The following is a 72089-nucleotide window of genomic DNA, read 5'->3' as shown; positions in this document are numbered from 1 at the left end:
TGTTGTAATAATGGACTGCTGGTTCTGATACCCATATCTGTGTGCAGAGGATTAGAAATCTTGGGGGAGTTATCACCATTTGTTCTTAATAGAGAGGAGTTCTCCATTCTCCTAAAAATAGCAAGGTGTCTTTCTCCAACTCCCTGCTGATTTTTTGTATCTCTCATTTTACAGATGTATGCAGAAAGTGTCTTTCTCAAAAGTGCAATATCAAGCACCCATTAGGTCATTAAAATAGCATCAAAAAAGCTATTTTCACAAGCTTGAAGACAAGTGTATTGGATTAGATACCTGTGTAAAAACATAGCTTTCTGGACTTTTAGAAAAACACCCAGGCCTAGTTTTTGGGCTACAAATCACTTCTATATAATTTGAAAGGCTTATTTGAAATAAAGTCAGGTTACATGAACGAACTTCTAACTGTTCTGTAAAGCTGATGAATTTTTTGCTACGTTTAAATTTAGTCTGTCCCTGCAGGCTCAGGTGGACACAAGGGAGAGAGCTGGAACAGATTTCATAAGGCCTAGAGACCACAACCATGAAGGTGTGAAAGCAGCTGCTGTGCAGCCAAGTCATACAGAGCTGGCTGATTTTGATTTTGAGAATTGCAGTTACCTACCCTATGGGGGCTTTGCCCATCCATGAAATGAGGTTTGCCATCAAGGATTTTAAGGAAAAAAGGAATTTCAGGTGGTTTTGGAGGGTTTTCTTTCCTCCCCAGTGTCATTAGGATACTGCTGGGAATCAGGGAAAAGCTGCCTTGAAGCCTTGGGTTTCTCAGACTGCTCAAGGACAAGACATTATAACAATGATTAATCACCTGCTGGAGACATGAGAGACATGATGCTTTGCAGAAAGCATGTTTTCAAAGAGGTGTTGCCTTCTTGGACCAATGAGTCTTTTCTATTCTGTGTTGCACAAACTACCCTATATGGGTAGGGTTTCTTTAAATAAAGCTATTTTTCTTCTCCATTACACAAAGAACTGTGTTGCATTATCCTTTTCAATGCAACACCTCAGAGTACTCATAAACTTAGCCACAATATTTCATGCAGTGTATCTTTGAACCATGTTACCTCTGAGTAACAACCAACTCGTTTTGCAGGGAACCTTGGAAGACCCGTGGCTGATGAAAACATTGTGCGCACAATTATCGAATTTTTGACTTACTTGCACCTGAAAGGTTAGTGAATGCCTTTTAATCTTTCACACTTGCTGGTGGGAAATTCACTGAGGAGGCAAGGCCATCCCTTAATGTACACATGTGCTGCAGATTTGGGTGTGCAAGACCTGGAACAGCACCTGGCATCACTCACACCCAGAGTGCGGGTGGTCCTGAAAAACCACATACATACATACAACAGGTAGAAAAAATTTATTCTACTGCAAACATTTGAGGGGTTTTTCTGTCTCAAGAAGCAGACAATTCAATAAATCAGTAACTTCTATATTCTTACTTTTGTATACAACAAATTATAAGCAGCTTTGTGACAAGTGTATGCTGTGGAACTGTGTGTACATTTGTGTTTTAATTTAATTATTAAAGGAGGCTTTCAACAGATGGGTTCATTTTCTGCATACCCAGGCTGCTTTTTACTCATTGTTTTCTGAATTATTTGTATTCACCCAAGGAAAATAACTCTCATTACTGAAAATGTGAGTCCAGTGTTTATTTAACTGAATTTGCATTTGAAAACAAAACCTCTTTATAGCTAGTCCTAAGGGCCTGAAATAATTCAAATACATATTTAAAGTAGATTATTAGCATATATATTTACTGTGGACAAAGTACTAGTTTATTTGTTGTACCATTGTGAAGAAAGAGCCCAAAACACTCCTTAACTCTGCTGTGTGAGCCTAGGAGGTAAAATCAATGTAAAACAAATTAAACTCAAGCACACACCCTCTGCATAGGCTAAAAGCTGGTAAATCAGACAAAAAAATAAAAAGCATCTCACAGAACTACAAATTATTTCTTCCCTGGAGCAAATGAGCTAAAAAGGCTCCCTTCTTAGCATGATGATGAATAATAGTTGGTTTTTTATTCAGAAAAGGTGGTGGTATTGTCATGTCCTCATGAGAAACCAAAAATGGATCTCCAGGTCTGGCTTTTTTCAGACATAGTTCTTGTATTCTCAGGCACAGAATGTTATCACTTATTATCTCAACAGTATTTATTGGAAATGCTTAGAACAAACTCTTACACAAACACAGAACTGTAAACAAAGTAGGTGAAAACCGTATTTTTTCATGACAAAAATCCTTTAACACATTTGCTTAAATGAAACCCTACTACATCAAATACATTGGTTTAGATATGTTCCTTGGTGGGGGAAGGGGGAAAACATCACTCATGGGGTTCAGATTCAGGCACTGGTTTTTCAGATTAGATATACATTTTAATCTACAAGAAAAGGCAGTATTTTTACTGGTGATAACTAAAACTGGCCTTCATATTTTTCTCTTGGAAATTATTCCCTCCAGCTTTAAGTGCTTCTCATAAAGAGCAACAAGTAGGATGGCAGCTGTAACTAGATAATATTAAGTCTAATGAGATGCTGAGATCCAGCAATATCAATTGACATAATAAAATTAATGTAATTGTTGTTCTGTCACTGCTTTTTCTAAAATGCTGAAATTCTATCTGGAAGATATTATCGACATGCAAAAGAAAAATTCCCAATATTTTATAAATTAAAATCAGTAAAGTTCAAAGATTTGACTGCTATAGTTGAGAAAAATATTAGAAAAATTACTGAAACTGGATTTCATTAGTTAATTGCTAAGATAAATATGCATACTTACATATGTGTTAATTATCTTTTTTTTTCCTTACTTTGCAGAGGTGGGAGCACTTGACAAGCTACCTACACCAGAGGAAATGAACCAGTCTTGAAGAATGCATTTTTATTTTGTTGCAGTGTAGATTTAGACAGAATTCTAAACAAAAGACCAAAATGACCTGAAGTTAAGAATTATGGTTTGCATTTATCTGATAAACGATAAACAGTGTTCTGCCCTCTGGTTGGTCTGTTGGATTATTTTTTTTGCTTTTTCTTTTTTTCCCTTCTTTCCCTCTCCTGCAGTGTTACAGTGTATAATTTTGCTTTGGCAAAATTTTTCTGTAGGTAAATGATAAAATAAAAATAAAGAGCAACTAAGTTGTTTCATTTTACAATTCTGTACATACCAACACACAGTGCATCATATACAAAGCCCAGGGTAAATTCTAATATTACACTGCATCTATACTCTGTTAGAGCAAACAAATAGAGCAATATTAGAGCAAAATAAAACATATACACTATATACTGGGTATTTTAAATAACAGGAAAATAACAGTGACTTCAGAGTGCTGCCATGTAAAATAATTTTAATTCACAGATCTGTCTATACTTCTGTGCTTCAAAGAAACATTACTTTGCATTAACATGAACATTCATGCTGTCATAGACACAAATTCCTATTAATAATAAATTCCACATTATTCACCTGCATTACACCAGCCCACTGGCTGGAGCCTACCTTGATGCAATGCAAATGTTCTGTGCAGGATTACACAAATCTTAAGTGTAGGATTCCCATGTCATGGAGAACACTGGGGCTGTGCTCCTTAATGAAGGAAAGCTCCTGGCTGCTGCCAGATTAAACGTACACTTCATGAGATGCTTTATTCTGAGTCTAGCAAAGCACTTGGATCCATGTTTAATCCATGCAAAACAGCTTTGATGTGCTGGACCAGGATGCTGGGCCTGCACACAATAAATGTCAGATCAAGACTGAGGAAAGGTTTGAGAGGATACAGAACCTTAGAAAGGTTTTTCATATTCAGATGACTTTCAGCCTCTGCACAGTGCAATGAAATATCATCTTTTCAAAATGCTGACATGCACTGGAGTGCACAGACTGACAGAAATGTTGCAGACCTTTATTATCTAATCTTTTTCACTTGTAGCATAGCAAAATTCTAAAAGCCAAGCCACTGGTGTGTGCTTTGTACCCACACAGCTATCCCACCTTGTCATTCTGTGCTCTCCCTGTGATAACCACTCAGCCTTTGATCTATTGTCTGATGTTTCCACTTTCCAAAGTGTGAAAATACACTTTACATCAGAACCAGTGAGCTTCTGAGCAAACCCTTCACACTATGTTTTCCTGGATTTCTTTTTGGTTTTTTAAGAGTAATGAAAAAAGTATGCACTGCTAATATACATTCAGCTAGTTCAACATTATTTAGCAAATTTTTGGGCTTCCCAAAACATGAAAAAAAGAACAGAGTGAAATTTGACTTCTGTACATTAGTATAGCTCAGTAAGTCCTAATTCTCATTTCCACTAGTAATGTTCACACTTCTCACAAAATCTTGAAATAGATCTCACTAGGATCAAGAGGTTCCCTTTTCATTGACTTCCATGGCCTTTGGTTCATTGACTGTTAAAACCCAGGATCTATTTGAAGTACTCAGTAGCAAACCCTCTCTGGCAAAGCAGCTGAATCTATGATCAAATTAAAGGAACTTCATTTTAGTATTGAATTTCTTTCCTTTTCAAAAAGGATAAAAATTTACAAATACTAGCATAGGATTGGAAAACAGTAATTACTTTGATCAAGTTAGCTCACCTTCAGCTCCTTAGAGTTGGAGTCATCCTGTTAGAATGGTTATTCAAAATTCTGAAATTTGAGATCATTTGAAATAGTGGAAAACTTATAGGATCAGGAAGATTTACAGCACTGTCTAAAGGGGGAGGCTCACAAGGTTTTACATTGTGCTGCACTGTTATATGTATGCATTATAGAAACCCGATTATTATAAACTAATTACCAAAAGCAGCCCACATGATTTCACTCAATAATTTCTGCATTCAAACACATATTGACACTATTCTGAAATAGAGACTGGTAAAATTTTCAGCTTGTTTCTTCACCCTTCTAATGCCTCTTAGTTTTGCAAATATGAAGGGGGAAAACCACAGTAAGGGGTCATTCTCCTGGATCAATTTTACATTATTATTTTATTAACACTCATTCTATTTAAAGTATTTTTAAAACACTTCATCTCAAAGATAAGTCCTTCAAATACTTGGAATAACATCTTCATAATCAACCTCTTGCACAAACACCTGATAAAAATGTCCAGTATCCTTTAATCCACAGTTCAATCAATAAGTTTCAATGGGGCAGTTGGACAATAAAAGAATGTGACATTTCAGTAGAAAATAATAATTTTAAAAATCCCCCTTTTAATCTTATTGTGTCATTTATTGCTTATTTGCGTATATTCTATTCCACTGTTGTCTAAGATTCAGTCAAACTTATATTTAAACTACAGACAAAAGCCAAAAAAACCCAAAAGAGTAAACATTTCTTGTAATGTTGGCCAGTGATATGAAATTACCCTTCATGCAAATTTAACTCTGACAATGAACAGAAGGCTTGCATGATGCTGAATGACTGGACAATAAAATGGGAGATGAGATTAAATGCTGATGCAAGCAAATCATGTGCGCAGAGGAAAACAACTCTAATTTTACATACGCATACTGATGCTCCCAATTATGTCAGGAAATATAACTCAGACCCATTGCACACAGTCCTCTAAAAATGTTTTTTAAGCCTCAACAGTGGATAGAAAGTCAGAGGGAATGCTAGGAATTACAGTGAAAATATACCATTCCAAATGTTGATACCAACAGCAGTTCTGGGCAGTTCACTGCAGAGAAAAAAATCATTGTCAGGCCAGAAAAACCATAGGGAAAAGTGACAAATATTTTTACAGTGATTTTCATAGACAGAAACTAAAGAGGTAGGAGATGAGAATCTTAAGTGCTTTTTCTTGTAACCCAATATATAATTATTATGATGACAAACAAGTAACACTTTTAAACTCCACACCCAGAAAAACCCAGAGGCCTTTTCCATGCAGCTCCTGATGAAATTGTGGCACAAAACTGGGGAAGCCATAGGTTCTGAAATGGCTGTATCAGTGGAAGAAAAGTCCTTCAAGGTCCAAATGTTCAATTAAATATTTTTCAGACCTAATTAGGGGCATGAGAGCACAGAGCTATAAAACAACCCTTAGAATTTGATCCAGGGATTAATTAAACAGGTCTCCTTCAGCTGCACAGCATTTGATGCCAGTTTACAACAGAAACTTGGAAATCACATCTATTTGGTAAAAAATTCTGGAGAAATACTGAATTCTGAGCACTACCTATAACAAAAAACACCCCTATAATTTTATACTGTGTTTCATCTGCCTGCCAGGTAGTCTCATTAAAACCTGTTTACATGCAAATCAGTTGTGCATAAAAGGGGAATTTCTGGTGGCACAGCTGGCACAGAAGAGTCTATTCAGATTAGGAAGCCATTAGGGAGCTGACAGGACTCATGGAGGTTCCCACCTGTCTACTCAAGCAAAGGTCAGACTGCAACATTAGCATAGAAAAATCAGATAGGACTCAGAGTACTGAGGATGTCTGGGGGGCTGGTGTTGGGTTGGCAGAATCCTGCTCCCAGGTTTAATGTTACCAGGTTCAAACCACAGCTCCTTTTGCCTGAGGTCAAAGAGAAGCCTGGTGTGAGTCCATTTGCAAAAGATTCTGACATATTCCTGAGTGCTCTTTTGTATTTCCAAAGAGATGGGGAACATGGTGTGAGAGAGCATGTGAAGAAATGCATTAATAACTCCCCAAAAAAGTGGCAAAAGTATTTTAAAATTATTTCAGGGTATGTAACACAACATGGAAGTAAGTTAGAGAAGTATTTTGCAGTTTGTCCAGAATGAAGATTGCCTCAGGAGTTTTCTAAATTCAAAAGGGTTAAAAGAAAGTTTAGACTCGTTATTATTGTTATAGAACAATTTTCCACCAATTCACAGAGTACATTAACAATGCAGTACTTCTGTCACTGTTTATTTTTAAATAAATGCAAATGATAATTCTGATACCTAATTGCATGAGGATTGAGTGTGATCCAGCCATAGAAAACTGCACCTCACTGATCCCTTTACTACTCAGATTCAGTAACTGGGTAAACAAATATCAAGTTGTTAAGATTTTTATTACCTCAGAGCCTTTGTCAGTGCATGTGCCACACTCAGAATCTCCCAGAGATGAGCTGTGAAAAGCAAAGATTGAACCAAACATGAGAATTATTTTATCTCCTTGCTGGTAAAGGAGCAAAAACTTTATTAAAAGACTTATTCCCTAAAACTTTATCAAATTCCCTTGAGATTGTACTTATGCATTTCTAATTTAATTGATCTCCACAGACTTTTTTTTCTAATAAGTACATATAAATCATACAGTCTTTCTGAGTGTTAGGAGATATGAGTCTCATAAAGAATGCCTGCCTGAGGAAAAATTCTAAAATACATGTTACCATTCAAATTGGATTTTTTTTACAGTTTTAAAAATAAATGTTGCCTATATATCACTTATCAACACATATATAATTAATTCAGAATGTAATACTTCTATAATTTCCCCTTCAAACTGTTCACAAGATAATGCATTTCCTTGAAATTATTCTATTCCATTACAAATCATTCTATTGGAAAATAATTGATCAGATTTATGAATGTTATGGCTATTATTTACATTTATCAATATTAATGGTAGCATTTCTTGACAAAATCTAAAAACTAATGCTTCATTTATTTACATCAATTCAAGTTCCTATGCCATATTTTTAGGAGCATTCTTTGCTTACTATTTATTCAGATGACAGTGCAGGGGAATCACACCCTGCTTCCCTAAGATCTTTCAGTAATTTGATAATGTTACCTGGTTCTTCTTCTTCAATTTCTGATCAAAAGATGATTTAGGAATCATTAGCTCTGATACTTTTCATGTCTATTGTTCCCTGCAGCAATTAAGATTTTAATAAAGAATAAAGAATTAATAAAGAATTCTCCAAAGGTTTCTGTGAGAATTTGATTCAGTTTTTCTGCAGATCAGATTTTGAGGACACTTGTATTGAGTGACTGCTTCTAGGGCTCTGCAGGGGCACTCTGGGCTCTGGAACAGAAGAGGGCAGCTCAGAGAAATGAAGATTAGGATCTGGACCCTGCTAGCAGAGCTCTGAATCCAGAGCATCCTTTTAAATGAGACATTTGAATTTCCTTCTTCAAATCAAGCAGAATGAAGCCAGGCCCTAAGGCTTAGAGACCCAGTAGCAGCAGACAGGAAAAACAACCATGTTTTTACAGCTGAATGTTACATTTTTGCACCACTTTTCAAAACATGGTTTTGCAATTTGTGCCTGCTTGGCTTTCCTGCTGATTACCCACTTAGCCACTGTTTCAAAATAAAACTCATCCAATATAACATACAAGGGCTAAATCCTGACCCATGAAACTAACTGCAGTGGCACTGTTGACCTTGAAAGTAAATTTATTTCTATCAGCCAAGGTTCTACTTTACCCAGTGCAGCAATGCTATTAAAAGAAATCAATTTTAACAAATCTCAGATCTTACATAAAAAAATAAAATTTAAGAAATATAGATGTAGCCACCTTTATTCCACCAACAATACTCCTCCCTTCCACCTGCTGCAAAGCATGTTGTTCATTAATTCCTACTTTGGGCTATCAGAACCATCTACTGATTCTAGCCATTAAAGAAATTATACTCTGTGTATTATTTAGAAGAATCCCCACACCTGTGTAATTTTAACTAATTTTATATAGTTCAAACTGTATAACAATTCAACCCTCCAGATTTACATTTTTATTTGCTGTCTAGTCCATTTTTGTTTGAATTCCTTTTGCAGTGTACATTAGAGACATTTTTATTTTATTTTTCACCAGAGCTCTCAAACATCTGCTTAATTAGGCATAATAATTTTGCAATGTTGATCATTATTTTGATATTCTTCTCCATATTCTAGTTCAGCTTTAGCATAAAACATAGCAATTACCAAAAATCAATATTTGTGACAGTGTTGATAAGCCACTGGATAAAGGGAAGAAGATGTAACTTGTTTTTTCATTCCATCATCTGTAGCAGTTATTGAGCATAAGCATCACTCTTCATCTCAGCCAGACAGAAAGGAGGGTTTCCTTTGTGGGGAAAAAACCTAATATTTTTTACCACACTACTTTTTGTGATTTCATAGTGGAGTCACATTTCAAATTGACAGATTTGGGATACATTCTACAGAAGAATTAAAGCAATAAAGGATTTAAATCCTTTATTTTCAAGAATGATTTGAGTAGTGGTTTTATTTTTTTCTGAGGTGTTGTTTTGAGATGCAGAAACATACTTGATTGAATCAATTAGTCAAGTATTGAATTACCAATATGATTTGAAATTTTAATTATCTGTATGCAATATGAACCATTATTAAAGCAAGAGCTTAAGTGCTCCTATTAATCCAACTGAATACACACCTTAATCTTAGGATGCTAAAATAAATCCCCTCTACAGGTGAAAGCATGGAGAACACTATTAACCTATGCTACCAAGGTTTTGTCTGTTACCTATTTCTCAGCAAAAATGTGATGTTATCCAGCAAATAAAATGAACTCACCTACATCCCAAGGCCAAGAACTTGCCAGGAAAGTACCAAGGGAAGTCCATGGCAGCACAGCTGCAGGTCCTGGGCCATTCCACACAGGACCCCTCCCTGCACTGCTGTGGCTGTGCCTGAGCCCCACACCTGACAGCAGACTGGAAGATGCAGGCATCACCCAAATTTCCCCTGATGATAAGACTTTGGCACCACTGTGCTTAAAATTGTGCTGGAAAATTGTGCTAGGGACTGAAAACCTTGCCCTTGTGCTTTCCAGACTGGGAAAAGTTTTTTGCAGAACTTTCAATTCCTGTTAGGATTAATAATCCTAAAATCACATAAAAAACTATAGCTTACAGCAGGAAGGACCTTCCTTTAGAAGAAGGAAGGTATGAATAAAAAGAAGAACAAGGAATATACATGCATGCTCTGAAAAGAGCCAGGAAATCCTCTTTGCACAATCTTTCTTCATTGCCTGGTGTTGTGGCACTTCCCTTCTGAGCTCCCTGCTGCCATTTGCCAGCAAAACCACAACCAGAGGGACAGGCACACTACATTCCTGGGCTCATTTGCTGTGCACTTGTGCCTTTTCTACCAAGCACTTATTTTTTTGACTATGAACATAGGGAGTCATTTTCCCCTTTGCTGTTACTAAACCAATACATTTCAGGACAGTTACTTCACCCTGTCTCACAACCCTTTTGGACTTTTTTTCCTAAAGGTAAAAAACCATAACTTGCTAAACTTGGATAAAACATGGTAAGGGTTCCCAGAAGAAAAGATTCAGGTACTTGAATGATCAAGGTTTACAGTTTTCTTAGTTTTGTTTTATGGTTTCTTTGATTCAAAATTTTATGTAGAATATGTTGGGGCTGTTTGGATGCTGAATGCTTTAGTTCTCTAGTTTTTGTGCATGCAGGTGACAGCACAGATAAAGCAGAGAGGGCTGACAATTTAGGAGGCTGCAGTACACTCCAGCACTGTTCTTCTGAGTGTAATAGATGGCTTAAATAGCCACCAGGTGGTAATAGTGCTCTTCATGGCAAAGCTCAGGCGTGTTCAGCAGAGCAGGGTTAACTCTACAGAGATGTCTGATTTGCTAAGAATGATAATTACAGGGAACAGTTGTGCCTTTGGAAATGAGGAAGTGAAAACTTCTAGCAGAACACTTTGTGCTGGCTAAGAGAGAAGTGCCCTGGTTCAGTGATACACATTGACAGTAAACTGATTTAAAAAATGTTCTTGTAGTGGCATGACAAACATTAAGACACCATGGGAGTAAAGTCAGGTGATAAAACCCATGATAGTCGTGCAGTGGCTGTCTGGGTAAATTGCCAAGGTTTTAGTGATAAATAAAGGGGAAAAAAAATTCATAAATTTTGCATTAGAAATAAGTAAGCTTATAGCTCTTCTGATTTGAGCTGAGGTATAGTTAGTTTTCTTCCCACTGGCTAATATGAGGCTGTGTTTTGGATTCCTGTTGAACACAGGGTTGATAATCTAGAGCTGTTTTTGTTATTGCTGAGCAGGGCTTACACATTTCAGTGTTTAAAAGCACAAGAAAAAAATCCTCTCTATATAAAATATATATTTATTTATATAGATTTGTTCTATGTAAGGCAAACTTCTTGATTCAGAGAGAAATGAATTTGGATACTTGGGCTTGTAGACAGTGTACCTGTCCCAGGCATAAACCAATTGTCTGATCATTCACATAACAGAAACATTGCTGATTTAGAACACTGCTCTAAAACACAGCATACATGTGTGGACTCCAAGGAGCACCCTGAAAGTTTCATGAAAAAAAAAATTCCAGAAGAAAGATGTGTGCTATATTCATGCAGAATAAAGACTATGATACATGCAAAACAACACTTCAATTTCTAATCACACTGCTCAGCAATTATTATGGAGGCAAGCAATTTCATTACAAGGTTTTATTTACTCTAAGGTGATACTTGACGGGCATTTTTGCAATGCAATTTAAAATTTATTTCACATCATTTCACAAAGGATCTGCAATTCTTCTTGTGTTCCACTTAAACCCTGCTAGGTATGGCAGACTTTACATCACAATGTTCTACACAGTCTGGAATGAAAGAAAAATCATGAATTTAAATTTTGCCATCACTTCTGAGTCCAGACTTTTAAATCATCCCGTGTAAATTCAAGACATCATTTCCACAACTAGATACTATCTCCACTAAAAATTTTAAAACCAGGCTTTTTATCCTTTAATTTTAAATAAAGGAGAAGGATTGGATCAATTGCCTGTGATGTTGAGATCATTGAATCATGTTAGTAATATTTCACCCATCTTCTGGCTATCTAATCCATGGTTAGTGAATGCTCTTCATGCACCTTCACCAAAAGGACTCAGCTCATAAATGGCTGCCCATTCCTAAGGGAGTTCATTTAGCCTGAAGAAACAGATTTTGTAATGAGGTGACTTTTATGTTTGTCATCTCTGCAGAAAGTAGCAAGTTAGTGGGAAAAAAAAAAAAGTAAATCACACTACCGTGACCCACAGCAATTTTCTTTAGTCTTGATACAAAGAGATTCTCATTTAAGCATATAACAGGACAGCATTTAGTCTACTTTATCATAAGGCTTTCTTTTTTTCTTCTCATCTCCTTAAAAAGACCTCACACATGCTGTTTCTCTTCAATCACATATTTTTTAAAAGTTTCAATTATAATTTTGTTACCTTTTTTTTTCTCTTGTGACTTCATTGACCCATTAAAAGACCTTGGTATTAGCCATTCCAAGGTTTACAATATCTCTTTCTGTAAAAGATGTAACAATGCCCTCAAGCCTGTGAACAGGGAGAAACCAGGCTACCTGTGGGGTGTCCAACACCTGAATTTGAACCAGTTCTCAGAACAAGGACCTCTCATTCTCAGGAGTGCCAGTTGCAGCAAGAATGAACAACTTTTATGTCTTTTAAGACAGAGTCAGACATTAGTGCTGGGCACGTGGCAAGCAGGATTGCACAGCCTGGATTTACTTCAGAGAGGGCACAAAACAAAAACTTCTTAGCCCAGCAAGTTCAGTTCTTTGCTCTTAGTAACTGAGTTTGCATCATCCCTTTGCTTGTTTATACAACAGAGCTACCCACATGTTGAGAACTAAAAAAAAAGTTCAGCTTAAATAAGTTTTAAGTAGAATGAATAGATTTATAATACTGTGTGATTTAGTATGTTCTTTGCTTAACTTTACTTGCTCAGCAGGAGTGGTGGGACTTGCTGAAACCTTAGGCTGCAAGCTGTGAGCTCATACCTAGATGTGTTTTCAGCTGGAATAGAGTTAATTTTCTAATTTTCCCACTGTCTGGTAGAGTGCTGTGTTCTGTCTTTAGTCCAAGAAAGAAATTGGCAACACACTTTTACATTTTGGTTGTTGCTAAGTCCTGTTTGTCTTGAGAGCAGGGCTGTTTTGGTTTCCCATGCTGTACCAGCAAGCAGGTGCACCAGAAGCACAATGAGAAGATAAGGAAGCTGTAACCATCAGCAGGAGCTGCAGCTTGACAAGACAAGAGCAGGGCACAACCTGCCTGCATGAACACAGAGAAAAAACAATAAAGTGTTAAAAGACCTCAGACCAAGAATTGCCATTCCACCAAGAGGTTCATGCAAAGTGCTTGAAGAGCAGAGGAAGGGTGGGTACATGAGTTAAAAGGTGTAATTGCCTTAATTATTTCTCTGTTCTGGATCCCTCTGCAGAGGCACCCAACTCGAGCTGACCTGCTGCTGTACCACATTGTTAAATTATTTATTTCTATAAATCCAGTGCCTGAGATTCTGCTCCTGGGGGCTCAGGGTCAAGTGTGTAGAAGGAAAAAGTGCAAAGGGACTCAGGTCACAGCAGGTAAAGTCTGTAGTGGTCTGTGTGCAATTCTCAGGCAGAGGCTTTTCCTTTAGCAGAAATGCTATTCCACACTGTGTCTATACATACTCAAATTAGGCAGCTGGAAAAGGTTAAATCAAACAACAGCTCTGTGGAGTTCACTCAGGATGCAACATTTCTGACAGAGATTAAAGGGGGTGTGGGTGCCCTCAGCTCTTTCCTTATAAAAGCATATTCTGTCCAGGTAAATGCCACCTCTTTCTTCTGTGCAGTGAATACATTGGTATTGTGCCACATTATGTTATTAGAGTTCTTATTGTCCTGAAATGGTTGTCCCAATAGAGATGCTGTGAAATAGCTACTTCACAGAAACCAATTAAAAAAGTTGTGTCTTCCTTTGTCATAACTCATCTGATGTTCCTTCTGTGCTTATCACAGTAACATAATCAAGCCCCTTTGAATCCAGCATTAAGAGTATAAAAAAAAAAAATTAACCTGAAGAAGAGTTTATGAGTGGATACTGAGAAAAGTCCTGACAATTCTGTGTAATAATTAGGTCATCATTAGTGTGTGGGATGGATCTAAATGAGAGTAAATTTTTAATAAATTATCAAAGCTGTGACTGAAATGACCTATGGAAGCTTTGTAAGAAGTTGTTACAATTCACTACAATTTGCTTAAGAAAAGAGAGGAAAGAAAAAAAAATCTCTTCATTTTCAGAACTTTAGCAGGACAACACTTCTTTGGGAAGATTGGGAGGAAGATATTGCTGCATTTCCAGGCTGTGCTGAGTTTCACTTGCTGCAGTTAAGACATGGAAAGTGATCCCATTTTCACTGTTCACAAGTGTTCTGTCACTGCACAGTGTCACCCTGTACATCAGCACACAACATCCTTAAAGCACATGGGGAATGGCTGACATTTAGTCAGCTTCTGTGATGTCAGTTTTTTCTTTCAGGTACAGATTATTTCCAGCTCTCCTGGGGTCAACTACCATTAACTACCCTGATACAATGGAGCCTGGCATATTATCTCAAAAGTAGGTTAGTGTTTTATACCTAATTAATTTTCACACACTAATCTACACACAAACACTGTGAGACATAAATCTGGGAAGGACCAAGATCACCTGATCTGAGATTTATATGTTTTATGATCTTCAGCTATTTTACAGGTTAAATACTTGGGCAGTATTTGAATGACAGAAGGGAGTGCCAGCAGATGTGATATGAGTAAGATTATTATTAGGACACAGCTAAACTTTATCTTTTATCTTATGTTTCTGCTTTCAAAAACAGACAAACATAATTCATTACCTGTTCTTTTACCAGGAAACAGAACTATCCACCTCATTACAGCATTTAAAACACCAGTTCTGAGGACTTTAAAGGTTACCAAGTAAGTAGGTATTTTTTTCTGATTTTTCTTTATACTGATAAATTTATTTATTTTATACTGATATAATTTATCTATTTTTTACTGATACTTGAAGGAATCTACATGGTATGTGATCTTCTTCTTATATTAAGAAGACCCTTATAGTATTATATTACCTGAAAAAAGAGAAGTGCCTGTGTGTAATGATTGAGTGGAATGTGAAGTTTGCTGCCACTTGACAACAGAATGTCACGAGTAGGCAGCCCCTCTACAAATATCTTTGAAACCAAGACATTTGAATTAATAAGTCAGTCAAAGAACAGAGAATGCTACACCTACTTCAGACATTATTCAGGTGGCATTTGCTCTAGAGACTGTGGATTATATCTGACCTACTGTTGACTTTTAAGATTTATGTACAATATCTCAGGAACATTTTCAAGGAGTGAGTGATGATCCAGGAGTTATCCCTGTAATACTGTATATCCTCTGCTTTTAAAAAAGTTAGTCAGTCTTGCCTAAGAAGTTTTATTCTAGATTGAGACATTAATGCAAAGATCTTGGAGCAGTTCAACTTGAAATCAAAATACTTTGAACATGTATATGTGTTAATCCTGAGGTGAATTTAACCAGCCATGGAATTATTAGACAAAGGAAGATCACCTTTGGCTAGAATTGGGATGTTAATAATGTCATATTCCAGTTGTTTCTTCCTCATTGGAACAGTGAGTGCCAGGATAAGGAGTAAATGATTCCACAGTTGTCCCAGGTGTCAGAAAAACTTTATAAAATTGCAGCAAGTTATAATCATCTCCACACTTTTGAATCATCTGTGCTGGCAGAAAACCAGTGCAGACCAACAGCAAATAGTCTAATATCTGTTACCTTGAGCTGGGTGCTCTGTTGATGGGATAGTTTTCCTGAATTGTTTGTTTCTTGCTCTCATTATTACTAGATGGCAGAAGATATGCCTCTGATAATGATGGACAATATTACAAGCTTACTCTGGAGGATTTTTGCTTTTCAAAAGCAATTTTAAAAGAAAAACTCTACATAATTTACCAGTATAGAGGTTACATTTCCATTCCTTTTTATCACATGAAAAGTAAAATACTTTTCTGATGGTGTAAGTAGTTCTAACTACATGGGATAATTCACACTAAAGGGAATACATTCCTTGGTTTGGTATGCTGACTGAAATCTACGGGATAACAGAGGCAGGTCAGGATTTATCAAAGTGGTCTGAATTATTCTGTCTCTGCTGCCAGTGCCAATCTGAATTCTCTAAGAGCATAATTCACTAAGCACACTGTGCTGCCCTCACTCCAAAGCCAATGGTATTTTAAGAATTCAATTATTTATTGGGAAAAATCCTCGCCAAGTCAGAAGTTTTGTGATTTTTCTGTGTGTCTGAAGTAGAGGAAAGGCTTACAGCAGTTTAATGCATTTCCCACATCCAAAAGAGCAGCAGCAGGATGACAGCAGAAATCAGAAGCAGCAGACAAGATAAGGATGCTGTGAAGCACTGTAATTATCACAGAATCATGGAATGATTTGGGTTTCATCTCCTGGTATGGGCCTAGATAAATAGATGCTCTCAAGGCTTAGCAAGAACCATACCCAGGCCTGTGAGATAAACAGCTGTACAGCTGCTGGACAGATGTGGCACCAAACCCAACTCCTGCTTATGTCAGAGGAAACTTCTTGTTCTCAGGGCAGCAGTAATAGGTTAGGGAAATTAATCACAGACATTCTCTGCAGAGTGCCCAGGAAATAAATGCACTTTTGTTTCTTTTATGATTTGGGCTGTAGAGTAAATAACCCGAGTTCAACACCAAGGAAAGTTCTGAACATCAAAAGAAGACTTACTGTATAGCATACATGCATAAGCTGCTTTTAATAAAACAAAACTTTCTGATATTTGTTGCAAACCTCTCCTCACACTGAAAATCAATAATTAAAAAGAGTCAACTGAATGTTACTATTGTGAAGTCACAGTGCAAGTTTCTTTAAAGACCAGCAAGTGTTAAATAATTTTGGTCCAGGATTAAACTTAATTTCATCTCATTAAAGTTACATCTGAGAGTTCTGAAAACTAAAGGTTGTTGTCCATTGTCCCCAGTGCTGTTGGCATGTAACAGAAAAATACAGTATTATCTTGCATAACTTCTCTTCCTGCAAGAAATGCTTTTGAAGTTGCTACTCTGATCCTGTAAGATATCTAATTTGTAAGCATTTTAAAAGATGCCACTTCCTTCACCACGAATATTCCTAATAGATGTAAACTATGTACAACTGTTGCCAAGATATTTGCATAAAAGCAATTCACCTTTTAACCAGACACATTCTCATATTTTGCTGTGCCAGCTGAAAAATACGTATTTAGTTTCTAGGATTTACCTTGTACCTTTTGTAACCAAAATAATTTTGAGCATCATGTCAATCTTATGAGTTTTGCATATGATATATTGCAAGGTACATTCCACAGCTGAACATTTCCTCCCTATTTGAGGGCTATCAGCATTTCAACCATGGCACATCGATCCTACAGAAAGCAGAACCTGCCAGGAGTATTTATATCCTGCAACAGACTCTCATCAGCCCCCAAACACAAACTCTCTCATGACCTAGTGGTACTCTCTGTCTATAAATTTTGACACTGCATGATGTCTCTGAAGAGATTATTTTTTTAATATCTCTCCTAGAATATTTAGGTTTTAATTACTTAACTACATTTACAGGGAACGGCCTGTCTGTTCTCCCTCAGCTGTTATATTAAACTTCTAACATTGTATTAATGTGAAATGTCAAGTTTTCCTCAAAGATATCAAGAAAGGTGAAAACTAATATAAAATTAAATTCTATAGCACACATTCTAATTAGAATCTGACCCTAGCATTCAGGAGGTTTGCCATTAAATTAAAAAATTAATACCCATTTATTTTATAGAAAAATATCATCATGAGTTCCTGGAGCTTCTAGAACCAAGAAAATTGCACTTTTGCATAATAAATCTGCTTCAGAGACAGACATATAATACTTTCAAAGTACAAAACACAAACCCATTCATCTATTTCAAATACATTTCCTCCATACTTGTTAAGGCATCTAAATGCAAAAGATCTTTTTTTTTCCCTTCTTTCTAGACTAAGATTTTATAGCTGCAAACTCTTATTTTGTCTCCATGCTCCTTTCAAATACGAAAACTTCTCCTACGTCGCATCAATAATGTAATTATACCTTAATGTTTCTCTTGTTACAAAGAATTGAAGCATTACACTGCTTTTTACCAGCTTCCTTGCTAGGACAGAATACAGAGGGATGTGTTTTTAGCTACAGTAATTACCTTAATTTTGTAGGAACATAAGATTGCTGTGTAATCGGCTATTACTAATGCAATTACTCTGAAGAAATGGCTCACAAAGAGATGTGTCAGGGGTGCTTCTACATCAGCACAGATTGAAGTAATTTAATAATGAGTCACATTTGGTCTCTGAAGTGGGTAATACTGAATGGCAAATATCCACTCTGTAATGAAGATTTATGAAAGCATTATTTTGGCATCTAGTTACAGGTCAGCTACTGGATTTTGCAAATTAACTGTACACCTCTTCTCTTTCCAAACATGTAATTTATGTTCTAGTTGAGACCCCAGCTGGGCTCAGGGTGCCTTTCTGTGAGGTACCTGGTCAGTACCTGGTATTCCTTATTCTTTTCTTATTTCTTATTCTTTTAAAAGTACAAATCACAGTTTGCTGAAGTAAACAGGGAGACTTTGGGTGAGTTATGAACTCATAAATTACAGACTACAGGAAAACAAGGTGGAGGTAGGGGCCTGTCATCCCAATTCCAAGAGTCCTAGCTTAAGAAGGTTCTTGAGAACATGACTGACTTTGCTATTCAGCACAAACTCAAATATTTTCCTGAGTCAAAGCCACAGAAATTCAGTGAGTACCTCAAGACCAGCCCAGAAGGATGTGGCACAGTGCAAAGGTGAACTCAGATCTTTGAAGTCCCTCTTTGGCTCCTTAGCCACACACCACACAATGTCTGTCTGTAGTGTAGTGTAGTAGATAACCAGTAAATTTTTTAACTTATTAGCATGTCTCAAAACGCCTGACATAGCTTAATTAGTTATTGATTATAATTGCAAAAAAACACCACACTGTAAAATGTGCCACAGCAGTTTGCCTCACTGCAAGAGCTGGAATGAAAACCCTTTGGGTAAAGATCAATTGCTCTACAGAATGAGCTGATTTGTCATAGCTTTACTGCAGAAGCAGAAGCTGACACATCCAGGGTGCCTAACACACATAGAGCTGTCACTACAACAGGTATGGTAAGTCTTTCCCCAGCCCTTTGTTTGTTTTTTTTTTTTTTTTCTATTCCTAAAACATAAACTAAAGTCAACTAAGCATAGGGATTAAATGATGACAGTAGAGTTTTGTCATTCAGTAAGAAATGACTGCTCCCCTAATAATGCAGCATAATAGAATGAGAAGAATATAATAATTTTATATCAGTACAAAACTAGTCACTTTCAGCAATATTAATTACAAAGGTATTTGCAATTATACAGCTGATTGGCCAGCTTGACCTGGCCAGGGTTAACACAGAAGGTTGTGAGAAAGAATGAGATTCTGCAGATGACAGATGCTGGCCAATGTGGGGCTATATTAATATGACAGTCAAAGGAGAAAATATCTAGATTAAAAACTGAAAGAGAGTATCCTGAACTGCCTTTGAGTGCAGAATGAAAAGATTTACTTGGGTGCCTAAAAAAATACTAAAACAACCAAGCCAGGATGCAGCCCCTGACCCCACAACTCTTCAAACAACAACAAAAAGGAGAACAAACCCCAAACTGAATACCAAGCCCAATAAAACAGGGAGCATTAAAAGTGTAAAATGGGGATGAGCTGTTTGTTAGAGAGTGGGTCAAAAGGGGCACTTGCTTTACAGGTTTCTGCCTCATCAGCCCAACCTGGAGAGCACAAACTTGTGCTGCTGTCCATCCTCTCAGGGCTCCAAGGCACAACAGAGCCTGGAACATCCTTCCCCTGCTGGGCTGGCTGCCTGTGCCAGGGGCAGCTCTGACAGGGCATCCCTGCAGCCCTGGGCCAGGCTGTGTGAGAAGGAGCCCAGAAAGGAGCCCTGGTGGTGCCTGTCCCTGCCCTCCAGAGCTGCCCTGAGCTCAGAGCCTGCTCCTTCCCAACACACCCCTGCCTGGGTACACCCCCTGTGATCCTCCTGACTGGAATTCCTGCTCTGGCATCACATTTCCCTCATCTCTGTGGACTCATCTGGCAGCAAGCAGAGTGTGGACTGATCTTATTACAACAGCCAGAGCTCTTCTGCTCTGCATGCCCAGGTGCCCTGCAGTTCATTGGGCTGGAATCAGGCACACAGGGCTGCAGCTCCAAACCCAGCCCCTCACTGACCATAAACAACAGCTTGAAACAAACCACAGAACGCTGGCATCACTTTCCTCAAACACTTCCCAGAACTTTTCTATTTCACATATCAAGAGATTACCCAGTACCACGGCACAGAAAGAATCAGAAAGTGAGAGCTTCAGCATCAATAAATCTTTAAATTGGCAGAACATTACTCTCAATTCTCTCACAGAGAATCATCATAAAACAAACAAACCAAGCATAAAACAAACAAAAAACCACCCCAACAAAAAACAACAAAAAGCCCCAAAAAACAAACAAAAAAAAGAAACACCAAAAAACCCCAACAAAAAACCCCAACAAAAAAACCCCTTATTTTTGTTGTTGAAAAGGGTGGAACTCTTTCCAAAAGAGTGTTGGACCAACTCATGCTCAGCATTTAAACAGACCTGTTCAATATCTCCAGAATACACACTGCCTGCATGTTGCCTCAGCATCTCTTAGTGTTCAGTACTTAGTGGCTCTAAGAAGGCCATATCAAGGAGGTGCAGTATTTTTCAGGTGACTAGCAAAACTCCTGAAGTATGAGATTCAGGCAAGGAAAAATGGCATCATGGCATCATCTACTGCCTTTCCTTTCAGAATCCCCTGAATATGCCAATATGCACAGACACCCAAAACTTTGTACCACAGATTTATTCTCTCCAGGAAATCTGTTTTAATTGCACAATTTTTGAAGTTCAGTTTTTAAATAGTTTAGGTTCCTGGCTCACACTATCCTCTCTGGAAGAACATTTCAGAACCTTAGTCTTTGAACAGTTAAGAAAACTTCATTTCTATTCTAAATTTAAGTGATGTGTATCCTTTAACGACTCCTAGTCCTCTCCAATATTGATTTCCTGAATTTAGTTATGAAGAGGAAGCATATATCTTCTCAGGCTTAATTTGCCTAGACTAAATCAAACTCCTCTGTTTGCTCCATTAAGACACGTATTCCATTCTCTCATTTTCCCCAGGAGACCTTGAGGACTGCATCTGCTCCAAATCAAGTTTCTTTTTCATGAGGACAGATGACCAGAACTGTACACAGTAAATCAAACAGAGATTTCCCAACATTTTATAAAATACTACAAACATCTTCCTGCCTCTACCAAAAATATACTTTCCAGTATAGCCTAGAACAGTATAAAGATTTTTTCATAGCTGTATGGTATGAACAAGCAGTGGTAGCCAACAGTGACCTTTTGATTCACAATTTAATTCACATCTCTCTTTTTGCTTCCCCTTGCCCCAAACCAGTACAAAACTAATACAGAATTAGAACCTATTTCTTACATCTTGCTACTTTATTCCAGCTGACTCTCTTCCTGAGGTATGTCTCTTATATTTCCATTTCCTTTCATGTTCCTCTGCATTGTGCTTTTTATTAAAACTTGGGCCCTTTTGAAATTTACCCTTCTCTTTTTCTGTCCATATAAGTCAGCTTTTCAAATGGACCATGTAGTGTGGAAAGAGAAGGGGTTTCCTGTCAGAATGTGTTACAATTTTTTAGAATTCCTTGATTTTTTTAATTCCCTAAGAACACTAAGTATAGTTGACTAAATTTGAAGTCAACTGGTCTGATCAAGCAGGGACTAATTTAAAATCTAGTTAATAGGAAGGGCAGCTAATAGCAGCTTTCAATTTTATGTGAATATCTCATTTAGTGGATTGTGTTATAATTATCTGTATTATTTCCTTTAAATTTTCCCTGTGATTTCTTTCCTCATTATTTTCCTACCTCTTGACTAGTCAAAATTTCTATGCTTTTCCCATCATCATTTGAGCTCATCTGTCTTTTTAACTTAATAACTTGTCACTTTATATTATGGCACTGTTCCCTGCTGTGTGTTCTCAAATGGAGATGCATCTGATGATGAGAGTGTATTACACGAAATTCAGTTTTTCAAGAATTCTAAGTTCACCTTGTAATGAATTTGTCTTTTTCCACTCCTCACAGTAATTTTAAATTTTATTTTTAATTTATACTCCTAATTTCTACATTTAATCCATGTTTATGTCACTAGTCCTAACTCTAATTTCTTGATTTTTGCTCATGATCCTACTGAAACTTAATTGTACTGGGAATTTTAGGAAGTGGATTTCTCTTCTACACTGGGTAGCTTCTTCTCCTAACAGATTGCTTCTGAGTTTTTCCTAATTTATCACATGGATGGCTGTGTTCTCACTACATAATTAAACTATATAAATTCTGCTGAATGGCTGCAGATGGGAAAGGTTAAGCAGAAAGTCTCTTACTCCATCTGCATGCAACATTCAGATCCTGCCTCACAGGACAATTTAATTATTGTCTGACTTTGGGATACTATATCTTTGCATTCAAGTGAAAAACTTCCTGAAATTAAATTTGGGGATAGAATGTTTCTTAAAAGAATAAAAATTAAAATTTAGTTAACATGTGGCAAGTTTTCCCCCAACATTCTATAAAGGGAATGAATGACATCCCTACATTTTTTTAATGGAAAAATAATACAGAGGCAATGCTCAGCTTTGTTTGCCCAAAAATTATCTACTTCAAATACTGCAATTAATGGAAAAAAAGACCTGTATTCTTAATACATGAAGCTGATACCAGTATGTACTGTACATTTTTCTTTCTCCTCTTTTTTTACCTTACTTTTTAATCACTCAGTTTCATGAGCTCACTTGCTGTAACAATTACTGCAGTTGCAGTTGTTGCAAAAATCACCATTCAGAAAGCAATCACAGTATTTATGATCAACCATGCAAAAAACCATAAAAATACTTTAACTGGTTTAAGTTTTGAAATTTAAGTTCTATTTTTAGGCAGAATTCTTTAGTTTCTACTGAAGGAAAAGGTTCATTTCTGTGGAATTTAATCACATCCAAACCTAGACACAGTTTCATGCTATGGGTTATATGCAGCCATCTTCACAGAACTCTGAGTTTCTGTGACACAAACCTACATCAAATGTGGATTTTTCTATCTCAGTTTCAGATGGATAATTTTTAACACAAAGATAATGTCTGTCTTAAAGCACAGGTCCTGTATGTTTGTCCTTTCCTCTACACACTGCAATTAGAAACCCTTAAATGTTGATAAATTCTTACTTACATTTAAGATTCATGTGGTTTCTTGGACTTTGTAGCCCCTAAAACAAAAGCTACACAGGTTGACAAAAAAGGGAGACAAAACATGTACAAATACAAGGAAAATATTCTACAGTTTTAAAACAGTAAGTACTGTTTTTATCCTTTTTAAAATAGCTTCTACCTAATAAGACTGCCTCTTATTTAAAAATTAACTGCCATTAAATATTAAAGGAAATCATTAGTGTTAAAAATACAGGCTAAACACATGCTAATTAGATTCAGAGACATCTCCATTAAGTAAGATAATGAAATGTTTTTGAGGCGAATGAACTGCACAATTGCATTGATACAAAGAAACCTGAATGAAAAGAAAATTGTGAAAAAATCCTAATGGCAGAAAATATTCTTTTTTTTTTTTTTTTGGTAAAATGTGGTTTTGTTCATGCCAAAAGTGTATTAAAAGGGTTCTCAGAACCAGCATAACCCACATAATGTCAAATTTACTGGTTCACAAGTGAAATAAATGTATTTTTCTTACTGAAAACTGTGTTTTTAATTCTGGTGTTACTTCTAGCAAATGTTGAAACCAGAAACCACTATATGCTGAAAGTATACTGATTGCCTGCTAAACTACTTAGAAAACACACACAGTTGTTACTTTCCAGTAACACAGCCTTAACAACCCATTTTAAAAAGAGGAAAAGGAATGTATGTTGCACTTTACATTGTAAGATTACAGAATGAATCTTGAACTTGTATTTAATTCCTTCACATCTATGGAAAGAGGAAAAAAATAAAGGAAACCAAAGGACAACTCAAAAGCTCAAGAGAATAATCCCAAGAAACTTTCAATTCCTTGTCTTAATTCTTGTACTTGCTGTGAAGAGGAGAAAAACAGAAAAAAAGCTCAAGCAAGTAAAAGCTAAAGAACATGTTCCAGCATGCTCCCCCTCAGGGTTTAATTCCCTGCCATTACAGCAAATAAATGACAGCAAATAAAGATGAATTTTAAAGAGGAACACGACCTTTAGCTTGAATGTGTCTGTTTTGCCCTTCAAAGAGATAAAAGCAAACAGGCTCCACACCTGGAGCATCTGCTGAGAGATGCCCACACCCAGCACCTGCTCCTCTAAGAGCTTAATATGGAAAGGCTTTGTGTTTCAACTTCTGTCAAAATAAAGGACTACATAAAATTATAATAATAAATAATGAAATGAAGCATGTAAAAATATTTTGAGGAAGCCAGATTAAGGTAATGAAATACTTATGTGCATGAAAACTGAAACTCAAATATTTTGTTGCTGCTTAAATGAAAATGTGCAACTCCATCTATATAGCACTAACTTCAGGACCCCATTTTTTTAAACAACTTGATGGCATTTCAAGTCCACATAATCACAAGTCACTAAATATTACTGAGACATTCTTAGTCCCAAGACTAAAGAAAATCCCTCAAGCCCTCAAGGCTTCTCTTCATTTGTAGAGAAACAGTGTCCCTTGGTGGCAAATGAGAGTAAATGCAAAAGCATTCAGGGGCTTGTGCTAAATATGATTTATATGGAGAGTAATCTATATTAAAATCTCCAATAATTTTAGCATTTTCATCTCTCTTATGTCCCTGGAGTGCCTAGAAATCTTTCAGTTAAAAATGAAATTAAAATATTAGTGGTGGTGTCTCCATTACCTTTGGCTCATCTGCCCCATTGTTGCCTAAGAACACAAACACAAACAGTTGCAAATTAATCTATGGTATACTACCTGGCACTATATTATCTAGACAAATAAATATATTTTTATCTACATAATATCAAATTATCTAAAGACAATTATAATTTTTATTGTACCTGATTGAAGATAATTATTTTTGTTGTGATGTCAGGAATAAATTGAACTAATTTTATCTTCTATGTGCCACAACTGTTTATAATAACTGTACTTGAGTACCTACTTCCAACTGGCAGATAACCTGGAATGAATAACTAATGATTAGTTTTAATCTAATAAAATGCAAGTCCAAGCATATAAAGATTTTCCTAAGAGTACCACCTATCTTATAAAGCTTCATAATCACAGACTGGAAAGTCTCAAACAAATGGATCATTGTGCATTGTTTGCTTTTTCATCCTTCTTTTTTGGAAGCACCTATTGAGAGCTAAAACTATAGCTCCTTAAAATGCCATGGCAACAGTTAATTTCATTTATTTAGTTGTGATTGATAAATCAAGAGGTTTCCTTAGGATAAAGCAATCTTCACATAGGTTTTTTTTTGTTGTTTGTTTGTTTCCAGCTGTTAAATAGAAAGCAACATGTTATATATATATATAAAATAGTACTATATATATATATGTAGCAGCATAGTTAGATAAAATTCAGGTTATTCAAGGAACTACCTTATCATTCTTTTTATGGCACTTGCTAAGTGTGACTATCCATGCTAGCATGGTACAAATTAGTCAATTTTCTCTGGCATATAATTTTGTTATCAGTTACAGCATATAATTACCACAGGGTTGGAATGATTTGTGTGAACATCTGGATTCCTCTGCTGCACTGTGCAATGCTAATAACTTGCAGTCAGACTTGTAAACATTTGTTGCCTGAAGAATTGTTGTCTCAGTAACAATACTGACTGCCTCTCCTACCTCAGACTGGAATAGAAAGTTTTAAATCTTAGCAGGCGTGCTGTAAAACGTGCTTTAAATCCCAAACAAATGCAATAAATGTTATAATTTTTCTGCATAAATCATGTGTTTTAAAGCAAGGATTGTATTCAAGTGTAACACTGAGGATACTTAATTTGTCAATGGCAGAATGATTTTTGCTTGTATTTCAAGTAAAAATATTCCTAAAGAATGACAATGAACAGTAACATACTTCACAGTAACAATGTCATTCAGTGTTTTCAACACCAGGAAGCATCCTCTTATTGCTAAATGGCCCTGAAGAGGATAGGCAATAGTCACAACCAAGTTGGTAAAAGAAGACTTAATCTTGAATTATATAAATTGAGCATAATTGGGATTTAGTCCAAGTAAGAAGTGTCATCTGAAACTAGGTAGTAAATTCAGCTGTACCATAAATCAGACTGTTCCAAAGTGAAGAACTGTGTGCTGTGGCATTCAGTCACAGATGTGGTGCCACTTGCACTTACTGGAACCCAATCTTTCACCTGCCTTGCCAATCCACCCACTCATTAATGGAAATTAAATCTGAGTCAGCAGCAGGAGGAACAACCCTGTCCTGGGGGGCATCAGGCACAGAGCCAGGCAAGGGAGGGGATTGTCCTGCTCTGCTCTGAGCTGGGGCAGCCTCACCTCCAGTGCTGGGGGCAGTTCTGGGTGCCACAAGATAAAAATGATATAAAGCTGTTAGAGAGTGTCCAAAGGAGGGCCATGAGGATGGGGAAGGGCCTTGAGGGGAAGCTGTATAAAGAGCAGCTGAGGTCACTGGGTCTGTTCAGCCTGGAGAAGAGGAGACTGAGGGAAGACCTCACTGCAGTTTGCAATTTCCTCCTGAAAGGGAGAGGCAGATACAGATCTCTTCTCTCTGGTGACCAGTGCCAGGACCCAAGGGAATGGCCTGAAGTTGTATTTAGAGCAGGTTTAGGTTGAGTATAAGAAAAAGTTTTTTTTCACCCAGAGGTGGCTGGGCACCGGAACAGGTTCCCCAGAGAAGCACCAAACCTGACAGAGCTCAAGAAGTTTTTGGACAATGCTCTCATGCACAGGGTGGGATTCTTGTGCAGGGCCAGGAGTTGAACTTCATGATCCTGATGGGTCCAACTCAATATTTCTATGATTTTCTGATTACAGTGTCATCTTCCCAAAAGTCACACTTTTAGTCTAAGCCTTGCTGCTCTCAGTACACACTTCGACCGCTGAATAGACAACCTTAAAAATCCTGTTTAAAAATTCCAGAACCTTTCAGAAACATTTTTCATGAAAAGCCCAAATTTCTGTAACTCACCTTGTACATACCTCAGAATTTATATTTGAATAATTATTCTGTTAAAATTTTTAAGTTGTAAAGAACATCTCTGCATAGTTTGGGAATGCTGATGCTAGAGGCAGATTTGAATCCTCAGCCCTGTTCCTTTATGTACACTGCACATGGGAAAAAAGCTCCAATATGAGTTAATCAGCTGCCCAGGGCTTTTTGGTGCAGAACCACTTGGCAGTTTGGGTTCAGGTGGCCTTAGGAGAAGAGCCCTTCCTATTGTCCTGCACTGGAGTCAGAATGTGCACGAGAAAGACAGGAGCCAGTTAGGCTTGAGCCTTGAGGACCAGAGACAGGCAAAAATTCCAGATGCTGTTTTGCTTTGCTCCACAATGGAGGAAATCTACAGAATAACATTTTTGCCTCTCTTTGTGAGCAGATCAGATAGGACAGTGTTTGAAAGCACCTCTTACCCCCTAGCACTTAGAATAAAGCCCACCTTAGACAGCCAGTGGTTGGACAGATTCTTCCAATCAGCACAAAACCTTGCCTACATATTTACTTTTTTACAATACACAGAAGCACAAATCTGAGGTAAAGCACAGGTATCACTGAGGGAATTCTAGTACGTGAAATAATGCATGTCTTGTTCATAAAAAAAGATGAGTGTTTTAACCAAGAACTCTTTTGCAGCACCAATAAAAGATTTTGATGTCACTCATTCTTGTGAAAGGAATAATATTATTTTGTAAAAGAATTGCTAGGAAAAACAGTTTAGGTGTTTGATGTCTTCAAACCAAAAACTTTTATTCTTACCTGCAACTGGAAGGATATGAACACCTGAAGAAATTTTTACTTATAACTATTTTATGTATTGAACGATTAATTTTTAAAAAGCCAAATGACCAAACAAAAACCATGACTTACTGATGTTAAAATGGGAAGCTACTTACATTTTTGTGACATAAGGCATATAAATGCTATGGCCTATTCAGCATTACTAGATACTCTTACGTATTTTGAATAATTTTTCTGTCTTTTCTGTTCAGTGTACATTTCTGGTTCAGATGCATTCACAGCTGTAGTAGCATCACACTTAGAACCTGCATGTTTTCAAAAATAAACCAACCAAACAGAAAATGGAACAGAGGCAGAAATCAACTACAGCTGGGTTTTCTGATTTTTGAATCAGAATTTAAACTGTTTGAACTTGACAATTTGCTCTCCACCTGTGTGTGCTGTGCTTCCTCCTTATATAGAGAGCAGTTTAGGAAGGTAAGAAAGAAATGTAGAAAAGAACAATGAGTTTTATTTCAACACAATTATTTTTAACCCGCCCAAAATTTTGCTCTAATACTAAGAAAAGGGACAAAGGAAGGAAACATTGATATATAGTGGGGTAAACTGTGAGGATATGTGGAAACAAGCTAGTCAGATTTTTCTAAATCTCATTTTTAGCTCCCAGTACAGAGATTAACAAGCTTTTATCATCTTCAACTGATCACATCTTTATTATTTGTATGACTGCTCCTTCTGGAGAGAGAATGCTTGAAGTTGGAGCACTGAAATTTTTATGTGGCATCACTACAGAAAATAGAAAGTGGACACAATTTGAGGGCAGACAAGAGTGAATCCATATGTTCAGCTTTCTTTCATTTCTTGTAGTTTTAATTGTTCATTAACACATTCCCTATTAACTAGAAGACAGGTTTAAATCACTGCTAAATAAACTGAATGTTCACTGCTGCTGTTCCTGACTGGATTTAACAGCAATGGTTTCACAAGTCCTGAATAACAAGAGACTACAGCAAGGGAGCTGGAAAGAAAATACAAAAGATATTAAACATTGATCTAAGTAGTGGTAATTGTGAAATTTTATTTCATTTCTTGAAGTCACAGATGAAAGTAGAAAATAGAGACAAAGTGTTGGATGTAAATAACCAACAACAGATGTAAAGTAACTAAACAAGATAAAAAAAATCCACTACCTTAAATTAATACATTTTACACGAGAAAACAATTGGTACAAAGGCTGAATTAGAACCATGATTTTCAAGGTCAGGCACACACTTCCCTAGTCCCTCAAAAGCCTCAAGCCTTAAAAGAATATTCAGCTGGGAACTGTATTAATCCTGAACAATGTACCCTGCAAATGGACTCCAGGCTTTCCTAACTTCTGCCATGAAATAACTGAAATAAGAAATTTGGAAAAGGCTCATTCAAGGTATATTCCACCAATTCCACTCTGCTATTTAATAAAGAGAAAAACATTATTATCATCCAACCTGACTTTTAGTTACCTCCTTAACCCTAAGTTTGATCTCCTAAATCACTAATTGAGAATCACTGATTCAAGGTTTTAGTATCAAATTAGTAGTTTTACTGGAATATGAACATTTAACTTTACAATAAAATACACTGTACTAGAAGGTTCATTCAAATCTAGATAATTTCAGTTACATTCCTATGGCTTTGAGCAAAAAAAACCCAAGCAGTTTTACTGTATGTACACAATATTGAACATCAAGATTTAAATTATTTATTAATAACCTACATTCACTGTGGATTTCTAAGATTTACATCCAAAAAGCATATTTTATTTACATGCTGCTGACATTTTAAAGGAAAAGAAATAAAATATTATCTGTTTAGGAACCATATCTATTCCAAAATTTAAAAAGATACATTTAACACCACAAAACATTTTAAACATTTACAATAAAAAACAGCTTTCTGTGCCAATCATACTTACTCTCCAAGAATGCAAAATTGCACTGACTACAACTAGACTAGAAACGCTTAAGAACCTGAGAGTCAAATCTAAACCTTTTTTCTTTTCAAGAAAATCCTACAAACTAATATGCCCTTATGTTAATTTGAACACAGGTCAGTGGTCAATTAAGAAAAAAAAAAAAAAAAAGCCAACACCAAAAATAATCCCCCAAAACCCCAGTGCATTATTTCTGCAGCTCCAAAAATAGACCATTATAAAATTGTTGCAGTAGCTTGATAAGTGCCAGGCCTGCCAGATGCAGTAAGGCTTATTTCAAAGTGTCCTTTCCCACACACTGTACCCTAATCAAATAATGAGTGCCTTTGATCAGTTCCTGTGAAGATTCCCATGTTTATGTAAGCATGCAGTTGCTTAAGTATGCATCTTGGATTTTTGAGGGCTTACACCTCAAGCATACATACACAGGTGTTTTAATAGCTAGATCAGAGTAAAAATAAACATGAAGAGAAAGTTAGAAATACTGGCCAGAAAACATTCAAAGTCTAATGAGAAGTTTTATATCCACATCAAGGGTCTTTTAAACTCAGCAGAGCTCAGAGCATCATTCACTGTATTAGTAACCATCATGTACCTTATATAAAATAATGATAATTTAAAAAAAAAAATGGTTGTGCTAACAAGTGCACTTTACTGCACTGCAGGATGTAAAAAAGGTACCACACCTATAAAGCCCAGGGAAAGAAGCATCAGCAAAAGTTACTCCATTTGGCAGCAGCCATTTTATTTCTGCCCTTGGAGACATCATGCTCCTTTTTAAGTGAAAAAGCTTCCCCCTCCCTCCTGGTATCCTTCAGAAACTTCCTGACCAAGAGCATCTCCCAGGAGGGGTTGGGCAGGCTGGGATTTTCCCACTCTGGAGCATTGCCCATGGCTGCAGCAGCTTGCCTGCCCATGCAGATGCTGGCAATGCAGGAGTGGTCCTCCCAGGCTGGAAGCAGGCAAGCTGCAATCACAGCCTACACAGGCAGCCTTGCTCTGCAGACTTTCCCTTGCATTCAACCCAATCAACATTTCCCAGGACCCAGAAACCCAAGTGACCACTAGTTCCATTCACCAAAGCAAACACATGAGTATCTGTGAATCCCAAACAAAGGCAGTCCCTCCCTTCCTAAGGACCCACCTTTGCTGTCTAAGAACAGGAGCATTTCATCAGAGCTTTAAACCTGAACTGCACCACTTGGCAACACAGTCAAGTCTGCTTATGCCACTTCATCCTAATTTGTGATCTAAAAACCAGATCTGCATTACCACAATTTACCTCTGCCACCACTGAAACAACTCCCAGCATATGCCTTTCTCCTGGGCTAAGGATCTTTGTTTTTCTAAGGCACTTGCATGAACAAGCACACAGGTCCATTATTTATACAGAAATCAAATCAACATCACAAACAGGCTTGGAAGCAGTAAGAAAAACGGGATACCTGCTAATGAGGGGACACATTGTACTATCCAATGGTTGGGTTTTGTTTTGTTTTGTTTTCTTCCTTTTCAAAAACCATAAAATTTCTACAACTTAGTGTGTTACAGTGGGTTACAGCAGGGATTTTTTGGTATGTTTTACAGAATTTACCTCTAGAAAGAAACTAAGGAACAAGCCACAAGTTTTTTCACTCATTTACATAAAGCAGCAGATACATTGAAGAACATTCTGCTATTAATACATAGCAAATCAAAATTTTCTAGTATTTGAGTCAGTGTGTTTTATCCCTTTGATTCTGGAAACAAGTAAATTAATTTAAAGATTAAAAAACAAAAAGAAAGGAGAAAGTGTATACAAATTAAGAGAAAACTGCAGAAGTTAGAATATACATGACTTCATGCAATTATGCTATGCTTCCTCCCTAGAAACAGAAGATTTTAAAAGTCATCCTTTGTCAAAATAAGCTCTTCCATACTACTGACAAAAAAATGCCAAAAACAAACCACAACAAAAAAGACACATTTAATATACTGCTAAGGTTTTAATAGGTGATCAAGAAGGTGCTGACTCAGTTTCTTCTCCAGCTACTCTTCAACAAACCTTGCTCTTGTTCACTGTGCAGAAGAGTTCTCACCCCACCAAGAGGAGGTTGCTTGGCACCAAGAATGCAGATCACTTTGTGCAGTTCTTACTAAGGTTAAATAAACCCATGATGTCAACCATTGCTTTCCTGATGTTCTGTCCAAAGCGATGAGAATCCTTTAAAAACAAACAAAAACCAAATACTTGCACTGTCCATCAACAGTTATTTTTCAGGCAAAAGAAGAAACCTTCTAATATTTTGTAGTTTTGGAGCTTATGGAATTCAGGCATGTATTTTACCATGCAATGGGGATTTTAATAGCAGAAATTTTAATGCCATACAGATTAATCCATGTTTATGCTATCACTGACCAATGAATACCTCATTATGCATCTACTTTCCTACAGTCAGAAATAAGATCATATCCTTTTGAAATCAGATGCATGCACAGCTTTCTTGTACTTAAAAATTGCTGGGTATTGATATTGTTTTTCCTAGATTTTGCAAAAGCTCATTTTCAGAAAAATGAATGTTCAGTGACTGTATGACTAATGACCAAGAAGCACTGAATGAGCAGAAAAATTAATTTTCTTCGAGTTCCTATCAGAAATGCTGAATAATTTGCCATTGAAAAAAGTATTGGAAATGAAAATATCAACTTTCTAAGTGCAAACAAAACAGGAACTTGTTCTGTTTATTCTAAGTGCTAGATTAACGGTACAAGAAAGAAATTAAGATTAAAAATGCAAATTATTAGCTATATTACGGGATCTCCTACAATGACCCTACTAATATCAAGGTGACACAGACAAAATGCTGTCTTTTCTGTATGGACCTTTGACTTGACTAATAAATAAAAAGAACAGAGCGAAATTTAAACTACAAGCTAACAGGCATCTGAAGAACAACTTCAACTATGAAACAAACAAAGCTGTATTTCCTAATCTTTAATGATTAACCAGAAGCACCATGATCTCCTGGACAAGTGAAGGTCAAAAGAGGAAAACTAGGTCAGCTATGCTACCTTGAATGAACTCAAGCATATTTAGTAAGGCTATAAAAATATAAAGGGGAAGGATGAATTGAACTCAAAGCAGGTCTCCACAACAGCAGCATATTCACCATTTGACATCTACTATGCTCTCATAATGAGTGTTATTTTAATAACTTTTTGATTACTTATGTTTCTTAAGCACAGATTATAATTTATGGGTTAGTTTTGTTCATTATTATTTACACCAGGAAGGCTTAAATAGAGATCATGTTTTACTCATATATTTTACTCAGTCTTTATAGCTGCAGCCTGAGACAAACCAATCAAAACTGTAATAAGAAAAACCAAGATATGCCCATCTTTCTTTTTAGGGGGACACATATGATCATTTCACACATGTAAAGATGATCCAGGGGCCACATGTTTTCCTTATGCTTGAAAGTGTAAGTGAAATAGAATGTGGTATCCTTGGTTCATGGAATTATTACATTTATACAACTGGAGCCAAAACCTCCAGCAAAACAGCACGTATTGAGAAAGAAAATACATATTGTAACAGTATGTTGCAAGTTCTACTATGTATTTTAGACAATGAGTAGAACAGTTCTATAAGCACACAGCAGAACAGAATTATTAAACCATAGGAAGGGACTGACTCTTACCGTCTCAGAACAAGATATTTTGCTGGAGACATGGAAGTGGATGGAATTTTCATCCAAGATAATGTAAGAAACACCATAACCATCATCAGCCACCTAGGGGAAAAAAAGAAGAGAAAAATACATTTTAAACATTTCTTTCTCTTTCATTCTCAATCAACTTACGCACAATTAAAAAGTTGCTGAAGTTTTTAAAATCAGTTGCAGTTTCCTCAAGTAAAACTTCCACTCCTACATTTAATGCATAATTTATGAAGATTGGCTCCACTTAAGGAATAGTTCTAGTCTCATCTGAAGTGCATGGAACAACCATTTTCTGAATATTTGTCTGTAATATTTCCCAGCTTTAATCGTTTGAAATAAAATACTTATTCAAAGAGCTTCTCTTATCAAGGCCTGGTCCTAAGCAGCTATACAGCTTCAGTGCTTAAGCAGCAAGGAATAAAACAGTTCAGTTGTACACTTAAACAATCAATCTCCTGGGATCATTTTGCAGATGTAAACAACACAGTGTAAAAGCCTTGTATTATGAAAACTTGCCAAATGCAGGTTTTCTTCTGACCCCACAGCAAACATGTGACTCTGAGCACCTGTATCACAGAGATCTGGTCCAATTTCAACATTAGTAGCATTAACTGTCCCAAGTCTCAGTCTGATGTTTTATTCCAACTATGCCTGGTAAACACAGATTATCCTGATGTCACCCCTCTTGTATTTCCTAACTCAAAGGATCACAACCTTCCATCTCTCTGCTGCCACTGCTGCTAAGCAGTCTGGCAGTCTTACTCTTCTCACTGTTAGTGCTACAGAGATAAACTCTACAGAATGCTTAAAAAAACCCTTCAAAACCAACAAAAAATACATGCATGAAAAGCTGATGTACTGAATCTCTGGGCTACTTCAGCAAACCAAGTTTTTGGTTTTTGTAAACAAAAACAAAAGGAAAAGTGTTAGAAATTCCTGCAGCCAAAACCCTTTTCTATTGCCTTTTGGGCATTTGGAATGCTGACTTCATGATCTGCTTGAGGCAGCCAGTTTCTCAAGAATGAGCAGTATTGCCATAGCTAGGCCTCCTTGATGCTGCAGGTCAAATTCATTCCAACTCAAAAACTACTGAAAGCTGTACCAGAAACATGAATAAATAAACAACAACTTAACACCCCCCTCTTCCATCCCCCATCTTCCTGCTTGACAAACAAGCCAAAATACACTGAACTTGTCACCCTAATTTCTGTGGGGCAAAGAGCAGTCCTGTGACACCTCTCATTGCTCCTTCAATAGAAACACTTTTTGAAAACATTAATCTAGTACAATACCCCCATAAAAGCTGCTTAAGAGATCTTGTTGACACCAATATTCTCATCAATGGCCAAGCTCAAATACCAATAAAATATTCAGCAAATAAGCAGCTCATCAAATCTCTAACCACACACTGGTTTCTTGAAAGTCTACAGAAGCCATAGAACATGGTTGTATTCTTGACTTGGCCATTATTCACACTTAGGAGGGCAAGCAGAACAATGTGAGCAGCTTAATCTGGAGGAATGTAGGAACACATTTATTAGTCAAGCAGAAAATATAAAGAATAAGTCAAGTATAAGTACTTCTAAAAATCCCAACCTTAAAATCTAGTTTAAGTAATAAGGCATATGTCACTGTAATAACAGCCTGAGTTACAGAAGATCTGGGCACAGACAATGTGATAAGAGCCCCAACTTCATCAGATCTCTTTGCCATGGAGCCCTGTACCACTTTTCATAACTGTGTATTTCCTTAGGGATAATCCATCCTTGTAGTTGGATACCAGAAAAAGGTGGCACAGATTTTTCTGAGCACAGCCACATCAGAGAAAGTATTAAATACATGCATTTAAAAGGGTGAGCAGCACCTCTGATATGCAACAATGAGGGACTACAGAGCTGAAATTTTTTGACTGGCATCTTGAAAATAAAACACTTTTTTAGTGGGTTTAGTTGTATTTAGGAAACATACTGGTCCAAACCCTCCACCAGAGGATAACATCTCCGGGTTCTTCTTCAGATTAATGTGTTGCTGTGGTGTCTGACTCGTTGACAGCCTCCAAGGTTCTGACAAAACCTTTATTAGATATAGAAGAGAAGCAAACAAATAGAAAACACTGTTTAAGAACAGGCAACTTTGTCAAGAACTAGTCAAGATAACAAGTGTTATAACAGGTGTAATATTGCTTTATAAGCTCTTAGAAAGCACTCTATAAAGAAATATTAAGGGTAACTCCCATTTCAATGAAATGAAAAATTAAGAAGCTTAAATGAAACAGTTAAACTTATCCTGATATGGAAACCACTAACATATGAGGAAGTGATGTTAATTCCTCAAAGAGAATAAAATAGATTTTCAATAGAAATGCTACTTCAAACAAGATTATCTGGTCTGCAGCCTTGTAACTTACACACAAAAGATGTTGTTTTAGCAAGACCATTATTAGCCATATTCAAACCCCAGGAAGAACCTATATCAAGGTAAAAGCTTATAAAATCTCTAACAACACATCTTGAAAGTTTGTGGAAACTGTATGAAGTTGTTTTACTCTTGACTTAGCTGCATTTAGGAAAGCAAGCAGACAAATGTGAGTAACTTAATTTTGAGGTAAGGTGGAACACATTTTTTATTAATCAGAAAAAAATGAACAAGTGCAGTGTAATTATTTTCATAAAATCCAACCTTAAAATCTAGTTTAATTAATAATTTGTCAAAGTAATCAATAAAGACATTAATGCCATATACAGCTCTTTTAACTATTAGTAACTTAAAAAGAATTGAATTTTTCAGTTTCACAGGAAAATTCTCAGAGAAAACACACAGCTTCTTTTGCGCTCCCTTGAAAATATGCAAAACCCACAAGCAAAAAAAATTTTTTTTCGATATTGATTATATATTTATTGAAATTCTAAGTAACATGCATTATGCTAAAAAACACTGAAGGCATTCTTCTTGGTCTATCAATAAATGTATACACAAAGGAAAATGAAACTAACTTAACAATTTATCAGCAGAGGTTAAACAGCGCCAGCTGAAATTTTACCTTTTTCCTTAGGAAAACCAGAGTGGTACAAGTATCTTGAGCAGATACCACAAATCACTAACTGACCAAAGGGCTGTTTACAGCACAGGAGAGGGATCAGTAAAAGTGCCCTACCTCCTTGAGGAAAGGAGAATCCACAGCGAGGTACTTGGACACGACATAGAGGCAGAAGAGGTGGCGGTCGATGCCGGCGCCGGTCATGGCAAGGCGATACAGGTGCTGATGTTTGTCAGCTGCCTGCCGAAAGAACTTCAGCGTGTTCTCAGTCTAACAAACAGAAAGAGATGGAGGAAACTCAGATAAGGATGCAGGTGCAGAAACTAAGTCACAGTGATGACTGTCAAGCCTTGAGCACTTAAAGGTCAAGCACAAGACTGCTGACCTCACACAGAATCCTCTGGCTTTTCAGCCTCTTGTATTTAATTTCAGGTATTAGCAAGTGTGAGCTATTACCTGCTGTAAACTGCATAATGAAAACAAATTTAAGTGTTTAAGTATTTAATTTAAGCATTTAAGTGTTATCTAACCCTACAATCAAACATTATTACAACTCAAGTTTACTACATTATTTATAGTTTCTATAGATACGGGTCTTAAAGAGTTATAAAGAGCAAATCTCAATATGATTCAAAGAAAGCTCAAACAGCCAGAGCTACTTTAGAAGGCAAACTGGCAACACTGAAGGTACAGAGGTCCATAAATACTGGTCATCAAAATCAACATATAAGAGCAACAACTTCCAGTGAATTATTATTGCTTCTTTGTCAGAAAGGAAAGCTTAGCTAGTATGAGATTAGTTGTTCTATAGATCTACGTTTGAGTTTTACAAGTCAAAAATTTCACGAGTTATCACAGTTTCCTGGTGTTCAGAAATAGGTAAATAAGGGTATATTTGGTTAAGTTCTGCCATTCTTTTTTGGTAAAGAATTTATTTGTTATTGACAGAAAACTGGACAGTTACCTTATGCAGCTCTTCTCCTTTCTAAAAAAAAAGCATCACTCTAAATGCTTAATAACTATTTGAGGGCTTACATGGTTGTCTAAGGGTAACTCATGTGCCTATTGAATTATCACAGAATCACAGGTTGGCTGGGCTGGAAAGGACCTTTGAGATCATCCCATTCCTAGCCCCTTGCCATGGGCAGGGAACCAATCTTCCACTAGACCAGGTTGCTCAGAGCTGCATCCAGCTGGCTTTGAACACTGACAGGGATGGGGCATCCACAGCTTCTCTGGGCAACCTGTTCAGTGCCTCACCACCCTCAGAGTGAAGAATTCATCCCCAACAGCCAATCCAAACCTACTGTCCCAGGTGTAAAAGGCAGAGCACTCACACTTTCGCTGGGGTTCTCCATGGCTCGCACAAAGCGGCAGGACTCCACAGTGCACGAGCGAACCGTCTCGGTCCTGCCTTCCCGGAACAGCCGCGTCATGGACGCCTCGTATGTCAGAGAAAACTTCCCCATATCCTTGGAAAAGGGAAAAACAACAACTTAGAGGTTGTATAGACTAGGCTCCTCTTTCTTAATCAGCAGTCCGAGCTAAGCACACAGGTGTATGAAGGACTTCACAAATTAAACTCAGCATTTAAGTTTTCATTAGCTCACTTATTTGAAGATAACAAAGGCAAAAATAAGATTAGCAGCAGGATTTGATAAACACTACCAGAGCAACCAGATTAGCAAGGAATACTCTCTGAATTCCCTATTCAACTTTCTTCAGTTTATAAGAGAAGCTGAATGTTGCTACACTGGTCTTTTCTGACAGCACATTACAGGAAAGGTGAGCTAACAGAAGAAAATACAAGTAGGCATTTCTGTTAATCCTCTTAGGGAGTGTCCATGACTACTGCATCATGTGTGACTCTAACCTAAAAAGTAAGTTTAACATTGTTTAGATCATGAACACAGCTACTAGAAGTTTTGTATCTTCTTTCTAGTCCAAAATGCCTGGGGAAAGACCAACTAAGCAGAAGAGAAAAATTTAGAAACGTATGAGTATGTGAACCATTGTAGAAGTGATTTCCAGCTAGTAATCTGCTCAGGCTTTGCATCAATTTGAATTTAATGTCTTTAACAACCTTGTACAGCCTTGTACAAGCAGTGGAAGATTACACAGTCACAGCTTTTAGTAACAAACCTGTTACACCCAATTTAATGAGGTTCTGTAAGCCAGAGCAGTTCTGTCCTTACCCGATAGTGAGCAAGCTGCAGGGCAAGTTGCACAAAGGCATCAGGGCTGGTTTTCACTTTCTTTATTAGTCCTTTCCCAAAAGTATCAAAATAAAATGAACAGAAGTCCACATCATCTGCTAGAGCTACAGCGGTGCTTAGAGACTTCTCAATCACTTCTTGGCACTTAAATAAACAAACAAACATCTGTATGTATACAAACATGCATTCATGGTATTTAAGAGAACTATTGAAAAAGTGCAAGTATTTTTAACTGATAAGCAAGAAATGTTTGCCTTTCTGCATGCTAGGAACATCATTACCTAAAGAATTTCTCTTTAGAGAAAGAAGAGAAGCTATCTTTGCTAGAAAGTTAAAATGCAAAAAGCTAATAAAAATGTTTTAAGCCAATACACATTAAAAAATAATTCTTGAAAAACCCACCAGCATTAAAACTGTTCAGATCAGGAGAGTATAAAAGAATGGCCTACAGTTGCAGAATGGCAATAGTAGTGTGACTTCCAAGTTCCCATACATGCCTAATTAAATGCATCACCAATCATTAGCTTTTTATTCAAAATTAAAATCTAAATAGGTGGTGGCAGTTTTCCTAGAAATTCAGGCAAAAAAACCCAAACCAAAACAACTTAAAAATCAAACCTTGTTAGGCATGTATTCAGAACTATGGACACACACACAAAAAGACAGTTATTTTAAAGAGTTTAAAAGAGTTTTCATTGTGACAACAGTAATGGAAGCACAGCAAGTAGAACTTTATTTTAATAAAGTGACTATTTAAAAGAGGTGGCCACTTATTTTTGACATACTGCCAACCAAGCAACCTTTATTAAAATGTTGGCATACTCCAGTCAGAATTTTAAAAGATTGATATTAAAATCTCCTGACTTTCTAAGTAAACTGAGTAATGGCTACACTTGAAGTACACAACCTAAAGGATTCAAAGGAATTTAAAGCTGATGTATAGGATTATCAATAATTACATAAATTATTTGACTGCTGGGGAAGAGAGCAGTTTCTTCCTCATACCTAATGTACTTACCTCTTCTGGAATTTCCCATTGCAGTTTGGTAGGAACAGGAATATTTGGATTGGTATCTCCTTTGCAATGTCCATCTACTGAGTAGCCCAGTTCAAGATACTCAGTTGCCATCACATTCTGCAAAGAATGAAACTTATTCAGAATTTTCAACACACTACTATGATACTTATTCAGAATTTTCAACACACTACTTGCTGTAATGCAATTAGGATTTCATTGTGAAAGCAATATAACCTATTTTCACTACACAGAGAAACAAAATATACAATCCATTTCCAAATAGTGAAAACAACTGCAAGTGAAGCCCCCAGTTTTACAACAGCACCAAATGTGTGCCAAATACTTATTCAATTACATTGGTGCATTTTTTAGATGCTACTGACTTAATAAAAAACTTTTCAACTCAAAACCCACCTCAAACTAAGTAAAAGTAAAAAATTAAACTCAGTCTTAGATTTCACAATCTCTGCTCAATTTAGATTCTAGAGAATTTCTTCAAGTTTGTTATTTGTCAAAACTTATTCATCAGGAATAATTTATTCCAGAGTAAGTGCAAACCCCTGCAAGAAATCGATTACTTTTAAGATTTGTATCCCTTTCAAAATTGCAGTTTATTTTACATGTGCACTAGAGCTCTTGGGTGGGAAAGAAGAAGGTTTCCAAGATGAACAGCACAACTTGAACAGACATAAACAATTCTGTCTTACAATCCCCAATGTTAGAAGAAAAAAATCCAGAAATAACAAACTCAAATACAAACACAAAGAATTGACAAAATATTTAAATCTGCTCAATACGGAAAGAAAAAGTTTGATGATTTATTTCTAATCTTTTATTTTAATTTAATTTTAATTTAATTTTCTCATTCCAATTAGTAGACAAAACATGACAACTATGAAATAAAGCTTCATCCATTCTATTCTAAAATTAGACAATCTGTAAAGAGCTAACAGCAGATAACTTCCTAAAAAATTAAATGCTGTTTCAGCCACTTAATTCTTAGCAGAAAATGCACCAACTAATATTCAGTACAGATTATGCATTAAGTATATAATAGAATTCATTAAAAGCAAAAAAATTATCCCTCTTTCATTGAGATAGTCTACACTGCTTTGTCATGTCACTCTCAAATCAGTTTGGACTTCTTTCTTCCCTGGGTGGAGAATGTAATGAGGTTTTTTTTGTGTTTTTATACACATGGAAACACTTCTATAACATACCTTGGAAATTACTTGGGGGACCAGTTAGACTCAGGATCCATTTGCACAAATACATACAAGAATTAAACTCAGCATATGATGCACAGACATGGTGAAGTGAATTTATTGCATTAATTGCAATTAAATACAAGAGAAAATGTCAACAGCATATCAGCCTACATCTTAGCAAACAATGCTTAGACAAAAAGATAAACTGTGCAATTTTTTATAATTTTATTTTCTTATAACAGGAGTTTTATAATGCAAGAAAGCTTAAGAGCTTTAGGAGTACGTACATATAAAAAATACAGTGCCATATAAAAGAGGCCATAATCTGTGGATTTAAAACATTAAAGTTAGATGGGGAGCTGTATCACTTTTCTGTGAAGACATCTAAGCTCTCTAAAATGCTACCCTTCAAAAAACAGCTTCTTAAGCAAGGGTTTGGGATCTTCTTCAAATTCTACAGTTGACATAGACATAGTCACTCATCAGCAACATGAATGGAAGGGATTGAAAGCTGCTGCTGACCTTCAGGGCTGCTTCCAGACCATATCACATTATCTTCTGCATTAGCTCTTTGTACCAAACTTACCTCCCACAGGTGTCCAACAATAGGAGCATCTGCCCAGGAATGCTCTGCATTCAGACCCATTTTTCCATTTTTGAATATTATGAGAGTGAATGTCTTATCAAACCACCTACAAAAGAAATCAAGATTTCTTTATGGTTTTGTACATTTCAAAAGCATTTTTCTGTTGTAACTTCCCCTCTCTCTAAAATTCACATTCAAATGCACTTTTTATTTAAGAACATTTAAATAAATAGACAGAAATTTGAACCTCATGAAGTTCAACAAGGCTAACTACAAGGCCCTGCACCTGGGTCAAGACAATGCCCAGGACCAACAGGCTGATGGATGAAAAGATTTAGCAACTCTGCAGAGAAGGACTTGGGGATAAAAAAATTCATCATGAGCTGGCAAGGTGCCCTTGCAGCCCAGAAAGCAAATAATGCCCTGGGCTGCTCAAGAAGGGTGAGGGAGGGGATTCTGCCTCTCTACTCCACTCTGGTAAGATCCCACCTAGAGAGCTGTGTCCAGCTCTGGGGTTCTCAGCACAAGAAGGACATGGAACTGTTAGAGTGGGTCAGAGGAGAGTCATGAAAATGGCAAGAGTGCTGGAATACTCCTCCCTGAGGAAAGGGTGAGAGTTGGGCTTGCTGTTCAGTCTAGAGAAGGCTCTGGGAACAGCTCCTTGCAGCCTTTCAATATATAAAGAGGGCTTACAAGAAAAGCTGAGAGACTTTTTGTCAGGGCTCATAGTGACAGAACATAGGGCAACAGATATAAACTGAAAGAGGGTAAATTTAGATGTGTTATAATGGAGAAATACTTTGGAACAGGTTGTCCAGAGAAGTTGTGGATGCTTTGGCATTGCAAATGTTCAAGGTCAGGCTGGACTGGGCTTTGAACAATCTGATATAGTGAAATTTGTTCCTTTCTATTGCAAAGGGGGTTGGAACTAGATGAAGGTCCCTTCTAACCCAAACCCTTCTGGGATTCAATAGAATTTATAAACTTAAAAGTCAGCATTAACTGATATGTATAGCTCAGTAAAAAACAAAACAAAACAAAAAAACAAAAACAAAACAAAAAAGAAGGCATTTTCCACAGTGTCAATACTGCACCTGTCATAACATCTGCCATGTATCAGAGATTTTGCATATGCATCCAGTGATCTCACTGGGTCTTCTTTCTTGTACCCCTGCTCAATGTCATCCAATGTCACAAAAAATGCTGCTTTTTCAACAGCATCTAAGGACTGCTTGTTCTTTCCACGGCTAAAATAAGCCTGACGAGCCTTAGCCCACGGTACTCTGCAAAAAAAAACCAAAATTGGTTTATAGCCAGATTACATAAATTTGTCAATGTTTGATTACCTTTAAAATCACTATGAGACATTCCTCCTACTTCTGTGAAATTTGACACAACTGCTTTCCTTGCACTTAAACTATGAGAATTGTGAAAAGCTCACACAATACTTGTAGAGTGGAATCCTAGAAACCAACTCAACTCATCACACATGTGCAAAACCAAAGAAACTCTGCATTTCTGCATGTGCAATACCAATAGCATAGATCATCTACACTTAAAACTAAACAAAGGAAAGAATCTATTATAAGGAAGAAGACAACAGTAAAAATAATAATCCACTGCAAAATTTTTTTTTAACTCCACACAATTACAAGTAACTGAAGCACTGTTACACATCACCAATATACAAAATCAGTGTGTGAGTTATAAACAACTGACTGGAGACTATTTTAAAATTTTAAAGCCAATATTCCATGATTATGTTATGCAAAGATTTCTAAATACTTAACTTATTTAAAAAGTAATAACCACCATACCTATCTCCTGCAGTAAGAGCTGCAAGTTTCTCTTCACCAGGCTGAGGCTCTGAATCATCATCAAGAATTCTCTGTATTTGCTGTTCAATTTCTCGGGGTCTCAGCAATCTGCCATCGTGGTACAGCCACACTTTGAAGTAACGGCCCTTGTGATACACAACAATGTGTTTGCTGTCTTTCACATGCTGGAGGGTATCTACAATTGTAACCACTTATGTGAACACAAAGCTGAAGTCTCAAAACAATAATGCACTAAATAACATCAGATGCCTATTGCATGCACTACAAGTTATTTCAGCACCCCATGTTATTTAATCACAAAGATTCCTGCATGAAACAGTCAAATACCCAGATCTTACAATCACTTGCATATATAGCACCACCAGTTTCCACACTGGAGGCCACTATAGAGCAACTAAATCTGTATTTCTGTATCTGAAAAATGAGCACTAGTTGTGTAGTCTGGTGAAGCAGTCAGCAAAGAATATGCTAGGTGAGTATCAGGAAAGATATTTTTAAATTATTTGCATTGAAGTGCTAGACAACTCAAGAAACTCAAAATTTATACCATCAGCATTTGTTTACATTTGTCCTGGCAGATGCAGAGTGAATATTCCATATATGGCCAAAATGTGGAATGTTATGTGAAGCAGAAAACTGGGCCACATTTTTTTCCTCATTTTACTATCTACATGGCTTAACTGGGATAAACCTAAACTCAGTCATGAAGGCCTTGTATCAAACCACAGGTGAAGCCATTCACTCCATAGCATGTTTTGTCAAAAATCATGGTATAACAGCTGCTCAAGTGACAGGATACAATGTTCATCACGATTTTACCACCAATTAATACAAAGACAACTTTTTTTTTTTTTTTTCTTTAGGAACTGAAGTATACATAAAGTAATTGAGATCAGGAGACAAGGAGTCAAGCTGCTCATGAGAATGTGTGAAGATGTTCTTGGAACTCACTTAGACATATACAGACAGGATGACACAATTGTTTTTCCTTTAGAAAAACAGAAACAAAGAAAAATGGAAAAATTGAAAAAGTATAATAGGAAATGTGAAAATCTTAGGATGAAAATATGGTAATTATTATATTGACTGTAATTTAATTTGAAAGACTTTAAACAGAAGAAACTGAGGAGAACCATTAAGATATACAGGATGTATTTTAATCAGATGCTAGTTAGAATGAGCCACTTCTACTTCTATGCAAAATGTATTTTAGACTGAAAGAAAACCAAATCTGAGGCTAAATACAAACTTTTTATACCTTTTATTATATTGACAAGAGGGAAGGGGCAAGGTGCTTAGTACTCTTAGCACTTGAAACATTGCAGTATTCTAAATAATAGTAGCTCATAGACTAAAGCTGTCCAATAGAGATTTAAAAACCTGCTCATCTATTTAAGCTCCTGGATATGACACAGAGTAATGACTCCAGGAATGTCCTTTCCTTCACTCTGCAGATAAAGCTGTCTGAGGCATAGGTGGAAAAAAATTCCTCAACAATCTAGCACAGGCCAGCAGCAGAACAGAGAGCAAAGTCCTTATCTGACACATGCACCTCCTGCTTTATCCAGTACCCAATGCCACTTCTCCCCCTTATCCAACTTCTTACAGCACAGCAAATGTCAGCCCCCCAGCAGGGAAGAGTGGGCAGACCCCTGCATCTGTCTGGAAACTCTTTGTTTTGAATTCTGTAGTTGAGTGGGAGTTACAAGTTTGAAGGCAGTTTCAAACATTGGAGTGAGTTACAGGCCTCACAGAAAGTAAAAAAGCCAAACATCCTGTCTTCAAGTGGCAGCCCAAATGTGCATTCCCAAAGGAGGTGACTAAACAATAGCTCCTGCTTGTATTTCACTGTGATGCTGCCACAGTGATGCACTGTTGGATAAACATGTGAAATCAGTTCAAAGAGACTCTTCAGCATTTCACATGACCAGAGAAGCCTAGACAGAGCTTAAGCTTTGGTAGAAAAACACAACAGCACAAGTCTCCATTAAAATCTGCTATGAAGTTCTCAAAGAGTAATGAAATGCAATCTATTTGCATTAGTAGAGTAATTCTAGATGCAATCTGACTCCTGTTACAGTGAGAAAACTTAGGAAAAACAAAAAAGGCAACCAAAAAATGCCACTTTTAATATTAAGACCTCAAAAATCATCTTGAGACTGGAAAAATAAAAGTAAAGGTTCATCTATAAATTATAACACAAGACAGACAATATCATCTTGTAGTTGTTTTTTAAATTTAAGTAAAAGAGAAAAACCCCTTAAAAACCTTCAAAATCTCCCTTAAATGAAAAACATGTAGTCACTTCAAGCAATCCATTGCATCCTGAGTCTTGGAAGACAGCATTGATGTACACTTGTGCCAGTGAGATCTTTATCTGGAAAACCAGATTTTTAGTAGAAAAGACACCAAGCCCTGAATGCCACCAGGGTGCTGATTCTCCTTGGCTGGCCTTGCTTACCTGATTCCTCTCCTGGGATACGGGAAGTGTTAAACATCCTCTCCCACTGAGCTGAGCAGAGTGGAACAGTAGATCCCATCAGAAGAATCTGGGAAGCAAATGTACATTAAAATGCAAATTTGCACATACAATAAGAAAGTATAAAAGTAAAGAAAAAACCCCAAGATCTGGTTAAAAAAAGGGCTTCAGAATAGTAAGATTTACAATACATTAATGCAGTGTTGAGTTTTTCCATCCCTGTTCACAGTCTTTTCTTGAACTACATGTGGAATATTCCATTATTTTTCACCCTTCTACCAAAAGCTCACCCTTCTGGAGGGAAGACTGAAGTTAGCTAGAACCTGAAATCCTAAGAGTGCTCTATGGGTGGTCTGGATGCAAAACTTACACATGCAGCATGCAATACCCCTTAATTCATTCTTTTATGCCTGTGTAGGAACAAAAGTTCACCTTTCTCAGACTTGTACTTCCATACAATTAATCATATCCCTCCAAGGATCTTGAAAAAAAACTACTTAATTGTTTCCACAGTATTTATTTACTACAATAAACAGCCAATGGACAGTACAGAAACTCAAACTGGACTTGCCTATCTTTGCTACCTAGATATTAGTGCAACACAGGATTTTATCACCATCTTAAGCTCCCCCTGGCCCAGTCTTGATGACAAGTTGCCTCCAGACCTTTATCCCAACCATCCTGTATTGTATCCATACAATTCTGTATTTTTGACAGTTGCTAGCTTCTGCCCATGTGCAATTGAAATGATAGCCAAGATGATTTGGACCACAAAAAATGGTAACAGTAAGACATTCCTCTCCTCTCCTATTCTGAAAACTGGTCAGCCTCTCAAAGATTGTGCTGGAAAAAGATCTAAAGCCATTTAAACTGATATACATACTGGCTTGATTTCTTGTCTGTCCAGTTTTTTCCGATAGAGCAGGATGGCATGGATAACATTGCCAGCTCTAGCTGCCTGCAGGGTTGTGGGACACAAAGAAAGGAAGTCCTGTAAAGTAGATAAGAATCATAAGTTAATGATTACCAGGTTACATTAAAAAAAAAACCCAAACCTGATAGCACTTCTCATTCACATTCTTAAAATTTATTCTGAACTATGCAGAAAAGGCTTTAAAATTTACAAAGTGCACAAGTGCAGTGAGCTGATGAAACTTTTCTTCAGCAGTCATAATTTCCTTAAACATTCTTAATCATTTGAGTAGAAAAGACAGTGCTACATAAAACTTGGTCCAAAACCATCATATTTCTTTTTTTCTTTTAGTTTTCAGTCTTTTTACAATTTTACTTCCTGTACATACATTTGCTAGTATGAGCACATGCCTCCTTCAGCTGTGTTACCCATGAAGTTTTACATGGAGTTTTTGGAAGATTTTTACAGTAAGGACAAAACTGTTTAAGCCACTACTGCATGAGTTTGCCAAAGTGTCAGCTGTGCTAGGGTTGTTAAGATAGGTGTACTTAAAGTCCTTCAAGTATCTGACATATTTGAAGGTACCTGAAGACACTTGCTGAAGAAGAAAGAAAAACAAAGGTTACATCCTCAGTGGCAATGGATTTCTAAGCAGAGAGACATCATGAAGTAAAATGCCTGCCAGAAATGTTGCAATGCTTGGCACATAAGGTGTTTATAGGATTTACCTACCATTGCAAAATAGTTACTATTAACCATAATTGGTCCACGGCCTCTAAGGTAGATATATTCTTCCCACCAATCACTAACCTGCAGCAGGAAGGAAAAACAAAACAGTAAATTCTCATAATTTCCACAATTTATGTCTTCTATGTTGATGGCTCCACAAGACAACATTCCATAAAGGAGTAGGAAGGAAACTGATAGTTTGCCTCCCTACATAAAAAAGACAGCTCAATTGATACAATTCTTTTATTTTTCCTATATATGCCTTAGCAGCTCTGTATTAAAAAATTGTTCTAAATCACTCTTCTAAACTACCTGGGTAGCCAGTCCCATTACTGAGTTGTCAAGCTCAACAAGCAAATAAATGAACCCCAAAAGTAATCAAACAACAAACCCTAACAGCAAAATTCTCCAGAAAAACATAACACAAAATAAGGATTCATTTTTTCAAGTTTCATTCACCTTTGCTCATCACACTGTTTATCAAATCACACAAATTACTTACATGCAAAGTCACACATATTTAAAAAAAAAAAATCAAGTGGTTTCAATTTCCTTCTTCCACATTTAATGAAATAATGGAAATAATGGAAATAATGGGATTTAAGCCAAAAAGAGCACCAGGGAACAAATAATGTAATTTGAAAAACTGAGCCGCCTATTTATCTACTTACATAATTGGTGGCCCACCAGGATTTTAGCTTCAAATACCACTGAAGCCTTGGTCCCAAATTAAATGCAAAATCTTTGGCAAGACCCTCCATTCTTTTGAACTTCTCATCATCCATAAGTGGTCGAACTGACTCCAGATACTAGAACACAAGAAAAGAATCAGCATCAGTACAGGAACTATTACATATGTAGCTTCTCATCATTCCTGCACAAAACACTTCAACAGCAAATCAAGATTATCTACTCTCAATTCATAAGGCTGCAAATACCATGTTTTTTAATATAAGAGTATATGATCTTCCAAATGTCTGCTGCAAACTTCAAAAAATAAAATAGTTTTTCAGACATTTGTCAGGAAAACACAAGTGGAAGAGGTAACTCTTCTAAAGATTTTCTACTCCAAAGGGTAAGACATGGTGCTTCTTCAGTAGCAGACAGAGATTAACTTCTTTTCTCCTCTAAAAATCAAACCTTCAGTTTCTGTTACAAACTGCCATATTTACACACTTTGCTACAAGGTTTTGTGTTATAAGATACACATTTAATAACACTGTGCAACTGGGGAGGATAATAAAAATGGTCTGCTTCAAAAACCCTGGCAATCACACTTTGTGGCACAGCCTTACAACAATAGGCATCATGTCATCCAATGTGAATCACACTGGCTTCAAACTCTCACCAGTTCCACTGGTTTGTCACAGCCTTTATTTTAATTTCCATGCAGAAGTTTCAATCTGTTACACCATATTAATACCACTCTGCAGTTTTTCATGAGGCATGGCAAAAACACCCCAAAAGGCATCTAGGTATGGATGCTGTCTCACTGAATAAAATAAATAGGTGGATGTACATACCCTGTTAACTGTGTCTTTAACAGCTGGGACTGGCAGTCGTGGTAAAGATGTCTGGAAACTGTATAACATGGGTTTACGCCCTGAGAAAAGTTTTACAAGGGTCTGAAGAAAAGCAAAAATAAAACAAACACACACACACCATATTATTAGGTCCAATGAAAGAAAAATGACAGAGTAAATGTGTAATTGCCCTTTTCACTGGTAAATTATACTGTACTAGATTTAGGAAGCTACCAAATTTATCAAGGTTTCACAAGTAAAAAATGGCTTTGACAGAAACTAACTTCCTCACTGTTAAGCAGTATGTCAGTGGAAGAGTAAGAGAGGCATGGTCATTCCTGACTTCCCTGTCATCATCCTGCCACAGACAATATTGCTCTTTATGCAGGGCACACCTTGATCTCAGTACAAATACAGTCACTTTGCACTTTTCTTCATATATTCCCCTCTGGAAAGATTAAAAAGACCTTTTACTATATTACATAGTAGATACTAGAAACATATCTAAATTGTACTTCAAAACACAGTCATTACCAACCCTGTGATTCAGCTAAGGTTTCTAGATAACTACAGCAATCTTTAAAAATAGTAATTATGCTTTTGTACCATGGTTTAATGTTTTCCAAAGTTACAGCTCAACATCAATAATAGGACCAATGTTACAGGGAGTTAATTCAAGCATGAATAAATCTCAGGTAGTCTACTGCATGATTTGAACACACCAAACTGTGCAAGCATGCCAGTGTTATACTCAGTGCCTGTGTTACAAAAAAACCCCAGCAACAAAACATAAAAGCCAGAGAGAACTTAGCTTCAGATATTACAGAACATCCTGTCTCCACAGGAAAGTGAAAACAGAAGCAGCTTTTCTGTCCACCACTGCTTTTCAGTTGCAGCACACACTAAGCTGAAATTCTAGACCATGCAGCTTCTAGGCTACTCATGAAAGGATTTTGACACTGCCACCCTATTTCAGCATGAAAGTCAAGTAAAGTGTTATACCAACAATGCAGTGGAACTTTTACTGTCAAAGTGCAATCTTGGTCCAATACACAGGGTAGTATACACAAGCCAACAGACAAGGCAGAATAAAGCAGAGGGTGTCATTTCACTACTAAATTCTGAACATTTCTCCTAACAAAACGGTTAGAATGTAGAACTTATCCTCCCTCTCAGTTTCCTGGGTCAGCACAGCCAGAGGAGATAATTTGAGGCAGCACAAAACAACTAAGAGTTGCAGAGCATTACCAGAAACAAAGACCTCCCTGCCAATGGATCTGTATCAGAGCCATCAAATGTACCTGGGATGCACCACAGGATCTGTCCAATGAAATACAGTTGTGCTTCAGGACAAGATAAATTTGGAAACAGGTGGGAAAGAAAAAGCTCATCTTTTCATCTGGAAATCTAATTTCATACTTGGAGACAATTTTATTCCAAAACTCTTAAGGCAGAAAAGGCTAAAATTATTTTAAGAGAGTACCTGCTCAACTGACAAAAACCAGGAAAAACATTTCACAGTATTTATCTCTTAAGAAAACTTGCAATAGAGAATTTATAATAGCGTGAAGCCAATAAAGTGCTCTGACAGACACACACATTTCATTACATCTCTGATTTCATATACAGACACAGCAAATAATGTCATTCTAACATATGTTGCATCTGTTCACATAGGATTACCACTTTTTAATTAATTTTTTTTAATAGCAACTAACATTTGGACTTGCCTACTAACACTGATACAGGAAATTTGACTTTACAAGGTGAAATATGCTGATTAAAAGTGCCACTAGACTTCCAACCAGTCTGAAAAATCACCGTGACAGAAATTAGAGTTCAGGTTTTTGATCTGCATGATGATTTGAAGAGAAAACAGTATTATAAAAATCTAGAAAGCTAAGGTATTTGGAGCTGTTTCACTAGTGAAGCCAGTCTTCTCTTTTGCTGGGTCTAGTTAAATAGACCTGCATAGTAGGTATAGATGAGACTCTGTTGGGCCTATACCTTCAGTGTTCTGTACTTTTAAAATGTATACAGTACACAACAAAATACATATGCAACATATATGATAAACTAAAATTGATAAATACAATATGCAACAAAGCATGGTAAGTAGCATTACAGTTCATACTGTTTTAAGGTTGATAAGGCAATATTAAGAGCTTTGAAGTATCTATCTGGTATGACATGCTGAAAACCAAGGCAGCTACAGCTCCAAGCAATTGACAGAAAGCCTTACCATTCAGAGCCTCTGGATGGTACCAATTTGAGTCATGAGGCTGATACCACTTCCAGGAGAAACCAGCAATTAGAAATTTCATTTGTAACAGACAAACATTAAACTCTATTTTAGTGTACACCATTCTGGATACTTGTCCTTGAATAGCTCCCATAGTAAATCATGACCTGTGCTTAGCTTAACACACATCTGTGAACTTTTGAGGCTGCAAAGACTTAATTTTATCACAGTACAGAAACCAAGCTATTTCTACCACAATACAGGCAAAAGTGAGATGAAACAACTGAATCCAAATAGCAAAACCCACTTCATCTCTTGCAGCACCAACATCCACATTTCCTCACTTTATAGCTATCATATCCTTTAAGAATCCTTTTCCAAAGCATCACACCAATCCACAGGAGATACCACTCTCACCTCATCCTTATCTGAAAACTGCATGACATGCTACCTACACCTTATGCTTCTTCCCCAATTCATTTTGGAGGCATACCAATAAATCAGTTGAAAGGACACTCAACAATATTTTCCAAACATAAGAATAATTTTATAATAGATGACTAGAAATCCTGCATTACAACAAAGATTTAGGGGAGCACTTTCTGTGAGGACAAGATTCTTTGGTGCTGCAGCTGGAGTTACTTAAGCTGTACTTGCACACAGAGAAAAAGTAGGTATTGAGTCACACAGGCCCAAGGTGTTGGCAAATTCAGTAGTTATTCTTGAAGTGTTTACTCTTCCTTCCAGAAGGCCATGATGAATAGTTTCATTACAGCATTAGAAGGGTACAAAAGCAGTAGAAAAAGCTACCTGACAGCCTCCTGTCCCATGACATAAAAACCACAAGAAAGGAATAAAACAACAACATTTTCTTTTCAGGCTTTGAATACTGATCAGTTAGAAGTTGAGACAAAATGAAGCCAACACATCCTTACCATCCAGAACTTGGTGCCAGCACTGAGCTTGCCGTGTTCAGAGAACATCCAGCCGTGGTAGGAGAGCAGCATTTTCAGGGAGTAGCGCATTGTGACGATGAGGGCCACCCAGAGCCCTGTGCCAAAAAGCACTCCACTCACAATGTTCTGTGTTTGGTTTGACATGTAGCCACTATTTATAAAACAAAAGCCAGCATATGCCAGTTAGGGTCCATTTAAGTTCCAAAGAGAAGCTGGTATTGCAAACACAAGTCTAATAGTAGTACAGAGATGCCTTACACAAGCTTTATGCCTGCTTACTCTTCTTTCATACATGCCTTTCCAAACACCATTTCATACAGCAACATCAAAGGATAGAAAAGTTCCCAAATGTGCTTCCCAAATACCCAGAAAACTGCAGCAGTACTGGTACAACAACCTCCCCATTTCACATCCTCCTACATCTGTCTATTTGGCTTACCATGTCACAAAGTTGCTATTCTAAAACTGATGCATTTTAACAGGAATAGCTTTAAGAGTAGCTGCAAATAAACTGATTTCCCTTCAGAGGAACAGTAGCCTTTCAGTCTACTCACGTTGTATCAAGTGTTCTGTTGATCTTGGCTATTATTCCTAAGGAAGGATCAATTTTGGCGTACATGGTTGACATCACACCCACCACTACAATAAGCCAGCTAGATGGGCTAGCAGGATAAACTCCTGTGATAATTCCATTCTGGAAAGAAAAGCCTTCACATAATTTTCTCATACCAAAGTGACTGACTTCATATTACCATAGAAAGAAATAAAAATCAACACATTGAAATCATTTACTTATAAATAACTAAAGATCGTCCAACATTTTCTTACACGTGATTATGTCAGTGGTAGGGAATGGATTTACTTAAGTAGGATTACTACAGAAAATTATAACAATGATATCAACAGTGAAAGGAACTTTTACATTCTCTTATAGACACCACTGACCCTGCTGCAAGTTTTACTAAAAATACTGAAACTAACAACTCTAAAACAAATGATGCTTCAATAATTTCAATTTACACTGAGTTTGATGCTTCTATATGAATATGGCAAAAATATCCTACTGAACAAGACACTGAGAACCAGAAATAATGATTTTTAGATTATTTAAATAGTCCTTCTCACGGCTTTATAAGAAAAATTTAGTAAGATTTCTCTTAATATGTTTATGTTTTTGACAGAGATATTGAAGACAGCCTGTAGCTTATGTAGTTTCCTACTAATTAAATGCATATTTAGAATTATAATCCCATAAACAGAACAACAAATTCATAGCAATCTACATCAAATGCTTAATCAGAAACAATACTACTTAGCTGTAATAGTGTAGCCTTGTAGCCCTAAGACATATGACACTAAAGATTACAACTAGTCATATTTTTGACTTCTGCTAAAAGATTACATAATTAGGAGGTGCATCTTGAAGAGAACGAAGACACTTAAGTTAATTTCTACATCTCCTTCATCTTGCTTCCACAGAGTGAATAAAAAATATGTACCCTTTCAGTCTCTACAGTATCATCTTGTGGCACCTTCCTCAGTACTCCCTGTTTTAAATAAAACCCCCATAAGCCTTTCACAATGAGGAGCTCTATTTACCACGAAGGGGAAAAAAAAATCAGTTTTCCCTAAAAAAACTTCTATAAATTCATAAAACTTTAAATAACCCTGCAGTTTTGTGGACTGGACTAGTTTAGCATACCTTGAATCTGATGAACTTCTTCTTCCATGAATAGACACCAGACAGGTAAATCTGTTTGAGTGCCTCATGGCTCATCCGCAGGTCAATCCCATCTGGAGTTACTGTAAATTGAAAAGCTACTGCCTGATGAGCTTCCGCCATCTTCAGAGAGTTCTGCCAAAAAAACAAAGTGTAAAAAGAGTAATTCCTTCTTGTCCAAAGGAAATAGGAGCTAGTCCATTTCGAGCAAGGTATTTTCTACACCATAATTTTGGCAAAGATTTCTAAGTATAAAAAATTCACATATAGTACTTGCCTTTTCCTTACAGGCTCTGCTTGCACTTCAGTCTGAGTGTCCTGAAGGTTAATTTAAGGCACCACTTTTAACCAAAACAGCTGCAAATGGAAACAAAAGACTTGTGTAATTCAGGTGTTTTGGCAGCATCACAGATAGCTGCATATCATCTATACAGGCAATACATTAAAAATGGAAGCAGAACAGAAAGCCAAAACATTTAGAAAAAGCATATCACAGAGCATCTTACATTTCAAAGATGATTCAGAAAATGTTTTATTTGAAACAAAAGGTATCCAAAATGTTGACCTCAGCTAGAAAAACAAAGCTGCTTTTGGCCATATCTTCTCCCAGGTTTTGTTTTTTTTTTTTTTGCACATCCTAGTTTCAATATGATTACTCAAAGCAATAAGAGCCTACAGTCTCTGTGGCTCCATGCTGTGTCTGGCAAATAACTTGAAAAATCAAAACTATGCAGAGCTGAGGAAAACAAATCACAACTGTCAGCAAAATTACCTTCCCAAAAAAAATCTGAAATTATGATGAAATTTCATGGAATTGAAGCTCTGTTTAACTGCCAAAACAAATATCAACAACCATGCCAATGTTTATACATAAATACCATCGAAGTTATTCCTACTAATTATTGATTCAGACTAATGTTTTTTGAGAACTTACAATTAGAAAGTAGATTTTTGCAGTCAGACTCTATGTATAACATTGAAATGGTCAAAACTATATACTCTTGAGGAGAGCATCATGATTCCAAAGTCAGTCTCTTGTCCAGCTTAATATATCAGCATACCAAAACTTTAATGCATAGCCCTAAACCAATATCCCTAGAAGTAGGACTACATGGTAGTGGAATTTATTACCCCATCTGTAGGTCAAGATTCAAGGGCAAGTTTTAGACTGAGATTTACGCTGGCACAAAACATGTTATCAATACTAAGTGCTTTAAGGTTGCACTGGCATTTCTCTGTAAGCAAAAAAAAAAAAAAAAAAAAAAAAAAAAAAAAAAAAAAAAAAAAAAAAAAAAAAAAAAAAGTACAACTACTTCACCTTTTAAAATCCTTAAAGCTAAAGTAATTAAATTCTGGTAGACTGTCATCCCCTGTTGAACAGCATGTGAGGACTAACCAGTGCAATTTAGGTGGGCATTTCAAAAGCAGTTTATTATGACCAGAGTGCTGCTCCTCAAGCCTGTAAATGCTTAATCAAAGTCATCAGGAACACAAAGAATGGGTGCCAAGGTGTATGAGTAGACAACCAGGCACTTGGAATGCAGCAAGAACAGAAGGCTTAGGAAATAAGTACACAATATACAAAGAGAAGGAATACTTGGCAGAGATGAATGAGTCAAGTGCTGTTGCACATCATCTATTAAGGTTGCTGGCCAACAGGCATGGATCCTTTGCAGTATTGAACGTGCCTGTTCCTGGAGCAGCCTGCAGTGAACCACCTCTGCAATACAACTCCTGCTGCAGTGCCTGATGGTAACTCACTCATCTCACAAATCCCTCAGCCACTGCTCAGGATTTAGAAGCTGTGAGCTGGGTGAATCAAAGCACCTGAAGCTCACGGTATCCTACAGACAGTATGCAATTGATTTATGTGTGTGCAGTGTCTGATTAGAATAACAAAGAAGAACAAAGGAGAAGAATGCAAACCAGCTTTGAACTCCAGTTTCAAAAGCTTTAGCACAAGCCCTGTGTGCCTGAGTAACAACTGCAATTTGTAGCACTTAATGACTCCCTCACTAACAACTACTTATATGGGCTCTGCTGTAGGCAAGTATGAGGAAGTCAAAGTCAGCTGTCCATTCATTCATTCAAGCTGCTCATCACCAGCTGACAAGAGAAAAAAACCAGGCAGAGGCAGCAGTAATACAGAGTATAACCTGAACTCAACAGAGTATGCAAAAGCATTCCAAGTTAAGAATTTGTCATACGTTTAGTGGCACTGTTAACACTGTGATGATAAAACCCCAAAAAACACACACAAAGAACACAACCATATTTGCATACAGAGAATCAGGCACCTGGATTTGTCTCAAGAAGGGCCAACAGGTTCTGCTCAGTTTCACTCATGGAATTTTGTATTCTGAATGCCACTGTCTCAAGTACAAGATCAACTAGTTTCCCTTACCCTTCAACTCCCCTGTGACTTCTCAGCCTGGAAATTTATAATTAACCTCCTCTTTGTTTCTGAATGGAAAGAATTTCAGGAACCCTTTCGTTTTTTAAGCACATGCTTTTTTTACTGTCCTAAGACAAAAAAAAAAAAAAAAAAAAAAAAAAATTATAAGTAGCATCAAGCATTACCAGTCAACCTGACATTTTAATGAATTAAAATTTAGCATTCTCATATAAACAAATAAGCTTCATTAAGGGAAATATTCCTTATCCCCAAATGAAAAAAAGAAAAAAAAATCCAGCAAGAATTAATCCTGAATTAAGCAAATAAACCCCGCAAATAAATACAATCCAGTTCTAGGACTGTACTGCTTGACATTAAGAAGTGAAACAATAAAACGGCTTGTTTCTTTTCATACTCTTTTCCTTTGCTTAAGAAAACCATAAGCCTTTAAAAGCGCCCTGAATTATGAAGGCGGAATACCAAAGGCTTCCCGAAGTCCGCTTCTTTGAGCACTTGTTTTCCTCCTTAAAGGCCAATTTAATCCTAAGCCGCGTACGCTTCCCCTCGCCGCATTCCTGCGCCGCCACGTGCTCGCCAGCAAAGTAGGGGAAAGGGCGCAGGCGGAGCCTTGGACTTTTAAACTTGACTTGCCACCGCTCCTAAGGCAGCGCCCGCTGAACCAGCGCTGCAACAATAGCTCTTCTGACTGCGGGCATCGGGGTCTGCATGTGCTAATTAACCTCCTTCCCAGCAGAGAGCCATAAACAACAGCTTTTGACTTTGCTAGCAGCTTGGCTGAGTCTTACTGAAAGGGGGGGAAAAAAATCCTCAGCACAAGAATTTCTACAACTAATGTGAAATGGCTATTTTCATTCCTTTCAGTGTTCTCTTGCAATATTAATGTACCTTAAAAAAACCGCATGCTTGCCCCTGAAAATCTGGTTTATTGATTGTTTGCAAGTTTTTTTCCTTTTATTTAAAGAAGAGAGCTGCCTGTTCCTTGCTTTTATCTGGTTTTATTTAAATTCAAACATGCTGTAACAGTTGCAGATGTTTTTCCTCTTCCTTTTTCATACCTCTGCTCGAGCCAAACTAAACTAAGCACAATTTTTTCCTCATTGTTATAAACAAGCACTGCTAGGCTGAATGTCACTTTTAAGCCAAGAAAACACGTTGCACACTAGAAAGCCTATGTGCTGAAGGTCTGCAAAACTGTGCTGCTACATCTACTATGTAAAAAGCATAATCACATTGTTATTTTTGCAGTTTTAGGACATTTACAGCTCACAGACCTTATTTTAGGTTGCAAACACTGAACAGCCAGTTCCTGAAATCCCAGAAGGAGATAAAGGCTTCAGCTCTGGAAAATCTGAGGCCATGAGAGCTCCTGTGTGCAGGATGCTTCCATTTAAGTCAAGCATGCCAGAAGTTACCAGTGGCTGGCAATGTCTCTCTGAAGCACAGTGAAAGAACTGCCATGTCCATTTTAAAAAGCAGCAAGCCATGATAAAGAAGCTAATTGCATTACAGTACACTGCACAAAAACAAAGTATTAATTCTTGAAGCAGTTACTCCTGGAAATACTGTTGAGTATGAATCTTTTTAGTTTTCTGTAAATTTCACGTTGCATGGAGAAAGTCATAATGCTAAAATGAATAAAGGCCTCCTCAATACCTCAAAATAAATGCAAATCCTAGGCTTTAAGAGGATGTCACTAGCTTCCTATACATTGCATGGATCATGCAATTCACTTTTTTCCACATTTCCTCTTCCTCTTGAATAGGAAAAACCCCTGCTACTTGTCCTTGTCAGGATTTGAAACATGTAATGAAAAGACACATATCACTTAAACACAGTTTTCCCATCTATAGCTCCTTTTACTGCAAAAGAAGCAAACAAATGCAGAGGAAAACTGAAGAGGTCCTGTTCACCTGATCCTGAACAGCTAAAACCTTGATGAATGACTTAATTCTATGACTCTCACTTCCAAGGTACATTGATAATTTAGAATTTCTCCTCCTAGGTTTCTGACACCTTTTGCAGATTAGCTTTAATATGCAGGGCATATGACTGTCAGGAACCAAACCAAGCTCACAAAACAATTCTCTCCAATTACTCTACTTGGATAATCACGACCTGACAGTTTTCTCCATTTAGTTTCTCTGAGAACATGGCTATGTACCACCACACACAGGTTTGACACTGTCAGAGCTCTCACACAGACATCCTTGGCACTCTAGCCATGCAGTGCTATAGATGGTAGGTAGATTTGTAGCATCACAGGTATGATGGCAGTTCTGAAATCAGAATTGCCTGTATCATGGCATTTCTGAATTCAAAATTACCTGGAAGCCCTCATATCTTCAGACAGATACAAGGCACCACCAATAAAGCAAGGAGAAGCATCTTATGACAAAAGCTTTGTCTTCTGACTCCTGCCAAGTTCCTACTTGGGATCTTAGAAGTAAAAAAATAAACAAACAAACAAACAAACAAAAAACCAGCCCAAAACAAAATGAAAATCCCAACGAACCACAACAGAAACTTGACCCTGAAGAATTCTTTACACATTTCTTAAAATAAACTTACAACTTCAAATTTTAGCTTGGTACTCTGGTTTCAAATAGAGACTGATGAGGAGAAAAGTGTGACACTATTTAAAATGCCATTGTTTAAGGCAGCTTTCAAGATGGGAGTGGAGAAAAATATCAGATGAAAGTACATTAAACCCAATTTATTTAGTAAACATACTTAAAACTATATTAAGATTTTTATTTAAAACTAGATACCCTTGACTGAAGAATGGTTTTGGAAAACCAAGCAAGTACCCCAAAGTCTTAGTCTGACCCCAAACCAGTTTATTTAAAAGAGAAAAGCAAGGAGGAGGGAACCCATTTCTATTAACATGCAAATCAGTAAGAGTTACAGTTTGAATGTTAAAAGCAGCCACAGAGAACTTGAAAATAATTCTGGAGTTCCCAAAAGGTCTAGTAAAGAACTTTATGTCTGAAACCTCTTTAAATATTTAAGAGATTTTATTCAGTATTTTGCTGTCCACCCATCAGATCTCTCTTCAGGAGGTGAGCTTGCTACAGCTTTTAAAAGAAAACAGACATCCAAAATATTTATTTTGTACATTTAGTGATAACATATTTTGACACTTCAGGGTAGGTCACTGAATTTTAAGAGTCAGAGGACATACTTAATGAAATTAAAGCCAGGATTTAAACACTTGAATAGCAGTGCTGTGTTTGTGCTGAGACAGTGACCAAGTATTTTCTCTCAGCAGCTGTGTAAGCCATTACTATGGAAATTTGCATTTTCTATCTCCAGAAAGCCAAAACTATGAATGTATTTTGTTTTATACAGATCACTAAAGAACTTTGTACACTCATATTTCATATCAAGCACTAAATCAAAAGAAAGAGAATTCCAAACACTGAGATGTCTATGCAATCTCTCCAGGCATTATTACATGTTTCACTTGGATTTCTGTTATTGATGGTCCTGTCAGTCCAAGCCTCCAGTACCACCTACACAAAGTATTCAGACGAAACCATGGCTTTGCCTAGACAGAGTGCTTGCAATGAAATGATACAGAGTGATGGCACAAAGCCAGTGCCAACATCCTCAAATAACTTCCTAGCCTGTTAGTTTATTTGCACACTTTGCCACCTGCTACAGTTTAACTGATTTATACAATCATCCAGAAGTGGAGGCAACAAACCAACCAACCAAAAAATCCCACCCACCAGAGGTAAAAAGAGGTAAAAAAACCCCAAACTGAAACTGCCAATGGGTTCACAAATACAGGGATTGCAACTGGGAGCAGTGGCTGGTAAATTAAAGGTTTTCACAGCCACCCAGATGGACCTTGACAGGGTGGAGCAACAGGCAGGCTGAAACCTTGTGAAGTTCAACAAGGAGAAGTGCAAAGTCCTGCACGTGGGGAGGATTAACCCCACACAGCAGCACACACCAGGGACTGACTGGCTGGAAAGCAAAGCTCAGCAAGTGAGCCAAGAAGGTGTCCTTGCAGCAAAGGCTGCAGAGGAGGCTGACAGAATCCTGGGGGCATTAGCAGGACTCCTGCCACCAGGTTGGGGGAAGTGATTCTGTTGTTCTACTCAGTGCTGCTGAGGTCTCATCTCAAACTCTGTCCAGTTCTGGGCTCCCTGTGTGAGAAATGAAACTGCTGGAGAGAGTCCAGTGAAGAGCCAGTAAGAGGATTAAGGGCTTGAACTATGAAACCTCCAGAGATGCTTTAATAAATTTAATGTAGGAGTTTTTATAAGACATCGGCTGCAAAAAATAAACTTACAGACCACTAAGGCCTGAACAAGAAATCTTGTGCTTCAATTGCTTTAAATGAATAGCATACCTTGAAATTCAAATTGGTAGTAGCAGCCAAATATTCGAAAAGAGCAAGTTTTCTGCCACTGACAAAAATATGCTAGTTGTTTGGAGCATAAAAGAAACTGGACTTTGAAGAATGAACCCTTTAGAAAATGAGTCATCTCAGCTTTTCAACATTACTCCAGTAACTTTGCCTTTGCTGAATGGCACCAAAGTGCCATTATACAAGGTTTTCATATGTATATTGGTATTTTAAATACCACTGCCTTGCCCAGTGAAAGTCTGCCAGTCTTAAAGCAGCAGGTAGATTTCTAGAGCTGACTGCCCCATATTCTGCAGTGATATGATGGGAAACCATACAAGCTCCTAATAATAATAAAAAAGCTTGAAATTAAATGTTACATGTATATACAACTATCTAAAGAAAACATTGACTGCTCCTATCAAATTAAAAATGACTGTATTATCAATTATCAATAAAATGGATGTGACTTCAGGAGAGTACATGGAGGTTTTTCCTGGGTTTGCTGTAAATACAATAATTCCAGGCCCTGAAGTATACACTGTACAGCAGCATCCAGCACTGGCTCAGTAACTGAAGGTCCCATCCACTCTTGGGAGTGGTGGAGAGGCAGTCACCCACATAAATGCCAAAATTCTGTCCTACTGCAAGAGGATCAATAAGATGAAGCAGCTAACCAGGGAATGCCAGAAGGATGCCAAAAATGCTTTTACTTGTGTGCATGGGGTGCTTCTTTGATGCATAGCTGAACAAAATTAAAATTAAAGCTATAGAAAAAGCATTCAGTTTAAGGGAAATCTAAACAGGCAGCAAATTTGTCTAGAGTTCTATGCCTTCCCAAGGAAATTCAGGTCTGTTCTATAAAATCTTCAGTAAGCTGTATAAAATATGCAGCTGAAACATTTAAACATATGAACAAAAAGACTGCCTGGCCTCTCATTTCTGTTTCTTGCATATTCTCTTAGGTCAGGGTATTGAGTTTATGCTTAGCTCATGTGACATTCCACAAGGTTCTGACTTCTGAACTTACTATAAAGATTAACCAGACACAGTTATTCGTTGAGAATTTCTACTTCTAAATTAGGCCTCTTTGCCTACTAACCTTCAGTAATGCCTAATCATGCTTCAGTGTATAGGATGACACAGATAACTCTCTGCTTTCAAGTCTTACCAATAACCCAGCTATCTTACAATGACTAATCATATTTTACAGACACAAAATCTTTACAAGAAATATGAGAGGAGTGAACCCAAATCACATCGGTGCAAAAATTAGCCACAAGGATTAAGTTCACTCGAGGCTTCTCAGGTGAACCTAATGACTATGGCATACAAATAAAACAGAAACTAAAGAGTCACTCTCCTTTAAAAGGTGAATTAACATAGCACTGATGAAAACAAAATTAACCTGACAGGTGTTCTCATGACACTTTAGTTGGGACAAGTTCTCATATTTGGTTATTGCTAATCATTGGCTCCAATCTTTCCCACCCTCACCTACACCTGACAGGTGTGGTCTCTTGAAATTGCAAATGTCTTTAAGGATTTCTCACAACTAAGAGATGAACAAATGCTGTGGTTGAAGCCAAGGTGGAGAACTAAATGCATGTATCTGCCCAGCTCCAGCAACACTGGGACCCACAGCAAACCTCACCCACAGGAGAGAGCTTGAAATCACAACAGCTAAGAAGTCTTCAGTAACTTGCTGTCCTACTGATAGTTTACATCCTGACCTCATCAGTTTTCCACGATCACTTGTGGGTGAATATATCCATTACCTTCTGCAGATATCTCTTTTGAAATCTTGGGCCAATTTTCTTATTTCCTTTCTTGGTGGTAAACTGGAGCAACAGGTCTATATGGATTAAAAGAGATAATGACAAAGAGGCCAACGAATGCAACATAAACATACCCAAACAGCTGTCTTCCTTTAAAGCAGGTTTAATCTATTTGTCATACACAAATCTTCCATCCCAGAAGCTCACTGCCCCTGGGATCATGAATAGTTAGGAGGCAGACTCAGTCCAATGCCCCTAGCTCCTCACAAACACTACACTACAGCAATGGCAACCACTCAGCTGTAGCTCTCAAACAGAAAGTCAAGAAAAACAGTGTGAGCTTTGATTCACACACAGCTTTCAACTGTTCAGAGGGGCTGGATCAGATTGGAACCATTTCAGAACAACTGATGCCAATGGAGAAAATAGTCACAGACAGTGGCTCTGAAACACTATTTTCCATTACACTGAATGACACTGTTTACACTGAACATGTCCAAGATGGTGAGGAACTGAGGAGCGACAGAAAGTTCATGTGCTCCCCACTCAGTTATTTCTGGGGGCTCCCATAGTGACTGCCAGCTGCTGTGACAAGCAAGTTAATTTCAGAGGCCAGACTCCAATGTAGGCTCAGCATTCAGTTTAAGACATCCAACCAAGTGTTTGTCTGCAGGCTTGAGATTCCCATTAGACTCAACACAGATGCCATCACCATTTCCCAGAGGTGTTCAGAGAACTGACTGTTTTCACTGGCACTTCAAGGAGAAAAGCCACAGTTAGTAAGTTGTTCTTCTCACCTGATCTGGAAACAGGCAAAGCAGAGGAGATTTGGAAACAATCTGTTAATTAATTACTGGGCTAACCCTAAGGTATATTAATCTGTACAGTTTCTGGATCATATGATCCCTCTCCTTTTCCCAATAGTATGCTCCTGTAGAAGATGGAAATGTACACATCAACAAATAAGCAAACAACCCTCCCAAAACCCCCAATGAACACAAACCACCAACATTCTCCAAAATCAAAACAGAAACTTTTACAACTGTTGGATTTTTTCTAGAGATTTTTTTCCTTATACAGGACATGCTATTTTGTTCCTAGGCCTCTTAGATCATTCTAGCCTCTACTGCAATACATGTTATATTGTCCACATCCCAACAAGCTACATCCTCTGACCTTCTAGAAACCCAGAATAATCTAAGAGAGAAGCATACTCTGCTAAAACACTGCACAGTTATCATACCATGCAGAAACCTCCACCACCTCATAAAAAACTAGGCTCTAGACCTGGGTATTTCTCTTTAACTGCTATAAAAGGCATACCCAGGCATTCAAATTACACAAGATTATTGAACCCTTCTTTCTCTCTTTGAACTTAATGAGCTCCTGTGCTCTTGCAGTAAACAAGAATTATTATCTTTTTTACGACAACAAATGTTTCTGGAGTGGCTGGACTTTTAGGAGACATAAACGATGTCACATTTTAGGACTTAGGAGATGCAATGTGTGGTGATGGAAAAGCAAACTGTGTTAATTGCTCTCACAGTAGTTCAATGACCACTTACTGCACAAGGCTGAAAGACCTCAATAAGATCTATCAGCTTGCATGAGGCTAAGACTGAAGAACCAGTTCCAAAGATTTGCAAAAATATTTAAATTGACATTCACATTAAAGTTTATCCAGACCTGAAGAAAGAGGGTTCAGTCATTTGGACTGCATTTTTCCAAACATGTGGAGTTCGGACTATGATACACGCATGCTGCAGGGCAAAGACAATGGGTTTGGAATGTTAAAAAGAAAAAAAATACATAGTTTTGGAGTTCTGTTGACTGGCTGGGGTTTTATTTGGTTTTTTTTTTTTTTGGGGGGGGGGGGGTGGGAGTGTTGCTTCTCTTTTTACTACAAACATTTGCTTAAGGCTTAGCCTTTCGACCCAGACTTTTGAGGTAAGACTTGGGATTCCCCACTGTGCTCGCCACTGTCTGGAGGGCGCAGGACCCCCCTCCCTGTCCCGGGGTTCACTCTGCCCCCTGTCCGGCTCCATCCTCCCCTCGCTCCCGCTCCCGCTCCCGCTCCCGAGCCGCGGGCGCGCCCCCGCCCCCGGCGCGCTCCCGGCGCGCGGCCCCAGCCCGGGCGCGCTCACGTGACGCTCCCCAGAAGTGGGTGAAAGGTCGCGCCGCCGCGGCCCCGCCCCGCGCGTCCCCGGCCGCTCCAGGCCTTTCCACGCGCGCCGGGAAGCCGCTGCCAAACAAAAGTTCCCAGAGAAAAGGACCGCAAGCGATGAAAGGAGCCAAGCGCATCTCCCAGCGAGCGGGGGAAAAGGGTGTGCTCGGCTCGCCCAGCTCAGCGATTTCCAGCCTCAGTTGTTCGAGGGGACGCTTTTCTTGAACAAGGAATAGCGATTTCTTCCTTGGAAGAGGCTTTTCAATCGGGGTTGAAACACCCCAAAATTTTAGAAAGCACTCAGATCGACTTAACTTTCAAACTAAGTCACGGTTGTGACAGAGCCCGATACCTGTGTAAACATGAGAAGTTACATTTCCAAGGACAACAAAGATCCACACACCACCACCTGTGCTGCCGTAAACTGGCAATCATTAGTTTATATTGATATGCTTACAAGAGGAAAAGAACCTGCTAGCTACCACGGAAGCCCGCAACACTTGTTTTAAGTAGCATCCAGTTCTGATGAGCAGAAAAAGCATAAAGGAGTTAGCCGATATGGAAACCGAAGACGTCAGACACTCGGGAAAACGTAATGAAAGAAGAACGAAAGCATTAGATCTCCATTTTCAGCTACTGTCTACACTCACGTGAAAAGGAAACGAGCAGTTTTCTGTACTGTAATTTCCTTTAGACTGCAGATTGTCCTCCAAGTGCTGACGAACTGCCAGGTTCGGAGGAAGAATGAGACGTTTGTCTTGGTCCTACTTTGTACTTTTCTCTTTCCAAAAAAAGTGCTTCCTGTTACAGTTTCATCAACACTATACACATCCATTATAACTGGATCACAGCCCAAGTAATATTTTAGGTTCAGTTTTCTATTTTAAACCAGAGAACACAGCGCAAAGACCAAAGCTGTGGGAATACGAGGCGAGAAAATGTAATTCCGTGATGCTGCAAGAATCTTGATCTGTCTTTTTACAAGAAATCTAATTAGCATTCTCATGCAGTAAACCTGTCACGCCCCGAACAAGATATTACGTTTCCTGTGTTTGTAGTTCCAGCAGTTTGTAGTGACTGCGGTTTTTATAGGTTTTTTTACAGGCTGCAATCACAGGGACATACAGGCTAGTTTCTCTCTCAGAGACACACACAATAAATTCGTTTCCGCACTTGAGAAGCCAGCACCGATGCCACGCCGCGCGCACACTTCCACGGACGCGGAACTCCTCCCGGTTACGAGTCAAACCCACGGGGCCGCGGGTCACCAGTGTCACCTTTGTTTCGCGGCGGCACAGATTCAGCGAATCCCCGGTCCTGTACGTGTGTCACACCGCTCCCCTGCCCCCATCCCCGCCCTTATCTGCGGCACTGAGGCACTACTCCTCAAGCCGGGGCAAATGGCGAGCACGATGCCAAGGGCACCGCGCCTTTCCAGGACTCTCCAGCACCGCGCCCACCACCCTTCCCTGCGTTTCCACCCTTTTCTCCAGCAAGGACGAGCCCCGCTTAGGAAGCGGCGCCCGGCGCACAGGCACCACGGAACTTCGTGCTCGACCTAATGGAAACAACAATGAGGCTAAAACCGGAGCGAGCGAGCCCGTCCGCCTGTGCCCGGTGCTGCCCTTCCCCAGCCCCGAGGACGGCGGCCGGCGGCGCGTCCCGGCCGCAGGGGGAGGGGAGCGGCAGCCCGCGGTGAATCGGCCGGACACACGGCCGCCCCCTGCCCAGCCCGGAGCCGGGCCCCGCGCCGCTCACCTGCAGAGACCGGCGGCGACGGGCGGCGAGCGGGCCGGTGCCGCGGCGGCCGCTCGGGAAGCAGCGATGGGACGGCGGCCGCTCCCCTGCACGCCCCGCGGAGGCGGAGCGGAGGCGGGCGGGGAGGTGCCGCGGCAGGGATGGGGTGGCCTGGGCTGGGCTGGGCTGGGATGGGATGGGATGGGATGGGATGGGCCGTCGGTGGAGGAAGCCGGACGCGCGGGGATGCGTGGCCGTGGGAGTGGCGGTCCTGGGGTTGCGACAGGAACCGGGAAACACGGTCCCTGTGGGCTCGCAAGCGTCAGCGGGAAAGAAGCTTCGGGGACTGCGAGGAGAGGCTGGAAACGGGGCGGGGAGAAACCTGCTCCTTGCAGGAGGACTGCGCGTGGGGCACCTGTTTGCTGTGAAGGGACTGCCAAGGAAAACTGAGATTTCCCCCAGTCCCTCTCTGAGCTCAAGGCAATGGCTATTCTGGGCTCTGGCAAGAATGGGGTCAGATCTTAGAGCAAGTGCAGATGGGGGTGTGAAGGGGATTCCAAGGGAAGGCGCAGGACAGTAACAGCTCTCCCTCCTGGTTCCTTTTGCTTGGAAACCCTGGCTGGATGGTCTTTCGTTTGAGTTTTCTCTTTTGAGCCTAGATTCTCCCTGGCGCAAGGCATTAGGTGAGCGACCGGCAGGAGCTTTCAGTCCTGTATGGGACTCCCCTTGTGTATGGGAGCCCCAGCACCAAGCCAAGATAGACCCCTCGGGAAGGACCAGCCAGCCCACTCCGCCCCAGCAAATACTGGGGTTTGAGGGAAATAAACACACTCAATACATCTCACTAAAAGTGACTGCATTCTTTAAAAAACAAAATCATGAAAGTAATTAAAATGCAAATGTGCCAGTCTCAGGGCAGAATGACAGTCAGTTTGTAAATGACTAGTTTTTTGAATTTGTAATGAACTTGCCACTTTCAAGAGCTTGGATATCAGATGCTTTGTTTGATTTTAGCATGATAACAGCTGGAAGACTGCTCTGTCCCAAAAGGAGGTCATGTCCTGTCTGACTACAGTGGTGTCAGTAGAGAGCCTCTTCTTCAAACTGCTGAGAGGTGTGATTCCTACATTTTTCCCTTGTGGGCACACCCAGCCAGCCATGCAATCCTTCCTGCTGCAGTTTCCAGGATGTGGCTGAAAGCTTCCAAATACACAAACGGGACCAAATCCAGAAGCATGGACACGACAGACTAAATCTTTCCCTTACACTCAAGGTCAATGAAAATAAACCCCCACTTCTGGCCAGAAGTTTCCCTTCTAGACTTGTATGCCTAATGATGCAATTTTAAAATGTTATTCTTTCAGAAGGAAACATAAAGCCTAGCAAAAAGCAAGGCGTGGAGAAGAAAAAGCAGAAGCATTTAGATCTATTAATATCAGCAGGGAGAGAAAGAAACCAAAAGAATAAATCATCAGCTACACCCATTAGCAGCACTCATATCTATGTATGTCTGGCCAGGATAGGAATAGTGGATAGGAATGTAAGATGGACAGTTGCAAGAAGGTAATTGGGGGGGAAAAATCATCTGTGTGTTTTTCATTAGTCACAAAGGCAACCTAAAATGTCTTGTTAGGCATTTATATATTGTATCTTGCAGGTGCCTTTTACTATCAAGATATTTACATATAAAGAAAAGAACAAAAAAGAACAAATCTGCCATTCTACCAGTGCCTGTGTACATATCTTAGTCTCCAGTCCTTGTTTTCCTCTACACATGAAATCAGGAGAGTATCAGTCAGCTGAGAACATAAGTTGATGTTAATTATTTTGTTCTCCATATAATTGTGTGAGCTGTCATGAATTAGGAAGCATCAAGACAGAGCGCCCACTTTAACATGATTAAGTCCCCTGCAGATAACCTTAGTAAAGACATGAAAACTATTGCCTTACACAAAGTGTGATGCTTGCAACTTAGCTAAACCTGACTTGGCTCTGTTTAGCTGGCAAGTGTAAACATCACAGATAATCCTGCCAGTAATTCCCACTGGTCCTGACACTGACATCTAGGTCAGGCTCTATTCACCCATTAACCCACAGAAGCCAGTTTGGTACTTCTGTAAGAGCAACCTAATCAGAACATTTTCTGCCTTTTATTGTGCACACTGCTGAAATCCTCTATCTCTGCTAACTGTGTTTCTTCAGCTAAGAAGGTGATAAGATACAAGGTGATTCTGATGCCCATGGCTTCAACTGCAATTTTCTGCATGCCTGCAGCATGGCCTGTGTTTTCCTAGCAATCTTGTACTGCTCAGCAAAGTTTACTCAATTTTTAATTTTCAAAAAAATTATGAGTATCATCAGCCCAGACCACATGTGCTTGGTGCTGTAAGACTTCTTGTGATTAATTCTGATCCTTGTAATCCAAAGAAATCAAAATAACCAATGACAGGTCATGATAACCTGTATCTTGTCAGACTGAAATAATATCAGTTTACCACGATGGTTATATACTTCTTGACTTCTTGAATATATTTGATTATCTTACCCCAGGCCTTCAAGACTTTCTGGTTTCTGTACCTGCAGCATGACTTCTTTGTAGCAGCTTTTCTTACTCAGTGTACCTACCTTTCATTATTTTTACTTTTGTCCATTTTTAAGATGTGGCAAAGTATTGTACCCTAAGCCTGGATCTGGTCTGGAAGCGTGGCTGTCTCCAGTGTAATTTTGTGTTTCTCTGTTTTGGTGTGTTTTTTTTCAAAAATTGCTTCAGTTTCTCAAGTTGCTTATGTCAAGCAGTTTAATATAGATAATAGAATTAGTCTGCTCATTGAGCACAAATTTATTGGAGTTTTAGTTTCTTGAGCAGATATTTTTCCAGTTTGCTTGCTGGTGAAAACACCACCGCAGTTTAATTTTAAACAGGGCCAAGACCACTTGGGTTTCTTTTTTCCTTTCATTTTATCTCCCAAGGCAGCTAAAAATGAAGGTGTCCACAGTTAGAATGCAGAATTGACAGGTAAGTCAAGGTGCCACAGTCACTGACAGCCTGACTGGCAACACAAAGTGGTAGAAAATAAAACAAAGAACAGCTCAAATATGTAACTTTGCATACAGAAATAAGTGTATGCATGTTTGTATGCCAGGAGCCAAGGGTGAGGGCAAAACAGGCCAGACAGGACCCTCCCTGACAAGGGCATCTTCTCATGGATCTGAGCAAGATGAGCAGGACAGGTCCTCTGACAGCAAACTGGGTTGGCCAGATCATTACACGAGTCTTCAGTAATGGGACAAGTGCAAAGCTGTCAAGGTGGAAAACAGCCAGATGCAAGCCAGCTGCAGGAAGGCACTGAGAATGAGACTGTGTGCTTAAAAGCTACTCCCAAGCTGAGCAGGGAGCCCCATTGGGACCCTGCAGAGCAGATTCTCCCAACACCTCATTTAAAAATCAGACACCTGCACCCTTTTCTAAGGAGGCTCAGAGGTCTGGCAGCCAAAAAGCCCAGGAGAGGTGAAGGGAGAATACCCTCAGGGCCCTGACAAGGTAACTATAAATGAGTGCAGTCCCACTAAATGGCTGCATTTACCTTTCATGAGAAGATGCAGGAAAAGTATTAATTTATTTGTTCTCCAAATAATTGTGCAAATTGGAAGAACTGTCAACTCCCTGGAGGGCAGAGAGGCCCTGCAGAGACCTTGAAAAATTAGATGTTCAATCAATCCCCAGCTGTATGAAGTGTAACAAGGGCAAATGCCAGATTCTGCACCTGGGACAGGGCAACCCTGTTTGTGTGGATAGATTAGGAAATGAGAGGCTGGAGAGCAGTGCTGGAAAGAGCCCTGGGGATCCTGGTCTGGGAAGTTGGATCTGAGTCATTGTGCCCTGGCAGCCAGGAGGAACAACCCTGTCCTGGGGGGCATCAGGCACAGAGCCAGGCAAGGGAGGGGATTGTCCTGCTCTGCTCTGAGCTGGGGCAGCCTCACCTCCAGTGCTGGGGGCAGTTCTGGGTGCCACAAGATAAAAATGATATAAAGCTGTTAGAGAGTGTCCAAAGGAGGGCCATGAGGATGGGGAAGGGCCTTGAGGGGAAGCTGTATAAAGAGCAGCTGAGATCATGGGTCTGTTCAGCCTGGAGAAGAGGAGACTGAGGGGAGACCTCACTGCAGTTTGCAACTTACTCCTGAGGGGAAGAGGAGGGGCAGACACTGATCTCTTTAGTCTTATGGCCGGTGCCAGGACTGGAGGAAACAGTATGAAGCTGAGTTAGGTTAGATATTTGGAAAAAGTTCTTCACCCAGAGGATGGCTGGGCACTAGAACAGGCTCCCCAGGGAAGTGGTCACAGCACCAAGCCTGACAGAATTCAAGGATAATGTTTGGATAATGTTCTCAGGTACCTGGTGGGATTTTTGGGGTGGCCTGCACAGGGCCAGGAGTTAGACTTGATGATCCTGGTGAGTCTCTTCCAACTCAGCATACACGATGCTTCTATGAAAGTCCTTACAAAATCCAGTATCCAGAAGGGACAAGATGTTTTGCCAGGATCAAAGTGTTGCAAAACTATGTAGTTCACATTACTGACCAGCAAAAATGATTTAGTGATTTCATATACCACAAATAGTGCCCATGCCTAGCCACATCCTCCTTCTCTTACATGTTGCAGACCAATCCTGTCTCCCAAGCTCTCACTGGTATGAATCAACCATCTCATCCGCTGTTATACTGAGTCACATCAAGCTCTGCCAGCACAGTAATGCCTCTGACTTCAAGCTGGCTTTGTCTTTTTTCCATTCTTAAATACCTTCTCATGAAGATGCAGTAACAATTCATCACTTTTAAGGAGAATAGAGTGTCTTGCCATGTCTTGTATTGCTTTTTTTAACCAGAACTAACCTCACTTGACTGAGTTGTCAACAGGGTTATCAGTCTACCCCGTGATAGTCAGATCTGGCACAGAACACATGGTGTGCATCTGTGATTGCAACAACAGAAAGATCTTTTGGGAAAATAAATATGCCCCTTTTCTCCTAACCAGGATCCTTTTTAGAACACTTTCAGTTTATTCATTTTCTTGAATGAGACAGGCATTTTGTTTTTAAGGAATGGCAAAATGATCACTCAAAACATATCACAACTTTTGACAGGAGTTTAAATCTAAACAAAACAAGTGCACAGTGCTCTGTCAAATTAAATAGACTTTGCAGTCTGTCTGCAAAATGCAGGTGTCATTTATCCACATTTAAGCAACACATTATTGCTTTGGAAATTAAATCCTCTCCAGTAATTCTCCATGGCCACTGTTATGTCCCCAGTCTCTGGTACTTCTATGTTGAACAACTGAGATAAGTCTCACCTATTGTGACAATACCTCCAAAGAGACGACTGGGGAACCCAGTGAACACAAGCACTAATCAATATCCATTGGAAAGTGGGCAAGTATAGATCTAATACACTATTGACCAAAATGTCCATAAACTGAGCAGGTAAGCAGGTTTTTTAAGGAAAGTTTAAATTTTTAA

The 72089-nt window shown here is 38.3% G+C and overlaps 2 protein-coding genes across 4 annotated transcripts in view; one reads left to right on the top strand and one right to left on the bottom strand.

The window, feature by feature from the left end:
* Positions 1–3161, top strand: part of GAL (galanin and GMAP prepropeptide) — a 7198-nt gene extending 4037 nt beyond the window's left edge. Inside the window, exons 4-5 of the mRNA XM_079307890.1 lie at positions 1106–1183; positions 2844–3161. Coding sequence (XP_079164016.1) covers positions 1106–1183; positions 2844–2896 — 131 coding nt within the window. The 3' untranslated portion in view covers positions 2897–3161. The remainder of the gene's footprint in view (positions 1–1105; positions 1184–2843) is intronic.
* Positions 3162–29034: 25873 nt separating this feature from the next.
* Positions 29035–66733, bottom strand: LOC306803477 (carnitine O-palmitoyltransferase 1, liver isoform-like). Of its 3 annotated transcripts, none has more exons than XM_079308947.1 (20): positions 66595–66733; positions 54399–54478; positions 54104–54256; positions 52956–53095; positions 52381–52552; positions 49204–49305; positions 48352–48489; positions 47684–47761; positions 46922–47029; positions 46021–46108; positions 43539–43734; positions 42816–43004; positions 41722–41827; positions 39928–40044; positions 38889–39053; positions 38031–38165; positions 36811–36963; positions 35625–35729; positions 33636–33728; positions 29035–32155 (listed from the first exon to the last, which is right to left on the bottom strand). In XM_079308947.1, the coding sequence occupies exons 3-20, from the start codon at positions 54242–54244 to the stop codon at positions 32069–32071; spliced, it is 2313 nt and encodes a 770-aa protein (XP_079165073.1). In that variant the 5' UTR covers positions 54245–54256; positions 54399–54478; positions 66595–66733; the 3' UTR covers positions 29035–32068. The 3 variants fall into 3 exon arrangements, with proteins under 3 accessions (XP_079165073.1, XP_079165074.1, XP_079165075.1); XM_079308948.1 differs by lacking the exon at positions 66595–66733 and adding an exon at positions 65487–65595; XM_079308949.1 differs by lacking the exons at positions 52381–52552; positions 52956–53095; positions 54104–54256; positions 54399–54478; positions 66595–66733 and adding an exon at positions 51446–51465.
* Between the last annotated feature and the right edge of the window lie 5356 nt (positions 66734–72089).

Source organism: Erithacus rubecula (genome assembly GCF_903797595.1).
Source record: "Erithacus rubecula genome assembly, chromosome: 6".
NCBI lineage: Eukaryota > Metazoa > Chordata > Aves > Passeriformes > Muscicapidae > Erithacus > Erithacus rubecula.
Note: the sequence above shows the minus strand (reverse complement) of the source record. Positions and strands in the feature narration are given on the sequence as shown.

What these genes read in the sequence shown, in the direction of transcription:
- LOC306803477 (XM_079308947.1), bottom strand. Translation starts at nt 54,244, where the DNA reads ATGGCGGAAGCTCATCAGGCAGTAGCTTTTCAATTTACAGTAACTCCA. An exon ending in AGAAGTTCATCAGATTCAAG is followed by an intron (nt 53,096 to 54,103) that starts GTATGCTAAACT and finishes TTTTCTTTCCAG; the next exon opens with AATGGAATTATCACAGGAGT. An exon ending in TATCCCAGGAGAGGAATCAG is followed by an intron (nt 43,735 to 46,020) that starts GTAAGCAAGGCC and finishes TTACAATTGTAG; the next exon opens with ATACCCTCCAGCATGTGAAA.